We start from the raw sequence: 72,089 nt of genomic DNA, 5'->3' as shown, positions 1-72,089 counted from the left end.
CGAAAGAATTCAGATACCTGAATGCCTTTGTTAACCATAGATGATAAGCTAGTTGTGTAACTATTTATTCAAACCCTATTTTTAATGGTGTTTCTTAAATATTATAACCTCCCTTTTAGCCCACCACCTTCCATAGGCAGTGGAAAAGAAAGGATACAGAGAAATAGATCTATTTAGAGAAGTTCTTTGGAGCACCTCCTGTCTGTGTTGTCTGGAAATCCACAGTGCAGGTCACAGGTCAGCAGTGGCAGCTCAGTCCACTCACCAACACTTCACAGATAAACCAGCAGTCCATTTTGGTAGAGTCAGGATAGCAAACATGAATCAGCAGTGGTGGTGCTACCTAGGAAAGACAACCAAGTTTCAGTCTCAGCCCAAGTAGGAGGACGGACTAGGAATGATGCCAGGAACAGTTCTTAGCTGTTTCTCTGTCAGGGAAGCAGAGATCAGTGAAGACACAAATCAACAAGCATTGCAAGCTAGCTCTATAAGCAAGTCTACCTCAGTCTTCATCACTGTCTGTTGAGTCCTATTTATATCCCTCCAAACATCATGATGTGTCCTCCACGTGTCTTGCCTCAGCATGTGCATCTGTCTCAGCTGACATCATTTTGCCAATCAGCCTAAGTCCTCCAAAGCAGCCAGAAACTGTAAAACATCACCAGAAGTTTTTTTTTTCAAATGTCTTTCTACAGAGTCCTGACAAATGCAGCTCAACTATGAAATGTAAGGCAGACCAATACATTCATGTTGTTATCAAAGAATCCTTCATCATTTGTTCTTTCACATGCTTGCTTTAGTAGAACAACCTCTCTCCTGTCTGATCAGCAAAACGTTGCTTCAGTAGTCTGCTTTAGTTTTTCCCCTGTGTCTACTTCAGCTAAATGTTCCTTCATGTGCTTGCTCCAGCAAAACACCATCCAACTGACTTTCCAAAGAACCTTTAAGTTTCCACTTCATAGTTTGGTAGGACCCTGACCTGAAATTACCATTTCTACCTTTCGTGGCTCTAACCTTGCTGTGTCCTAGACTGACATAGGACTCAGGAATCTGCCTTCCTTTGTAGCTTTCTAACAAGATGACTCATTCAACTGCCTTTGTTCCTTCAGATTTGTGAAGGAACATAATTCATATTACATTCTCATATTAATTTCCAAGCATAGTTAAGAAAAAATATAAATACATATTGAACTCATATATTTAGACCTCTTTGCTTGTATTGTCTTTTTTAATTTTCTTATTTAAGGGAGAATCAAGAGAAGTGTCCCTATCTCTGTCATACAACACAGCATGCTGCTTCTCAGAGTTCCTGTACAATACCATAATCCCAAGAACAGTGGTGGCATGCCTGAAAGTTGCTTGAAAGCCTATATCACTTAAGTAGCACCACACTATATTTCAGTTCAATTTCTGAAAATAAATGTTAGCCCTGCAAAGAGCTGTCATTTCTATTCTTCATGAGCTCCCAAGAGAGCTATGAGCCACTGGTCAACAAAGGGAATGCATCAGCTGAGAACAGCTACAGAAGGACCCAATGTCCTCACAGTTATGTATACTTTGTACTTGACTGTGAAAGAACATGTGTCCACATTCACTCATCAACACGGCTATAAAAAGCCTCATAATTGTGTACTTAACAATCCCTTGATTTTAGGTAATTTTGATACTCAAGTTACTGAAGGAGAGAAATATGTGACATTTTTGATGGATTTCTTTTTTTCTTGCATATTAAATAATTACAAGAAAATTAAATGGGGAAAATTTACTTTATATTTGCTTTTCCAGGCATGCTATATAGTAATTGTACAAGAGAACTGTGGATACTTTACTATTCTGGTTATTACTGTGGTTCATGGTCAACACTACTGGGAAGGACTGTTCAGTCCTTTCTTCCCTTTAGAGTTATTATACTACCTTATGATACTATGACAGGCAGTCTTAGGTGAAGTAAGACTTCAGATAAATTCCAGCTATACACTTTTACGTCCCAAGTCCAAAGTATGTGACATCTACTCTAATAGACCTTCAAGTCTGGGAAACAACCAAGGGCAGCAGCAGTAGTCTTTATTGATTAGGTGTCTCTTGGTCTCCTTTGCACACAAAGATTTTTCCATGCCAAGAACACTGAGTTTTTTTAGATAGTCTTTGACTTTTATGGGGTAACATTATCAGGCTGTGTGAAATAACACCATTTAAATTATATACAAACATAGTACACACACACACACACACACATACACACACATACACACACATGCTTGTATTTTAAATAACCTTATAAAATACATTTTCATGTGCCTGTTTTCAAACATCTTTACTGTTATTTACTTCATATTCCTCCTTCTCCCCTTTGTATGGACTTCCTCATTTTCCTGATTTATCCCTTCATGCTGTCTGTACCTTACTATTCTCCTTCTCCAGAGCTTCTGAAATACAACCCAATCTTAATTTTGTACTTTCCTTCAGACCCAGTTTACATGGCAAAAGTTTCCATTCACATAAGAGAGAGCTTATATATGGCCTTGTTTTGCTGCCTAGGCTGGCCTTGAGGTCATGTTTTTCACCAATGCTAGCATTATGACACAAAAACAGCTATGATAAAAAGCATAAGTAACCTGACCAATAGTTGTTACCACATTTTTAGTTATCAGAGTCAATTAGAGAGTGGGAAAACAATTATTATTTTTCAAGTAATTTTGATCAATGTCCTTTACATCTTGCTGTCTTTGGGACTCAAGAATACAGAAGCCATAGTGTCTGCCTTTAAGGGTGAGACTATAATCTTCAGTTTTTATTATGGTAGTGAAAGACTTGAGAACAATCAATTTAAAGAAGGAAAACTTTACCATGATTCAGATTTCAGAGGTTCAAGTTCATGGCTGCATAACGCTGCTGTTCCTGAGCCTGTGATAGATTAATACTTAATGGTGATGAAATAACTCAGCCAAGCTGCTCACCTCATAGTATCAGGAGCTAGATAAAGACTGAGGAGGGGATAAGGACAAGATATTCATCCCTAAATAAAGGATGAAATTAAAGTAGTTACCGTCCAACTAACTCCCAGCATCAGTACCATCCAAGCAACAGACTTGAACACTCCTCTCTGTAGAAATACTCATGTTGAAAAGTAACAGCAACCAGCAGCTATATTATTGTTTACCTTACTCAATACTAATTTAACTTTGTGATCATTTTCAGATACCTTATTCCAATATTTTTCCAATATTCTTTATAATATATGAATATATTATATTAGTATGTATAATAAACCCATCAACAAAATCTATAATTATGATTTATGAGGTTGATTTTATTTTGATGCTACCCCTTTATCCATCACCAATGGACACACATACACATGGGTGTCACTTACCAGGTTTGGATATGAGAGTTCTGACTTCCACAGAAGGAGTGAGTTCAGAAATGTTTGGAATTGTTCTTCCTGTTTTACAGTTTTTTTTAAATATGTATAATTTAAAAGGTACTGGTTGTAGATATTCTTTAAAATTCTGGTAAAATTCTGTTTTGGATACATCTGGTCTGAGTTTTTTTGTAGTTCACAGGCTGTTACTACTATTTTAATCTTATTGCTCTCAGGTAGGGTCATTTAGGTTGTTGATCTCTTTTTAGTTTATCTCTGGTGCTTAAAATGAATCTAAAAATTTGCACTATTTCTAGATAATAATCTGCACTATTATTATGTGTTTGTATCTATTAAACTTGAGATTCTTTTAATATTGTTGTTCTTATTTTTACAGATTCTTGACCTATATCACTAAGTCATTTATTTGTGCTCTTTCTGAATTTTTACTATAGGAGCATAAAGCTATAAATGTCCCCATAGGATTGCTTTAATTGCATCCCAGCGATTTTGGTATGCTATGTTTTTATTATTAGTTTTCCCAGGAATATTTTTTATTTCCTTTTTTATTTCCCCTTTGGTTCATTCAATATTCAATAATGAGTTATTTAATTTCCATAAGGTTTAGTATTTACTAGAGAAATGTTTGTGGTCTATTTTAAATTTTATTGCATTATGGTCAGATATGAAGCATGGAAATATTTCAATATGTCTGAATTAGCTAACATTTGCTTACCTGGATGTGGTCTATATAGAGAAGCTTCTGTAGGCTACTCTGTAGAATTATATTCTCTGTTGTTTGGGAGGAATAGTTTGAATATATTTGCTTGCTCCATTTAATGTAAGACATCTTTTAATTTCGATGTTTGTGTTTAATTTTTGTTTAGATGATCTGCCTTTGGAGAAAGTAGGATACTGAAAGTCATCTGCTTTTATTGAATTGGTGTGGATCTTTTTCTTTTTCTTTTGTTTAAACATCTCTTTTTGTGTCAGTACTATGCTGTGTTTATTAACATAGTTTTTAAAATACAATCTGAGATTACTTCTGGCATTTCTTTCATCAAAAAGGAATGTTTAGCTATCCAGGAACTTTTGTGTTTCTATGTGAAGCTAAAATTAACGTTTTCAACTTATCGTAAAGGACTATGGTAGAATTTTGATGGGGATTGCATTTAATATGTAGTTTGCATTTTATAGGTTGGTCATTTCTATTGCATTTTTTAAAAATTTACATTTCAAATCTTACTCTGTTTACCGGTTTCCCGGCGGCCATAAGCCCCCTATCCCATTCCCCCTCTCCCTTTTTCTATGAGGGTGTTCCCCCTCCCCAACCACCCACCACTTTCTGTCTTCCCTCCTGACATTCCCCTACACTGTGGGTATCCAGCCTCAGCAGGACCAAGAGCTTCTCCTCCCATTGGTGCCTAACAAGGTCATCCTCTGCTACATATGCATCTGGTGCCATGGATCTGTCCATGTGTACTCTTTGGGTAGTGGTTTAGTGCTTGGGAGCTCTGGTTGATTGGTATTGTTCTTATGGGGCTTCAAGCCCCTTCAGCTCCTTCAATCCTTTCTCTAACTCCTACAATGGGGATCCCATTCTCAGTTCAAGGACTGGTGGCTAGCATTTGCCTTTGTGTTTGTCCTGCTCTGGCAGAGCCTCAGAGGAGACAGCTATATCAGTCTCCTGTCAGCATGTACTTCTTGGCTTCATCAATATTGTCTGGGTTTTGTGGTTGTATATATACAGCCTGGATCCCCAGGTAGGGCAGGCCCTGAATGGCCTTCCTTCAGTCTCTGCTCCAAACTTTGTCTCCATATCTCCTCCTATGAATATTTTTGTTCCTTCTTCTTGAGCGTCATGTGGTCTGTGGATTGTATTATGGGTAATTCGACCGTTTGGGCTAATATCCACTTATCAGTGAGTGCATACAATGTGTGTTTTTTTGTTATTGGGTTACCTCACTCAGGCTGATATTTTCTAGTTCCATTCATTTGCCTATAAATTTCATGAAGTCATTGTTTTTAATAGCTGACTAGTATTCCATTGTGTAGATGTACCACATTTTTGGTATCTATTCCACTGTTGAAGGCCATCTGGGTCCTTTCCAGCTTCTGGCTCTTATAAATAAGGTTGCTATGAACATAATGGAGCATTTGTTCTTGTTATGTGTTGGAGCATCATTTGGGTATATGCCCGGGAGCAGGGTAGCTGGCTCCTCAGGTCGTATTTTCCAATTTTCCAATTTTCTGAGGAACCTCCAGACTGATTTCCAGAATAGTTGTACCAACTTGCAATCACAACAACAATGGGGGAGTGTTCCTCTTTCTCTACATCCTCACCAGCATCTGTTGTCATCTGAATTTTTGATCTTAGTCATTGATTGGTGTGAGGTGGAATCTTAGGGTTGTTTTGATTTGCATTTCCCTGGTGACTAAGAATGCTGAACATTTCTGTAGGTACTTCTAAGCCATTTGATATTCCTCAGATGAAAATTCTTTGTTTAGCTCCGTATCCCATTTTAATAGGGTTATTTGACTCTCTGGAGTCTAACTTCTTGAATTCTTTGTATATACTGGATATTAGTCCTCTATTAGATGTAGGATTTGTAAAGATCTTTTCCCAATGTTTTATTTGCCATTTATCTTTACTTCCATTTTTATGAAATTGGTTACATCTGAGTATGGTGGGTAAGTTTAAGATTATAATATTTTCTTGATTAACTATTCATTTGATTAAAATTAAATGGCCTTCTTTATGTCTTTTGAATGCTTTTAGAATGAATTTTCTACTGTAAGACATTAAGACACTGATTTCAGCTTGCTTGCTGGTCAAATTTGCTCTGAAAACATTTTTCTATTCTTTCACATCACAATAGTGTCCTTTTTAAAATATGAGTTTATTGTAGATAACAGATAGATGGCCTTTGTTTTTTTAATTCATTCAATTAGCCTTTTTCTATTGATGGAAGTTTTTAAGTCATTAATATCTACAGCAGAACCCAGACAGAGTCACCCAGACAAGCAAACACAAGGAATAATCATATAGTGAGAGGCAAGTGCATACGTGGGCATGATCAGAATCCTGTTCTCCCACCACAGCAAGCATAAAGCAGTACAAGACCTAAAAGTGGAAGTACAAACAATAAAGAAAACACAAATGGAGGCAAACCTGGAAATGGAAAACCTAGGAAAGAGGTCAGGAATTACAGATGTTAAGTATCACCAACACAAATCAAGAGATAGAAGAGAGAACCTCATGTGTAGAAGATACTTTAGAAGAGATTGACATAACTGTCAAAGAAAATTTAAAACATAAAAATCTCCTATTCCAAACCATTCAGGAAATTTAAGACACAATAAAAAGATTAAATCTAAGAATAATTGGAATAGAGAACGAAGATTCTCAGCTCAAAGACCTGAAAATATTTTCAACAAAATCATAGAAGAAAACATCCCCAACCTTAAGAAAGAGATGTCTGTAAAGGTGCAAGTAGCATATAGAACACCAAATAAATGGAACCAAAAGAGAAAATCCTCTCATTACATAATAATCAAAATGTTAAATACACAGAATAAAGAAAGAATATTAAAAGCTGTAGGGCGCCCTCCTGTGGTAAACAACGGTACTGCGCATGGGCAGGCTTTGCACCTGGCATCAGTTGGATGGTAATATGCTAATGAGGGAGCAGTACCATGCTAATGAGTTGATTCATGCTCCGCCAATCCCTGAAGGACAATTAGCATAGCCTCAGCCTGCTGTCTATATAAGGCGAGTGCTCTTGCTGCTTGGGTCCCCCGTATCAGCAATGAAGGTGTCCTGCAATAAAGGCTGTTGACAAGGATCCGACGGTGTTGCGTCTTCCTTGCTGGACGAGGTGGGCGCAACAACACGCTGCAAAGGAAAAGGGCCAACTAATATATAAAGTAGGCCTATTAGAATTACACCTTATAATTGATCACAAAACAACCCTTAAATGATACAAGAAGATTGAAATAATCCCATGTACCTTATTGGACCAGAGCGGACTAAGGCTGGTCTTCAATAACAGTAAAAACAGGAGAAAGCCCTCAGACATGTGGAAACTGAACAACTCTCAACTCAATGATAATTTTGTCAGGGTAGAAATAAAGAGAGAAATTAAAGACTTCCTGGAATTTAATGAAAATGCTGACACATCATAGCCAAATTTATGGAACACAATGAAAGCCGTGCTAAGAGGAAATTTCATAGCATTAAGGCCCTTCTTAAAGAAACTGGGGAGATCTTACACTAGCAACTTAACATCACACCTGAGAGCTCTAGAACAAAAAGAAGCAAACTCACCCAAGAGGAAGAGACATAACGAAAACTGAGGAAAGTCAAGACATCATCAGATCCTACTACAAAAGCCTATACTCAACAAAACTTGAAAATCTAGATGAAATGGATGGTTTTCTAGACACATACCTCATACCACAGTTAAATTAAGAGCAGATACACGATCTAAACATGTCCAAATTCCATAAGGAAATAGAAGTCATTAAAAACTCAGGCCCACGTTGAAGGAAACAGAGAAAGGACTGAAAGAGCTTGAAGGGGCTCGAGACCCCATATGAACAACAGTACCAACCAACCAGAGCTTCCTGGGACTAAGCCACTCCCCAAAGACTATACATGGACTGACCCTGGGCTCCAACCTCATAGGTAGCAATGAATAGCCTAGTAAGAGCACCAGTGGAAGTGGAAACCCTTGGTCATGCCAAAGCTGGATTCCCAGTGAACGTGATTGTTAGGGGGAGGGTGATAATGGGGGGAAGATGGGGAGGGGAACACCCATAGAGAAGGGGAGGGAGAAGGGTTAGCGGGATGTTGGCTCGGAAACTGGGAAGGGGAATAACAATCGAAATGTAAATAAAAAAAAAGAAATACTCAAGTTAATAAAGATGGAATAAATAAATAAATAAATTAATTAATTAAAAAAAACTCTCAGGCTCAGATGGATTTAGTTCAGAATTCTACCAGACCTTCAAAGAAGACCTGAAACCAATATTCCTCAAACTATTCCATAAATAGAAACAGAAGGAACACTGCTTAAATCATTCCATGAAGGCACAATTACTCTAATACCTAAGCCACACAGGAACCCAACCAAAAAGGAGCACTTCAGATCAATCATGTTTGTGAATATTGATTTAAAAATACTCAGTAAAATTCTTGCAAACAGAATCCAAGAACACATCAAAACTATCATTCATTATGATCGAGTAAGCTTCATCCCAGGGATGTAAGGTTGGTTCAATGTATGAAAATCCATTAACATAATCCAGTATGTAAACAAACTCAAAGGAAAAAAATCACATGATTATCTCATTAGATACAGTAAAAGCATTTGACAAGAATACCATACCCCTTCAAGTTAAAAGTATTGGAGAGATCAGGAATTCAAGGCTCATACCTAAACATAATAAAAGCAATATAGAGCAAACCAAGGGCCAATATCAAATAAAATGGAGTGATACTTGAAGAAATCCCACTAAAATCAGAGACAAGGATGCCCATTCTCCCCATATCTATTCAATATAGTATTGGAAGTACTAGCTAGAACAGTAAGACAACAAAATGAGGACACAAATTGTCAAAGAAGAACTAAAGGTATCACTATTTTCAGATGATTTGATAATGTACATAGGGACCCCAAAAATTCTACCACAGAACTTCTTCAGGTGAAAAACAACTCCAGCAAGTGGCTAGATGTTAAATAAGCTCAAACAAGTCAGTAGCCTTCCTTTATACAAATGTTAAACAGGCTAAGAAAGAAATTAAGGAATCAACTCCCTTCAAAATAGCCACAAACAATATAAAATATCTTGGGGTAACTATAACCAAACCAGTAAAAGATCTGTATGACAATAACTTCAAGTCTCTCAAGAACTTCTTGAAATTCATAGGCAAATAGAATGAACTAGAAAATATCATCCTGAGTGAGGTAACACAATCACAGAAAGACACACTTGATATGTACTCATTGATAAGTGGATATTAGCCAAAAAGCTTGAATTACACAAGATGCAATCCACAGATTACAGGAAGCTCAAGAAGAAGGATGACCAATTGTGGATGCTCCCACTCCTTCTTAAAGGGGAAAAATATTCAAAGGAGGGGGATGTGGAGGCAAAGTTCACAGCAGCGATTCAAGGAATAGCCATTCAGAGCCTGCCCTACATGTGGCCCATACACACACACACACACACACACACACACACACACACACACACACACACGTACACATATGTACATATGTATATTTATATATACAGCCATCAAAACTAGGTAAGATTGATGAAGCTAGAAGATGCATGCTGAAAGGATATAGATCTCTCCTGAGAAACACATCCAGAGCATGTCCAATACTGAGGTCAATGCTAGCAGCAAACCACTGAACTGAGAACAGGACCCCATTTGAGGGGAATTAGAGGAACTGTTGAAAGAGTTGAAGGAGCTTTCAACCCCATAAAAACAACAATGCCAACCAACCAGAGCTTCCAGGGACTAAACCACTACCGAAAGACTATAACTGACCCAGGACTCAACTGCATATGTAGCAGAGACTAACCTTGTTGGGGCACCAGTAGAATGAGAAGCCCTTGGTCCTGCCAAGGTTAGAACCCAAGTGCAGGGGAAAATGGGGGTTTGGGGACAGTAAGGGGGATGTATAGGGGGAATAACCGTCTGGGGGAGTGGAAGGGGGAGGGAATGGGGGCTATGGACAGGAAACCAGGAAGGGGAATAACATTTGAAATACAAGTAAAGTAATATATCTAATAAAAAAAAAAGAAATCAAAGATCTCAGAAAATATAGATATCTCCCATGCCCATGGAAGGGCAGAATTAACATAGTAAAAATGGCCATCCTACCAAAGGCAATCTACAGATTCAACGCAATCTCTATCAAAATCGCAAGACAATTCTTCAAAGACATAGAAAAAGCAATTTTCAAATTCACCTCAAAAGGCAAAAAAACAAAACAAAACAAAAACCAAAAACAAACAAACAAACAAAAAACCCAACCAACCAACCATACAAACAAACAAAATAGTGGAAACAACCCTCTCTTTTTTTAAATTGGATATTTTTTAAATTTACATTTCAAATGTTATCCCCTTTTCTGTTTTCCCAACCTGGTCCCTGCCCCTTCCCCCTTCTTCTATGAGGGTATCCCCCCACCAATTCACCCAGCCCTTCCTGCCTCCCCGCCCTGACATTCACCTAAATTGGGGCATCAAGCCTTGGCTAGGACCAAGGGCTTCTCCTTCCATTGGTGCCCAACAAGGCCATCCTCTGCTACACATGCAGCTGGAGCCATGGGTTTGTCCATGTGTACTCTTTGAATGGTGATTTAGACCTTGGGAGTTCTGGTATGTATGTATTGTTTTTCTTCTGGAGTTGCAAAACCCTTTAGCTCTTTTAACCCTTTCTCTAATTCCTCAAATGGGGACCCCATTCTCAGTTCAATAGATGGTGTGAACATTTGTCTTGCTCTGGCTGAGCCTCTCAGGAGTCAGTTATATGAGGTTCCTGTCAGCATACAAGTCTGTATGTACAAGGGCTAGATTGTCAGGTGAGGCAGTCTGTGGATGGCCCTTCTTCAGTCTCTGCTCCAATCTTTGTCTCCATATTTCCTCATATGAATATTTTGTTGCCCCTTCTAAGACGGACTGAAGCATCTTCACTTTGGCTGTCTTCTTGAGCTTCAAGTAGTCTGTGGTTTGTATTTTGGGTAATCTGAAGTACTTATCAGTGAGTGCATATCATGTGCATATTTTTCTGATTGGGTTACCTCACTCAGGATTAATATTTTCTAGCTCCATCCATTTACCTATGAATTTCATGAAGTCATTGCTTTTAATAGCTGAGTAGTACTCCATTGTGTAATTGTACCTGATTTTCTGTATCGATTTTTATGTTTAGCAACATCTGGCTTCTTTCCAGCTCTAGCTATTATAAATAAGGCTGCTATGAACACAGTGGAGCATGTGTCCTTGTTGTATGTTGGGGAATATTTTGGGTATATGCCTAGAAGTAGTATAGCTGGGTCCTCAGGTAGTACTATATCCAATATTCTGAAGAGCCTGCAAACTGATTTGCAGAGTGGTTTTATCAGCTTGCAATCCTACCAATGAAGGAGGAGTGTTCGTTTCTCTTTCTGCACCTTTTCACCAGCATCTGCTCTCAGTTTTTGATCTTAGCCATTCTGACTAAGATCATTCTGTGTGAGGTGGACCATTCTTAACAATAAATGGACAGCAGGGGGAATCACCATCCCAGACTGCAAGCTCTACTACAGTGCAATCATGATTAAAAAAAATAAAACTGCACGGTATTAGTTCAGAGACAGACAGGTTGATCAATGGAATAGAATTGAAGACCCAGACATAAAACCACAAAGTTATGTATACCTGATCTTTGACAAAGAAGCCAAAAATATACAATGGAAAAGAGAATCATCTTCAATAAATGCTGCTGGTCTAACTTGCTGTCTGTATGTAGGAAAATGAAAATAGACCCATATTTGTCACCTTAGACAAAGCTCAGGTTCAAGTGAATCAAATACATCCACATATAACCAGATACACTCAATCTAAAAGAAGAGAAACTGGGAAATAGGTTTAAATTCATTGGCACAGGGATAAATTTCCTAAAGAGACCTCCAGTGGCTCAGGCTCTAATATCAAGACTTGTTAAATTGGACCTCATGAAACTGGAAAGTTTCTGTAAGGCAAAGGACATAATCAATAAGACAAATCATCAACCTACACATCTTGTTGAAAATGCTGTGTTTTGTCCCCTGGATGGTTTTGCCTCCTTTGTTGAAGACCAAGTGACCATAGGCATGTGGGTGTCTTTCTGAGTTTTCAAGCCTATTCCATTGATCTTGTTTTCTGTCTCTCTACCAATATCATGTTTATTTTATTACTATTGCTCTGTAGAATAGATTGAGGTCAGAGATGGTGAGTCCCCCTAGAAGTTCTTTTATTTTTGAGAATGTTTTTGATATCCTGGAGTTTTTGTTGTTACAGATAAATGTGAGAATTGGTCTTTCTATCTCTGTGAAGAATTGTGTTGGAATTTTGATGGGGATTGTATTCAATCTGTAGATTACTTTAGATAAGATGGGCATTTTTACTATGTCAATCCTGCCAATCCATGAGCATGGGAATTCTTTCCATTTTTCAAAGTCTTCTTCAATTTTTTTCAGAGACTTTAAGTTCTTGTTATAAACATCTTGCACTAGCTTGATTAATGTCAGAGCAAGATATTTCATATTTATTGTTACTATTGTAAAGGGTGCTGTTTCTCTAATTTCCTTCTAAGCCTGTTTATCCTTTGAGTAGAGGAAAGCTACTGATGTGTTTGAGTTAATGTTTATCAGCAGTACGAGTTCTCTTGTAGATTTCTTGGATCACTTATGTATACTCTCATATCATTTGCGAATAGTGATATCTTGACTTCCTCCTTTCCAATTTGTATTCCTTTGATCTCCTTTTGTTGCCTAATTGCTCTGGCTAGAACTTCATGTACTGTATAGAATAGATATGGCGAGATTGGGCAGCCTTGTCTTGTCCTAGATTTTATTTGGATTGATTCAATTTTTCTCCATTTATTGTGGTTCTGGCAATTAGCTTGTTGTATATTGCTTTTATAATATTTAGGTATGGACCTTGAATTTCTGATCTCTCCAATATTTTTAACATTGATGATTTTCCATATGTTGACTCACTGCTGCCTGCATCTTGGTCATGGTAAATGTTTGTTCTGATGTGTTCTTGGGTTCACTTTGCAAGAATTTTATTGAGTATTTTTGCATCAATATTCATGAAGGAAATTGCTCTGAAGTTTTCCTTCTTTGTTGGTTCTTTGTGTGGTTTATATATTAGTGTAACTGTGGCTTCATAGAATGTATTAGTTAGTGTTCCTTCTGTTTCTATTTTATGAAATATTTTGAGAAGTATTGGTATTAGGTCTTCTTTAAAGATGTGATAGAATTCTGAACTAAAAACCATCTCATCCTGGGAATTATGTAGTTGGGAAATTTGTAATGATTATTTCTATTTCCTTAGGGGTAATAGGACTGTTTAGATGGTTTATCTGATCAGATTTAACTTTGGTACTTGGTAATTGTCTAGAAAATCATCCATTTCATCTAGACATTTCCAGTTTTGTTGAGCATAGGCTTTTGTAGTAGGATCTAATATCTTTTTGAATTTCTTCAGAGAGGTGCCCCTTAACAAAGCTATTAGCAAAAATACCTGCTCCTCACAGAAGAATCTCTACATTCTTCATCTATTTTCTGCTGTGTGAATTTTTCTGCCAATCTCATCTGTGGAATGTTCTCTGTCTCTGTCTCTCTCTGTCTCTCTGTCTCTCTGTCTCTCTGTCTCTCTGTCTCTCTGTCTCTCTGTCTCTCTGTCTCTCTCTCTCTCTCTCTCTCTCTCTCTCTCTCTCTCTCTAACTTTCTTTAACAGGATTTGAGTATTTTATGAGAGTACATGGGAGCCAATCTTATTCATCTACCATTTCTGGAATTGCTACCTTCTATCTTGAAACTCTCTGACCTAACCACTTACTTGTTTTTAACTTAAATCTATCCCACAGAACAGATGTTATTTGAGCTTTGCTTTTGTACCAGTGAATGAATTTCCTTAGAGCTGTCCAGCTGTGTTTTTGACAGCTTGATAGACTAGCCCTGGAATTGGCTCCCTAATTGCCTCAAGATTGAATATCACAGGGGTTTGGAATGCCTGCTGTTATACAGGGTGTGTATGATACTTTAGCCATCATTCACATACTACATTAACTTTAGTAAAGCAAAAATATAGTTTTTGTTATTTTATTAGAGTCCTAATGTTCAAACACATGATATAAAGATCAAAATATGAATTGGCAATTATAGCCACTATGAGAATGCACATTAAAATAAGTATAGCTTCTCCACTAGACTGTTAGAAGTGTAACAAAAACACCTACTACTGGTAGAAAGGGTGATAATGTGAATTGTAGGCTTTTTAGAAAGCCATCAAGAAGTGTCTATTAAAAATTGAAAAGGCTCATATCTTTAAGCCTAGCATTTCCACTCCAAGGAAATTACCCCATTAAAAAGAGACTATCAGCAAGCAATGTATTTTGTTCAAAAAATGATTATTATAGATTTTATTATAGCAAACAACTGAAACAAAGAGAAAGGCAGTCAGTTAAAGGCTGAATAGATTGTGACATATTCCAGCCAGGGGCACTGTGCATCCATTATAAAGAATTCGTTGGATTTCTACCAGCTGAATTCGAGCAATTTCAACAAAACATGGAATTTGATGTCATTTCAAATCTGTGGTATTACTAAGCATACAAATATTCAGACATATTAAAGGAGACAGCAGCAAATGCTAAATACACAAATAAGCAACATGAAATAAGCAACATGAAAGGGGATAACCGTGTATGTGAATAAACAGATGCATTGAAGTAGGTGGCACCTAAATGGCAGCTGGGGCTTTGGTTTGTTTTTGTTCTACTGGGACTGAATCTCATTATGTATCACAATCCAGCCTCGAGCTCATTTCTCAGCCCAGGACATTCTGAAAGTTGTGATTCTCCTGTTTCTGACTTTTAAGTCCTATAAGTATTGGTGGCACCCATGTCACCATGCCCATACAAATACAAGTTTCTCAAAGTAGATGGTTTCAGGTAATATTTCATGCAGAATGTTTGCATTTTAAATGAGTATATATGACTTCTATGAGATTTACCAATAACATAAAATATTATTCTTGTGATAAATCTCAGCAAACATGAGAATGACTGTACATAGATGTTTATTATACATCTAACATTCCACAGCAATTTAAAACTGATGCATAAAAACACATTCCCCCATGTTTCTTACGATGATCTTGCTGCCAGCTGCACATACAAATAAATAATAGATGAAGGAAAGAAAACTGTGATCACAATTATATTTTATGAGAATAAACATTTCCATGAAAAAATTTAATAACAGACCAAATTAGGGCTACTAAAAAGCTGTGTGTCCAAGGATATCATCATTCAGACAAAGCAGTAGGGTGCCGAATGAGAGAAAAATTTTACCACCTACATATCCAACAGAGGGCTATTATCCAAAATGTATCAAAACTAAAAACCTGAACATCAAGAAAACAACCCAATTTAAAAATGGGATACAGATCCAAACAGAATTTTCAAGAGGAAACTCAAATGGCTTCAAGCATTTTACCATTCTGCATCCTTGGTCATCAGAAAAATTCAAATAAAATTATTTCGAGATTTCATTATACACCAGTCTGGCAAGAATCATGAAAACTGATAAAATAAGTCAGAGCTAATGTTGCTCATGTTGCAAAAGGGAAACTCTTATCTTTTGCTGGCTGGAATAAACTTTTATACCCACAATGGAAAGCAGTACAGTGGTTCCTCATGAAGCTGGGAATTGATCTTCTACAAGATCCAATTATATCACTCTTTGACATATATTCAACTGATGTTTCTTATGACTGTAGTCATATATTGTTCAACTATGTTCATTGCTGTTCTACTCATTTTTTATTAAGTCCCATTTACTAATTGTTTATCTTAGTGTCTGTGCTAACTCTGGATTTTTCAGAAAGTCCTTTTCTATGACAATAAGTTCAAGATTATTCCACAGTTTATCTTCTAGTAGATTCTGGGCATTTGATGTTACTTTGAAGTCTTTAATCCATTTGTAGTGCAGCTTTGTGAAGAATGAAAAGTATGGATTTATTTCTCATTCAACTTGTCTTGCACTATATTTTGAAGATAATGGCTTTTCCCCAAGTGTGTATTTCTGATGTCTTTTTCAAAAATCAGGTGTTTGTAGGTATGCAAACTAATTTCTACATCTTCATTCAGTACCATTAATCAACGTGTCTTTGGCAGGGATAATACCACACTGTTTTAATTTCAATGCTCTGTAGTACAACTTGTGATCAGGGATGGTGGTCAGCATTTCTTTTATTTTCCAGGATTTTTTTTTGTTATCCTGTTTTGTTTGATTGTTTCTTTGTTAATTTTTTGTTTCTTTCTTTTTTTGTTGATTTTCATATGAAGCTGAAAACTTTCTTTTAAAATTTTATTCTTCAATGACTCACAGTTTTTACCATACAAAATGTTTACTTGTTTGCTGAAATTTACTCTAGGTGCTTTATATTTTTTGAGGTTATTGGGAAAGATAGTTACCTAATTTCTTTCCATGTCCATTTCCTTTGTAAGAAAAATATTGATTTTCTGCATTAATTTTTTTATCTAGTTACTTTCCTTTTAATCAGTTGTAAAATTTTTCTGTTGGAATTTTAGGGCCACATATACATTTTTTCATATCATGTGGAAAACAAGATACTTTGACATCTTCCCTTCCTATTTGCACCCCCTTATCTCTGCCAGGTTTCTGATTGCACTAGATACAAGTACAATATTGAATTGGGGGGGGGAGGGAGAATGGACAACCTTGGCTTATGCCTGACTTTAGTGGAATTGCTTTGAGTTTCTCTCAATTTAAGTTGATGTTAGCTATGGAACTTCTGTAAATTACCTTTATTATGTTGAAGTATGCACCTTATATCTCTAAATCTCTCCAAAACTTTTATTTTGAAGGTGTGTTGTATTTTTGTCATAGGCTTCTTCTCCATTTAATGAAGTTGTCATGTGGTTTTTGTCTTTTGATTTGTAGATTTGGTGCATTACATTTATTGATTTACTTATGTTGACCTATATTTACATCTATAGAATGAAGCCAATTTGGTGGGTGATCTTTTGGACATATTCTTGCATTTGGTTGTCAAGTATTTTATTGGGAATTTTTGCATTTAAGTTCATAAAAAATTTTAAGTTTTGTTTTTTCTTGAGACTTTCTGAGGTTTAGGCATCAGTGTAACTGTGGCCATGTGAAGAGTATTGAGACACTGTCTGGCTTCATTTTGTGGTGTAAACCTCCCCACCCCCAATTGATCCTCTCAATCCAGTCACTTCCCCCTCATTCATCCATAACTATCTTTTTTATTTTTCTCCCCTAATGAGATGTATCTGTTTCTTCTAGTCCTTTATACCTATCCTCTGGAATTCTATGAATTAGTGCTTGCTTATCATTGGCATAACAGCCAATATACACATACAAGCCTGTACTTGCCATATATGTCTTTCTGTGTCTTCGTTATCTCACTCAGGATGAGTTTTTTCTAGTTCCATCCATTTACTTACAAATTTCATCATTTCATATTTTAATAGCTGAATGATATTCCATTACATAAATGTACCACCATATGACAGGACAAAGGTGAACACTAAACCCAACTACAAGCCCTTGGATCAACAATGGTGACCAGTCTGCAGGATATGCTTGAATAATACTGACCCAAATTTGTGGAAGTAACCAACTCTCTTAGGGCTTCCATTGCTGGGGACATTCTCCATGACCAAGGTAACTGTTATAAATGACAGCATTTAATTGGGGATGGTTCAGAATTTCAGTCCATTTTCATGAAGGTGGGAACCATGATAGTGTCCAGGCATGGATATTGCTGGAGGAGCTGAGAGTTCTAAATCTTGTTCCAAAGGTAAACATTTGGTCAGGAGGAGGGTCACAAAGCCTGCCCTCAAAGTGACACATTTCTTCCAACAAGGTTATACCTACCTTAACATACCTCCTAATAGTACTGCTCCCTGGACCAAGCATATCTGATGGAATTTAAGGACCAATCCATGAGATGGAAACAGTACCTAACACGGGTGATGAGGAAAAATACTGAGACCAGATAGGCCAAGAATCTAGGGGAAGTTTAAAAAAATCTCACTGAGGATGACTGTTTTTCTAGTGTTGTATATTGTCTGAAAACTTTATGATATTTTTCTTTTGCTGGATTTTTTATATACAGCTCAAATGTTATTTTCTTTCCTGGTGTCCTAGACACAAGCCCACTATCTCATCACCCTCCCTTTCTTCTATAAGGGTGTTATCCTCCCTGTTCACCCCTCCTTCCTGCCTCCTGGAAATTCCCCTATATTGGGGGCATCCAACTTTGGCAAGATCAAGGGCTTCTCCTTCCATTGATGGCCAACAAGGCCATCATTTGCTACCTATGCAGCTGGAGCCATGGGTCAGTCCATGTATAGTCTTTCAGTAGTGGTTTAGTACCTGGGAGCTATTTGATTGGCACTGTAGTTCTTATGGGGTTGCAAGCCCCTTCAGCTTTTTCAATCCTTTCTCTAATTCCTCCAACGTGGGTCCTGTTCTCAGTTCAATGGTTTGCTGCTAGCATTCACCTCTGTATTTGTCACGCTCTGGTTGTGCCTCTCAGGAGACAGCTATATCAGGTCCCTGTCAGCATGCATTTCTTAGCTTCATCAATCTTATCTAGTTTTGGTGGCTGTTTTGGTGGGCCACATGTGAGGCAGGCTCTGAATTGCTGTTCCTTCAATCTCTGCTCCAAACTTTGCCTCCATGCCCCCTCTTATGAATATTTTCATTCCATGTTTTAAGAAGGAGTGAAGCATCCACATTTTGGTCGTCCTTCTTTTTGAGCTTCATGTGTTCTGTGTATTGTATCTTGGGCGATTCGAACTTTTGAGCTAATATCCACTTATCAGTGAGTGCATACCATGTGTGTTTTTCTGTGATTGGGTTACCTCACGTAGGATGATATTTTCTATTTCCATCCATTTGCCTATGAATTTTATGAAGTCATTGTTTTTGATAGCTGAGTAGTACTCCATTGTGTAGATGTACTACATTTTCTTTATGCATTCCTCTGTTGAAGGGTTCTTTCCAGATTCTGGCTATTATAAATAAGGCTGCTATGAATATAGTGGAGCATGTTATTGTTGTATGATTTGGGTTTATACCTAGAGCTTTTAGGTGTGCTGTCAAACTGCTAATGTATCCTCTCCCTGTTTTTTCTTGGAGGCACTCAGAACTATGAGTTTTCCTCTTAGCACTGCTATCATTGTATCCCATAATTTTGCATATGTTGTGCCTTCATTTTCATTAAATTCTAAAAAGTTTTTAATTACTTTATTTCTTCCTTGACCAAGTTATCATTGAGTAGAGCATTATTCAGCTTCCATGTATATATGGGATTTCTGTAGTTTTTGTTGTTATTGAAGACCAGCGTTAGTCCGTGGTGATCTAATAGGATGCAAGGGATTATTTCTATCTTCTTATATATCTTGAGCCCCATTTTCTGAAAGATTATATGGTCAATTTTGGAGAAGGTACTATGAGGTGCTGAAAAAAAGGTATATGTTTTTTGTTTTCGGGTGAAATATTCTATAAATATCTGTTAAGTCCATTTGGTTCATAACTTCTGTTAGTTTCTCTATGTCTCTGTTTAATTTCTGTTTCCATGATCTGTCCATTGTTGAGAGTGGGGTGTTGAAATCTCCTACTATTATTGTGTGAGGTGCAATGTGTGATTTGTCTTTTAGTAAGTATTTTTTATGAATTTAGGTGCATTTGGAGCATAGATATTTAGGCTTGAGAGTTCATTTTAGTGCATTTTTCGTTTGAGAAATATGAAGTGTATTTCCTTATCTTTTTTGATTACTTTTGTTTGAAAGTCGATTTTATTCGATCTTTGAATGGCTATGCCAGTTTGTTTCTTTGGACCATTTGCTTGGAAAGTTGTTTTCAAGCCTTTAACTCTGAGGTAGTGTCTGTCTTTGTCTCTGAGGTGTGTTTATTGTATGCAGCAAAATGCTGGGTCCCCTCTATGTATCCAATATGTTAGTCTATGTCTTTTATTGGGGAAGTGAATCCATTGATATTAAGAGATGTAAAGGAATAGTGATTGTTGCTTCATATTATTTTGTTGTTAGAGGTGGAACTGCTCTCTTCTTTTGGTTTCGTTGCAAGGAAATTACTTTCTTGGTTTTTTAGGATATAATTTCCCTCCTTGTGTTGGAGTTTTCTGTCTATTATCCTTTGTAAAGCTGGATTTGTAGAAAGATATTGTATAAATTTGGTTTTGTCATGGAATATCTTGGTTTCTCCATCTACGTTCATTGAGAGTTTTGCTGGATATAGCAGCGTGGGCTGGCATTTGTCTTCTCTTAGTGTCTGAACATCGCTGCAGGTTCTTCTGGCTTTCATATTCTCTTGTGAGCAGTCTGGTGCAATTTTGATAGGTCTGCCTTTATATGTTACTTGACATTTTCCCCTTACTTCTTTTAATATTCTTTCTTTGTTTTGTTCATTTGGTGTTTTGACTATTATACGATTGGAGGAATTTCTTTTCTGTCCAATCTATTTGGAATTCTGTAGGTTTATTGCATGTTTATGGGCATACCTTTTATCAGATTAGGGAAGTTTTCATCTATAACTTCATTGAAGATATTTACTGGCTCTTTAAGTTGGGAGTCTTCACTTTCTTCTATACCTATTATTCTTAGGTTTGATCTTCTCATTGTGCCTTGGATGTCCTGTATGTTTTGGCCTAGGAACTTTTTGCATTTTACATTATCTTTGATGGCTGTGTCGATGTTTTCTATGGTATCTTCTGCCCCTGAGATTCTCTCTTCTATCTCTTGTTTTCTGTTGGTGATTCTTGCATCTATTACTTATGATCTCTTCCCTAGGTTTTCTAGCTCTAGGCTTGTCTCCCTTTGTGCCTTCTTTATTATTCCTATTTCCATTTTTAAATCTTGGATTGTTTTGTTCAATTCCTTCCCTGTTCGGTTGTGTTTTTGCCTAATTCTTTAAGGGATTTTTGTATTTTCTCTTTAAGGATTTCTCCTTTTTTAATTGTGTTATCCTGTATTTCTTTAAGGGAGTTACTTATGTTCTTTTTAAAGTCTTCCATCATCATCATCATCATCATCATCATCATCATCATCATCAAAAATGTGATTTTAAATCTAAATCTTGCTTATCTGGTATATTTGGATATTCAGTATTTGCTTTGGTGAGAGAACTGAGCTCTGATGATGCCAAGTATTCTTGGTTTATGTTGCTTAGGTTTCTGTACTTGCCTCTTGCCGTCTGGTTATCTCTGGTGTTAGCTTTTCTTGCTGTCTCTGACTGTTGCTTTACACTTCTGAAGGCCTGTGTGTCAATGCTCCTGTAGACCTGTTTTCTTTCAGCCAGATCTGGGAGCAGAGAACTGCTCCTGGGTTTGTGTGACCTGAAGCCTCTAGTCGGGTTGGTTGATGCAGATGAGTTTGTCTTACCTCTGCCCTTATGCATGTAAGCACTCCTGGATACTGACTTTCAACGCTCACTGCAGGAAGAAATCCAAAAGGTCCTGCCCCTGTTTCTAAGTCTCTTTGCCCAGAGGACACAGATGGCACTAGGCAATTTCCTCTTGGGCCAGAAATGTGGGCAGAAAGTAGTTGCCTTCTCTGAGTTCTCAGGAGTATCTGTACTTTTGAGGGTCCAGCTCTCTCCCACCCAGAATTTGGGAACAGGGAGCTGTGGGACCAGTTCAGATCAGTTCAGGGCACAGGCAAAAACCAGCCAATATTTTTCTTAACAACCAAGTAATAGTCCATTGTGTAAATATACCACATTTTCTTTATCCATTCTTTTGTTGAGGAAATGTACATTACTTCCAATTTCTGGATAATCAATCAATCAATCAACATGGTTGAGCAAGGTTCTAAGTTGTAGGTTGAAAAATTCTTTGAATATATGCCCAAGAGTTGTAAGGCTGGATATTGTGGAAATTTAATTCCTATCTTTATAAGAACCACCACACTGATTTTCATAACGGCTGTATGAGTTTGCACTCTTACCAGGAATGCATGAGTATTCCTCTTACTCCACATCATCATCAACATGAGCTCTCTCTCACTTGCTTTGTTGATCTTAGTCATTTTAATGGTGGAAAATAAATCTCAATGTAGTTTTGATTTATATTTCCTGATAGTTAAGAATGCTGTATCCACATTTAATGAGATGATAATTTTGGTTTTCTTTTGGTTTGGTTATATAGTGGATTATATTTGTTGATCTTTGTGTATTGAACTATCCTTGCATCAGCAGTATGGAGCCTACTTGATCAGTAGGAAGTCCTTTGTATGTGTTCTTCAATTTGGTTTACAAAGTTTTATTACATATTTTATATCTGTATTCATATGGAACTTGTTTTGTAATTTCTTTTTCTTCTTCTGTTGGGCCTTTGTGTGCTATCAAGTTAACTGAGACCTCTTAGAATAAATTGGTCAGTGCTCCCTCTTTCTATTTTCTCATGTAATTTGTGTAGTACTGACATGAATTCTTCTTTGAAAGTGCAGAAACAATCTGGCCATGTTGTTTTGTTTTGTGACTGCTTCTATTTCTATAGGTGATTTAGGTCTTTTAAAATTGCTTATCTAATCCTGAGTTAACGTTTGTAGGTGGTATGAACCCAGAAAACTATCCATTTCTTTTAGACTTTCCAATTTGGTTCAGTATATGTTTTTAAAGTATGTTCTTATGGTTCTCTGGATTTCCTCACTGCCTGTTGTTATATTCCTCTTTTAATTTTTGATGTTGCTAATTTGTATATTTTCTCTTTATACATTGAGTGAAACTGGATATGGCTTTGTTGCTCTTGCTGATTTTCTTAGAGAATTAACTCATTGCTTTTTTATTTTTTTATTTTTGCTTTGTGCTCTTTGTTCTTATTTTATTGATTTTATCCCTGAGTTTTTTTGTTTTTAAGTCTACTCCTTTGTGGGATGATTTCTTCTTTTGTTCTAAAGATTTCAGATGTCATTTTAAGTTCCCATTATGAGAATCTCCATAGAATTTTTGGAGTCACTTAGTCCTATGAACTTGCCTCTTAGAACCATTTCATTGTGTCCCAAATGATGGATATGATTCATTTTCATTCAATTCTAGAAAGTCTTTAGTTCTTTCGATATTTCTGCCTTGACCCATTTTTCATTCAGGAGATGCTTGTTCAGTTTAATGAGTTTGTAAGCTTCCTCTTGTTGTCCGTGGTGGTTTGATAGGATAAATCTAAATTTTCTTGTACCTGTTGAGATTTTGCTTTGTGTATGAAGAGTATGAAGTCAATTTTGGAGACAGTTCAATGAAGTGTAGAGAAAAAAAAAACTATGATTTTTTGGTATATGTTTGGCTGAAATATTCTGTAAATATCTGTTAGTTCCATTTGGTTTATGTCTGCTACATCTAGCATTATTGAAGAGTTCTACTATCAGTATATAAAAGTCAACATAGGATTTACTTTGTACTGTTCATTTTACAAACTTGGGTGCCCTTTTGTTTGGAACATAAATTTTAAGAATTGAACATTTTATTTTTATTATCAATATCAATATCGATATTATTATTAATTATTTCTAATCTAGACATTACCCTCTCTACCATTCCCTACTCCCACAATTCCTCATTACATTCCTCCTCCCCATTGTCTCCTAGAGGATGTTTCCCCACCCCTAGGCCTCCTGACTCCCTGGGACCTCAAGTCTCTCAAAGAGTAGGCATATCTTCTTCCACTGAGACCAGACCATGCAGTTCTTTGCTATATATGTGTCATGGGCCACAGATCAGCTTCTGTATGCTGCCTAGTTGGTGGCACATGGTCTAGGTACTCCCAGGGACCTGGGTTACTTGAGACAGCTGGTCTTCCTATGGGGCCACCCTTCTTTTCTGCTTCTTTCATCCTTCTTCTAATTCAATCATATGGGTCCCTGTAATCAGTCCAATGGTTGGGTGTTAAGTTTCTACATCTGTTACAGTCAGCTACATACTGGGCCTCTCAGAGGACAGTCATGCTAGGTTCCTGCCTTTAAGCAAACCATAGCATCAGTGATAGTGTCAGGTCTTGGTGTCTCCCCATGACATGGATCCCCAGTTGGGTTGGTCTGTAGTACTGACATGAATTCTTCTTTGAAAGTGCAGAAACAATCTGGCCATGTTGTTTTGTTTTGTGACTGCTTCTATTTCTATAGGTGATTTAGGTCTTTTAAAATTGCTTATCTAATCCTGAGTTAACGTTTGTAGGTGGTATGAACCCAGAAAACTATCCATTTCTTTTAGACTTTCCAATTTGGTTCAGTATATGTTTTTAAAGTATGTTCTTATGGTTCTCTGGATTTCCTCACTGCCTGTTGTTATATTCCTCTTTTAATTTTTGATGTTGCTAATTTGTATATTTTCTCTTTATACATTGAGTGAAACTGGATATGGCTTTGTTGCTCTTGCTGATTTTCTTAGAGAATTAACTCATCGGGTTGGTCTCTGGACCACCTTTCCCTCAGTCTCTTCTCAACTTTTGTCCCTGCAGTTCTTTTAAACAGGAAAAGTTCTGGGTCAGAAATTATGATTGTGGGTTGGTAAAGCCATCCCTCCTCTTGAGGCCGTGTCTATGTACTGGAGGTGAACTCTAAGTTCTCTCTCTCTATTGTTGTGTATCTCATCTATGATCATCATCCCCATTTAGTCCCAAGAGTCTCTTACCTCCCTGGTCTCTGGTACTTTCTAAAGGGTGTCCCCACCTCCTACCTTCTGAGGCTGTGTATTTTCCTTTACTCTGCTGGTCCTCTGAACTTCTCTCCTGCTGCTCCCCCACCTATTTACCTGATCCTGCTCCCCATTTTCTCCTTTGTGTCCTCTATTTCACCGCTCTCTGACTCTAGTGATTATTTTCTCCTCCTTCGAAGTGGTATTGAAGGATCCTCACTTGGCTGTCTGTTTATTAAACTTCTTAAGTTTTGTGGGTTGAATCCTGGATATTCTGAACTTTTTGGATAATACCCACTTATTAGCGAGCACATTCCATCTATGACCTTTTGGGTCTGGGTTTCCTCACTCAAGATGATATTTTCTAGTTCCATCCATTTGTCTGCAAACCTGATGTTTTCCACATTCTTAATAGCAGAAGGGTAAATGAACAACATTTTCTGTATCCATTCTTCCTTTGAGAGACATTTGGGTTGTTTCCAGCTTCTGGCTATTACAAATCAGGCCACTATGAACATCTTGGAGGGCATGTCTCTATGGTATTGCGGGACATCTATTAAGTATATGGACAAGAGTGGTATAGCTGGGTCTTCAGGGTGGTCTACTTCCAGTTTTCTGAGGAACCACTAAATTGATTTCCAGAGTGTGTACCAGTATGCAATCCTAACAGCAATGGAAGAGTATTTCTCTTTCTCTACATCCTCAACAGCAGGTTCTGTCACCTGAGTTTTTGATCTGAGTCATTCTGATTGGTGTAAAGTGGAGCCTCAGGGTCATTTTGATTTCCATTTTTCTGATGACTAAGAGCTTTGAACATTTTTTTTGAAGTGCTTTTCAGCCACTCAAGATTTCTGTGTTCTGAATTCTCTGTTTAGCTGTGCACACCATTTTAAAATTGGGTTATTTGAGGTTTTGGACGTTCTTAATGGATTTTTCCTTTGATGAGTATGTATTGTTCTTTGTTACCTCTTCTGATTAGTTTTGGTTTGAAGTCTCTTTTGTTAGATATTAAATTGGTTTCACCAGCTTTTCAAGTGTCCATTTACTTGGAGTAACTTCCTATCTTTCTATCTTTCTTTCCGTCTGTCTTTCTGTCTTTCTTTCCTTACTTTTTTTTTAAGAGGTCTTTTCTGATCCACTGTAAATGGGATCAGAAAGGAATGGAAAACCACAGACTACAGAGGGACTTATTTCTAGAGAAGCAGGAGAGTTGTGGTTCTGAATGCCCTGGAAAAAAGAATTTCTTAGGTAGGCAGGGGTTACCTGATGGCACTGGGGTAGAGGGCAAAGCATTGAATTGTGAAAGCAAGGTTACAAGAGGAAAATTCTGGGAGGCCCAAAACTAGTTGGAAACAGGAGGCAAGGAAGACTGCCACCAATCTTCTGCTGCAGAAATGGGGGTATGAATGGGAGATTGAATGGAACAAACAAAAATAAAATAAAATAAAATATTTAAACCACTAAGAAATAGAATAGAAAACTGAAATAGAGACATGTTAAAATTTGATGCTGGTTGGTGTTCAATACAACCAATATGCCTGTAGATGTTTCTGCATATTTTATATGTGAACTCTAACCTTATAGTGCAAAAGCTGAGAGAAGTTACTAGGGTATGATATGGCTAGCTTGACTACAGCTAGTCCACTGGGGAATCCAAGAGCCAGGAAGCCTTCTTCCACACCTCCCATCCGTTTTTCATTTTCAGCTGCTACTTTGGTCACTGAAGGCATAATTATAGGACTCATGCTGAGTTGCCCAATTTGTGAACAGATGATTGCTTGGACTCTGTAGAATTTAAGTTGTTGATTCTTTTAGCCCAACAGTGACAATAATAACTTTTCCCAGTGGACTCTCATAGTGTATGGTCATATTGTTTTTGGACCTAGTGAGTCCTGAGTTCCTATATTGGCCATCTTAATGGCACTCATTTATGGGATGATGTCACAGGTGAGGCAGGTATAAGATAGAAGGAGTCCTGTCATGGGACTAGAAGGAAGGGTGGGTGGGAGAAAAGTTTGAAGGAAGAGGAGGAGACTGGGATGGAAAGAAGGAAGAAACAGGAGGGACAGGGGGAGAAGCCGTGGCAGGACAATATGGGAGGTGATGTTAAGATTCCACTATGCATATTGACAGGTAGTTATTAATGTTTTTAAGGGATGTATGTGTATTGGACTTTGTATGTTTGGGTGGACAATTATATCTTATCAATTGGGCCAAAGCTTATTGTGTTCATGTAACGATTTAAGTTTAAGAAAGTGTGCGGCATCTGATCTGGGCCGCCACAGAGTTGGGATGTGTGTTTCTGGCATGGAAACCTGCCTTGGGACCTAGATAGGTAGAGAGATTGCTGCCAGGCTCAGAGAGAGGCCTTTGCCAGTGTGATATGGAATGAAGCAGAGAAGGTGAGACGCTTTGCTGATTGAGAATTAAGATATCCAGCAGATATCTTGGGGCACCACGGTGCCGGACCTAGTGGGGATAAAATAAAACCTTACTATTTTTTATTTTTACAACATCACCCATTTTTCTCTGGAATATTGGAACTCTGGGCATTCATATGGGTCACACTACCTCTCAGACATAGATTCCCATATTTGCCTAATATCATCAGCTAACTGCTTGTTCCCCCAGCCATTTTTGCTTGGCATTGGGTATTTCACTGTCTACTCTTGTAAAACCTCTCTGGGCTGATTGTCAACCTCTATGTCTATACAACATATGTTTCCTTCTGAATGAGGGTTTTAAAACCAGTCCTGAGCTCCTTCATGCTTTCTTAGGTTGATATGAGATAAAGCTAGGCAAATTTGAGAAGGCTTAGAGTGTATTATATATAGCTACTTTTTGTCCCTACAGTGTGGAACATCTCTATAATCTGAGGCCACCCATCTTTGTCCTCCATCTGAAAATGTAGAAAATATTCTGTTGCTGCAAACTTGAGGTTTGCTAGAGAGAGTATCCATGTAGAAAAGCCACATTCTTATTTATGGTTTCTAAGACAATGGGCCTCTGCTATGTTTGAAAACCTGGGAACGCCAAATATGCATTTTGCAAGTAATCTAAAGAATAAGTAGGTTCTTTGTGGGGGTAAATACATGATAAAGGTGGCAGGATCATGAGCAGAGTAAGTGATCTGAGAAAGTGACATCATGATAAGGTTTCATACATGAGCTAGGAAGTAGACTAAGCAGACAAGGAAACTCACAAAATCTTTAATTTGGACTTCTAGCCTTCTGAGCTATGAGAAAACAATTTCTCTTTCTGAGAAAAATCCTCTTTATGGAGGATTGGTTTCATTTTATTAAGAGCCTATTGGAGTGAGTTTACCTCTTTCTTCCATGTATAGTGTTCATTACTCACTTCTGTTCTACATAACCAATGTCCCAGTTTATTTTGTTACAACAGCCTATATGGGCTCAGATAGTCCCAGATAAGCACAGTGTGCACCTTCCAGGTGGCAACTTCTACTAGCGTAGACTTCCAGTCTGTCTGTTCCCCTGGAAACACCGCAGTCTGAAGGCAGAGAAAAATTTATAAGGGACACTCTTGGAGGCCTACAGCCACTGCAAGCTCAGTGGACTTGGGACCCATTACCCCCCAAATATACCACCCCCAGAATTTAATCACTCTTCTGGCCAGCACCTTCTGACAAGCCAGCTTGTCACATACCCTGAAGACGCCACAGCCTGAAGGTATCCCAGGAGTTCTGCTGCACACAGGAAAACTGGGCAACTGACCCCACAGTCTGAATGCCTCCCTGGAGAACACCTATAAACAGGGCAACAGCTTATCTGCTTTCCTGAAGACCCAAAACTATAAAGGCCTCCCAGGAGATCTGCTGTAGCCAGGGCAACAAGTTAGAAGCTTCTCTGCCCCTCTAAAGGCCCCACTGTCTGAAGCACCCACAGAAGGTCTTCTACAGTCTGGGCTACAGACCTACTAAACACCTGAAGCAACCCAGTGATACAAGAGGCAGGTTCCAGACAGACGCCCAGATCAGAAAATATCAGGGATAAGCAGATGGCAAGACGCAAACATAAGACCATCAGCAACAGAAGCCAATATACTTTGGCATCAACAGAACCCAGTTCTCCCACCACAGCAAGCCCTGGATGCACCAACAGACATGAAAATCAGGAAGCTGAACTAAAATTCTATCTCATGAAGATAATAGAATGATTTAAGGAGAATATAAATAACTCCCAGAAAGAAATACAGAAAAACACAAGAGGTAAAAACCCTTAAAGAGGAAACAAATTCCTTAAATATAGGAAAACAGAATCAAACAGATGAAGGAATTGAACAAAGTAGACCAAGATCTAAACATGGAAGTAGAACCAACAAAGAAAACAAACATGGAGGCAACCCTAGAAATGAAAAATTTACTATAGAGCTCAGGAAATACAGATGTACGAGTCTCCAACAGAATACAAGAGAGAGAAGAGAGAATCTCAGGTGTAGAAGATACTTTAGAAGATATTGACAAAACTGTGAGAGTAAATTCAAAACATAAAACACTCCTAACCCAAAACATCCAGGAAATCCAAGACAATGAAAAGGGCAAATCTAAGCATAATAATAATAGAGGAGAGCAAATATTTCCCACTCAGAGAACCTGAGAATATTTACAACAAAATCATAGAAGAAAACTTCCCCAACCTAAAGAAAGAGATGGTCATAAATGTTCAAGAAGCCTATACAACACCAAATAAATTGGATCAGAAAAGAAAACCCTCTTCTTACATAGTAATCAAACTATAGCGTGTAGTAAAAATTAAAGGTACCATCCCAAGCTGGTGCCAGCTATTCTCTGACCCGAGTGGTCTCACCACTCCATGGTTAGCACCATGTATTGCTGGGTATTCTGCTCACATTTCCATCCATTTGCACCCTGTGGTTAGCAGTCACAAATCTATCTAACCTGGTAAAATCAAAACCCTATAGGCTTGTAATTCATCAATCAAATTTATATCCATAAATTCTCACCCCACAAAATGTCCATGCAATGAACTCAGAACCAATTTATATTGATATAAATTGCCTATCTCTATAAGAAGAACTGTCCTGTAATAATCCATCCCTTATGAGATATTCGAAGCTATTTAAATCCATGTAGAATCTGGATCATCTTTTTCTTCCTCCATCTTCCTTCCTCCCCTCTCTCCTATATCTCCTGCCTCTCAAAAACTCCAAGCCTACCCTCCTTTTCTACTGTTCAAACACAGGCTCCAGGTTTGACTTTCACCTATCCTTACCTGCTTACAGACAGCAATCTACACTTCCCACCATTTTCTGTCCAGTTAAAAGGTCATTTTCTCTCATATATAGATTGAGCATAACTATTACCATTCTGTAATTTATAAAGTATAAGATACACCTAAAACTCAGTTGATTTTTGTCAATTAAATAGAACACTGTTATCTATCCTAACTTTAAAAAGGGCTAAAATCCATGTTATGTTCTGGTTCGCTTGTATACTATCTTAAAACTATCCTCTTAATATAGTCTCTCAATGCTAAATAGACAGAGTTGGCTATTACACTATAACTAGTCTTTCAATTCTGTCAGACATTTGAAAATGACCAATAGTGTCTGAAGAAATAGGAATCCTAACACAGCTTGCAGAATTGAGGCAAACTGTAGAGACAGCTGCTTATCTATACAGCCCTAGTATGTGAGGAAGATGAAGCAGCAGTCTTCAGCCTTCTGATCAAGGACATCTGACAGACCTTGAAAAACAGGAATTATTAAGGACTAGGTTTTTCTATCTTGACAGAACTAAGCTGTCCTAAATTATAATTTGTGTCCTTTCAAGAACACTACAGATTTGTAGGAGAAATAGGCAATTTCTGCCTAGTGGTCACCTAGCTACAATGTACAAAGTAGAGATGCTCAATTTTCTTCTTTGAATCCACAAAAGGGGACCCACTAGGAGCAGATATATCTCAACAACAAAAGAATAAATAAAATTAAATGACACATTTGTGGATTTCAGATGTTTTTGTAAACTATCTATTTATGTAAAATAATCTGGACAGCTGTCCATTAACTATTCTCAGCTATTTCTAATTGAAATATCTTGAAAACACCCTAACAGTAAACTCAGAGCCATGAATTTACTATCTGGCCCTTAACTCAAATGATTAAGCATCTCAGATCAGTTTGTAATGGCATTTATTATAAGGACTGGTCCAAGCCTTGTATTTTTAAATGCATTGTAATGACACAATGCCTATATGAGAGTAAGAATCTTAATCCAAATTTTATAGCAACAAGAAATTCATACCAATGAAAAACTTAAAAATTGTAGCTAAATTTCTAACTATAGGCTAGGTATCTTTAATTTCTAGAGGATACTTGCCTGCCAGTTTGTATGTTGCCCAGAACAACAAAAGAATGGTTAAAAAAGAAGCCTCAACAAATACAAGAGAATAGAAATAATCCCAATGCATCCTATCAGATCACCACTGAATAAGGCTAGATTTCCTTAATAACAAAAACAATAGAAATCTCACATACCCATGGAAACTGAACAACTGAATGATAACTTGGTTAGGGAAGAAATTAAAGACATTTTAGAATTTAATGAAAATGAAGGTATCATATACCCAAACTTATGGGACACAATGAAAGTAGTGCTAAGAGGAAAATTTATAGCACTAAGTGCTCTGGTAAAGAAATTGGAAAGATCATACACTTGCAGCTTAACAGCAAACCTGAGAGCTCTAAAACAAAAAGAAGCAAACACACCCAAGAGGAGTAGACAGTAGGAAATAGTCAAACTCAGGGCCTAAATCAGCTAAATAGAAACAAAGAGAACTATAGAAAGAAAAAAAAAAAACCAAAAGCTGCTTCTTTGAGAGAATCAAGTTAATTAAACCCCTTGCCTAATTAACTAAACGGTCCAGAGACAGTATCCAAATTAACAAAATCAGAAATAAAAAGAGACATATAATCGCAGAAATTGAGAAAGTCCAAAAAATCATCAGATTCTACTATGAAAGTCTACAGTCAACAAAACTGGAAAATCTAGATGAAATGGATGATTATCTAGACAGATACCACATACCAAAGTTAAATCAAGAGCAGGTAAACCATCTCAACAGGTCCATATCCCCTAAGGAAATAGAAGTCATTAAAAACCTCCAAAAATAATAATAAAATAAATGCCCAGGGCCAGATGGCTTTAGAGCAGAATTCTACCAGACCTTCAAAGAAGAGCTAACACCAAGATTCCTCAAACTATTCAATAAGTTAGAAAAGGAACACAACCTAATTCATACTATGAAGCCCCAATTACTCTGATACCTAAGCACACAAGCACTTAACGAAAAAAAAAAAAAAAAGGAACTTCAGACCAATTTTGCTTATGAATATTGATGTAAAAATACTCAATAAAATTCTGGAAACCAAATCCAAGAACACGTCAAAATCATCATTCACCATGATCAAATAGACTTCATTCCAGGGATGCAAGGTTGATTCAATATATGAAAATCCATTAACATAATCCACTATATAAACACACTCAAGGTAAAAAAAAACTACATGATCATTTCATTAGCTGCTGAGAAAGCATTTGACAAATTGAACACCCCTTCATGTTAAATGTATTGGAGATATCAGGAATTCAAGCCCCATACCTAAACATAATAGCAGCAATATACAGCAAACCAACAGCCAATATCAAATTAAATGGAGAGATACTGGAAGCAATCCCACTAAAATTGGGAACAAGATAAAGATGCCCACTCTCTTCATATCTATTCAACACAGTACTTGAAGTTATAGCTAGCGCAATATGACAACAAAAGAAGCAGATACAAATTGGCAAAGAAGGAATAAAGGTATCGCTATTTGTAGAGGGTGTGATAGTATACATAAGTGACCCTAAAAATTCTGTCAGAAAATTTCAGCAGCTGATAAATAGCTTTAGAAAAGTGGCTGGATATAAAATTAACACAAAGAAATCAATAGCCTTCCTGTTATACAAATGATGAACACACTGAGGAAGAAATTAAGGAAACAATGCCCATTACAATAGTCACAAAGAAAATAATATATATAATATATATAATATATCTAAGCAAACAAGTGGAAGATTTACATGACAAGAACTTCAAGAGTCTCAAGAAAGAAGATCTCAGAAAATGTGAAGATCTCCCAGGATCATGGAGTGGCAGAATTTGCATAGTAAAAATGGTCATCTTACCAAAAACAATCTTCAGATCCAACACAATCCCCACCAAAATCCCAAAACACTTTTTTAAAGACATGGAAAGAGCAATTCTAACATTCTTTTGGAAAAGTAAAAAAAAAAAAAAAAAAGACTAGAAAAAAACAATTCTTAACCATAAAGGAACTTCTTGGGTAATCACCATCCCTGACCTCAAGCTATTCTAGAGCAATAGTGATAAAAATGCATGGTATTGGTGCAGAGACAGACATATTGATCAATAGAATAGAATTGAAGACAGAAATAAAAACACACACTTATGGACATTTAATCTTTGACAAAGAACACAAAAATAGACACGACGGAAAAAAAGACAGCATCTTCAATAAATGTTGCTGGTTGAACTGGCTATCTAAATGTAAAAAAATGTAAATAGAACCATATTTGTTACCTTGCCCAAAGTTCAAGTCAAGTGGCACAAGAACATAAAACTAGGTACACTGAATCTAGTATAAAAAAAAAAAGTGAGAAAGTGCCTTGAACTCATTGGCACAGGAGGAAATTTCCTAAACAGAACTCTAATGTCTCAGTCTCTAAGATCAAGAATTGATAAATGGGACCTCATGAAACTGGAAAGTTTTTGTATGGTGAAAGATATAGCCAATAGGAAAAATTGACCACCTAGAGATTGTGAAAATGTCTTCACTAACTCCACATCTGATAGAGGGATAATATCCAAAATATGGAAAGAACTCAAGAAGGTAAACACCAAGAAACTAAACAACCCAATCAAAAAATGGGGGTATAGAACTAAATAGAGAATTTACAGCAGAAGAATCTCAAATAGCTGAGAAGCACTTAAAAATGTTCAAAGTCCTTAGTTATCAGGGAAATGCAAATCCAAATGGCTCTGAGACTCCACCTTACACCAATCAAAGTGGCTAAGATAAAAAACTCAGGTGACAGCACACATTGGCAAGGATATGGAGGTGGGATTGCAAACTCATAAAATCACTCAAGAAATCCATCTGGAAGTTCCTCAGAAAACTAGAAATAGATATACCTGAATACAAAGCTATACCACTCTTGGTCATATACCCAAAAATGCCCCAGCATGCCAAAGGGGCATGTGTTCCACAATGCTCCTAGTAGCCTTATTTGTGATAGCCAAAAGTTGAAAACAACCCAGAAGACTGACAACAGAAGAATGGATACAGAAAATATGGTTAATTTACACAACAGAATATTACTCATCTATTAAGAGCATGGATATCACGAGCTCTGCAGGCAAATAGATGGAACTAGAAAATATTAATCTGAGTGAGGTAACTCAGACCCAAAATGATATGCATAGTATGTTCTCACTAATAAGTAAATATTAGCCAGAAAATGTACAGAATTCCCTGAGGTTCAGTCCATTATCATCAAGGCAGTAGCATGACAGCATCCAGGCAGGCACTGTGCAGGAGGAGCTGAGTTCTATATCTTCACCTGAAGGAAGCCAGGAACAGACTGAACATCCTCAGGCAACTAGGATGAGGGTCTCCACGCCCATCCCACAATGACACACTTCCTCCAACAAGGCCACACTTTCTGGTAATACCACTCCCTGGGCGACTCCCTGGGGTAAGCATATACAAACCATCACATTCCACTCCATAGGCTTGTTCAAACACATGAGTTTATGGAGGCCATACCTAAACATAATATAATAAAAATATACATTTAGTCCAACTTCCAAAGTCCCCATAGTCTATAGTAGTATCATAAATGTTAGAAGTTCAAAGTACAAAATTTCTTCTGAGATCCAATCAATCACTTGACTGTAATCCCTGAACTAAGACAGACAACCAGCTGGGCAAATTCCAGACTCTGCCATCTCCATATCTGATGTCAAAGCTATCTTCAGATCTTCAACTCCCTTTTCATCTTTGTTGACTGGAACAAACTTTTTTCTCCTGGTTCCACTTCCTGTTAGCAGCTTTCCTCAGCAAATAACCTGTGGCTCTGGCATCTTTAACATTGTTGGGTCTCCAAGGCAGATTGTTTCAATGTCTTGGATCTACACATGATTCTCCAAAGAGCTGACTTCACTTCTCCATCTCTGCCCTCTGTAGCATTCAAGCTGATCCACTCCACTGCCTCAGCTCTTCTTGGTGATCATCCCATGATACTGGCATCCCCAATATGCTGGGGACTTCTGCTGCAACTATGCTTCAGGAGTAGCCTCTCACAGGCTCTCTTCATGGTGCCAAGCCTCAACTTCTTTGCATCACTCCTTCTGTCCTGGACCATCAATTGCAACTGAGGCTGCACCTTCACCAATGGCCTTCCATGGCCTCTTACAGTAGCCAGCCTCAGCTGTTCTTCATGACGCTTTTACGCCTTCAAAACCAGTACCATGTGGGGAACTCTTATACATTACCAAATACAGCTGCAGCATGCCGAAAACCTTGGTTATTTCTGGAACACAGCTTCTTTGTGCTCTCAAAGAAAACATTTCCCAGATGATTTCACCTCAGTGAAGCTGATCTCTTTCTTAGCTCCAGCTAACCAGCATCAATTGTCCCAGTAGTCTCCTTCTCCTCGTGAATATAAAGCCAGAGACACATGGTTGAAGCTGCTGGGTTCTGCTGCTTGCAGGAGCTGGAACACGCCCCCCTTATTCTATTACATTATCACTAGCTTCCTCTTTTCTAATTCCTTTGCTGCCTAAGCTTGGCCATCCTGGATCTTGCTCTGTAGAGGGACCTTAGCTTAGATTCATCTTTTTTTCCCCATCTTTATTAACTTGAGTATTTCTTACTTACATTTCGATTGTTATTTCCCTTCCTGGTTTTGAGGCCAACATCCCCCTAACCCCTCCCCCTCCCCTTCTGTATGGGTGGTGTTCCCCTCCCCATCCTCCCCCCATTGCCGCCCTCCCACCAACAATCACGTTCACTGGGGGGTTCAGTCTTGGCAGGACCAAGGGCTTCCCCTTCCACTGGTGCTCTTACTAGGCTATTCATTGCTACCTATGAGGTTGGGGCCCAGGATCAGTCCATGTATAGTCTTTGGATAGTGGATAGTCCGGGAAGCTGTGGTTGGCTGGCATTGTTGTTCATATGGGGTCTCAAGCCCCTTCAAGCTCTTTCAGTCCTTTCTAAGATTCCTGTTCTCAGTTCAGTGGTTTACTGCTGGCATTCGCCTATATATTTGCTGTATTCTGGCTGTGTCTCTCAGGAAAGATCTACATCCGGTTCCTGTAGGCCTCCACTTCTTTGCTTCATCTATGATGGGCTTTTCTGAGACTTCCTTTGTCAATGCAATTAATCTCATGGAGTCTTTTCACCTTAGCCTTCTTCAGACAAGGGCAAAAAGCAGCCACTTTCTTCACCAAAATACCACAAAAGCAGTCAAAATAAAGCACAAAATACAGCATATACCAAAATTCTTTTCCTTTGAAACCCCTTGAGCCGGGCCTGCACAATTCAAATCACTCTTAGTCACAAAGACTTCGGCATTCCTACTAAGATAGTTCATTAAACCCCATTTAAAGCATTCCATTGCTTTCCAAATCCAAAGTCCCAAAATCTACATTCTTCCAAACAAAACCATGGTTAGGCCTATCACAGCAATACCCCAGTCCCTGGCACCAACTTCTGTCTTAGTTAGGGTCTTATTGTTGTGAGCAGACAACATGACCAATGAAAGTTTTATAAAGGACAACATTTAATAGGGGCTGGTTTACAGGTTCAGAGGTTCATTCCATTATCATCAAGGTGGGAGCATGGCAGCATCCAGGCAGGCATGGTGTAGGAGGACTTGAGTTCTACATCTTCACCTGAAGGAAGCCAGGAACAGACCGAGCATCCTCAGGCAGCTAGGAGGAGAGACTCCAACTCTATCAAACTTTCAAAATTAAAATTTCATTGCTTAATGCTGTTCGCACTTACAAAACCTTTATCTTTTAAAGGAAAAGGTACAGTCACTGCAATTCATCTTTATGTGCATTGAATTATGTCATTTGGCTGGAAAACCAAATGATGGGCAGAACTGAGTTCATTCATTTATGCTTTTCAACCATTTTATTTTTTCTTGTGGAAATACAAAATACTTCATTATGTTCCTTAGTGAGACTTTTGACAAAGTCATCTTTTCAAAAAGTCATCTTTGGGAAGAAGGTAATGTTCATTACCATTTAATTTTCTATTTTGTAGACTCAATACCTTAATTATAAAGTTCTTGGATACCTATATGAACCATAAAAATAGAAAGTCATATGACTTTGGCACTCAATTTTAAAAAGATTCATTATTGCTTTCCTGAATGCAATGAATCTTATAAGGGCAAAATATATTCCAGCATTGATGTGTGGCTTTTGATACCTGTATTTGTTCGGGTGAAATACCTTGGCACAGTGAGAGCATATAGCCAACTCTATCATATAGTAATAAGCCTGCTGTCTTAGGGTTTCCATTGCTGTGAAGAAACACCATGACCAAAGCAACTCTCATAGAAGACAACATTTAATTGGGGCTATCCTACAGGTTCAGAAGCTCAGTCCTTTATCATCAAGGCAGGAGAATGGTACCTCCCAGGGAGGCATGACATAGGATGAGCTAAATATTCTGTATCTTTTCCCAAAGACAAACAGGAGAATACTGGCTTCCAGGCAACAAGAAATGTTTCTCAAAGCTCACCCCCTACAATGACACACTTCCTCCAACAATGTAACACCTCCTAATTGTGCTACTCCCTGGACCATACATATTTAAATCACTACACAAGCCATAGGCCTTAGCCGATATGATTTACAGAATTCCAAATAGAGGCTAACCTTTCTTGTACAGTTATTGAAAAATATAGGTTAAAAAAGAAGACAATTTTGATAGAATGATTTCAAGAGCTGTTTTCTATATAAGGTAGAACCATAAAAGCTATTAATTTGTATTGACTTTTACATTAAATTTTTGTGAATATTGTTTGACCCCTCTCTTCTTCAGTGGTCAGCTTCAGTAACACTGTGGCCTTTAGGTAGAAAGGCAGAAGACTTGTTCCTGACTTATTTATCTATATTCCATTGGTTCTGGATTCTTGTCATTGAAGAATATTTTATCAGCCTGGACATTGAGGTGTCAAGAATGCAATCCTTACGTGTTAATGTGCTTCCCTCTGTAAATGTGGCTCTTATTGAAGATATTAGGAATGCAGTAAGGCATGGTGGTCCCTGAATCTCATTACTCCAGAGACAATAGTAGTTCAATACAGGATGGCCTCTGTAGCAATACCTTGTCTCAAAAACAAAGCACAGATATTAAAAATGAACAAAATAAGGCCTCAACAGTTGGAAATGTTTCATAATGAAAACCAAATGTTTAAAAGTCCATGGCTAATGAGTGGTGGTGCACACACTTAATCCCAACATTTGGGAGGCAGAGGCAAGTGAAATTCTCAATTTGAGGCTAGGCTGGTCTACTGAGTAAGCTCCAGGACAGCCAGGTCTACAAACAGAAACCCTGCCTCAGAAAAAAAAGTCTTTTGTTATTTGTTCACTTAATGTTCCATTTATTGCATAACATGAAATAATCCAGCACTTGTTGATATAGCCAGGAAATCTCATCTCATAGACTTTTTATAGTGAATCACACACACCTCAAAACTTTTATTTCTGACATGGACTAAATAACCATATGATTTGCATAAACAGGAAAAATATATTTTAAGCATATTGGTGGTGTGGGAAAATTGTTGAATACATATCTAAATGTATTTTTTAAGTCATCGAAATAAGAAACTTAAAGACATATTTATAGAATAATTAATGACTTTCTGGAATTTGGCAGACTCTACCACTTGTGTAAATCCAAAACAAAAGGCAGACAAGGGTTCTGTTTATCCAGTGACAAGCCTTCTGTGCTGCTTTTCTTCCAGAAGGTGGCAGCATAGTAGGACAGATTTTAATATGAGATGTGGGACTTGGGGAAATGTGTTGATGATATGGTGGTTGTACAACAGGATAGAGTATTATACCCTGGGAGTTGGGCTGATTTTAAAGGATCATGTAAACTGTCTGTCTATTCACAAGTCCATAATTTATGCCCAAGTTGTTGTAACATTTGTGATCATGACTTCCTGTGAGAACAGAGACGTAGGGTTGGAGGCAGGAGTGTAAAATTAAAGTAGAAATACATGAAATTTGTGTCAAGGCATAAATATTGTAATACTGATTAATGAATCTAGCCTAAGAGTTCCACTAAATAGCTCCTAAAGTTTTATTTTACAATTTTAAAAATGAAAGTAAATGTATACATTCTTTTGCACCACTCTTACTCTTGCCAATTTTCTTTTCCCACTGCCTCTTAAATTCATGGTACCTTTAAAAATTATTTATACATATTTATAGTTAAGTGTGTAAATGTGTGCCTATAATGTGCTGAGTCTGTTCAGTGATGCTTACATACATATGCTTTCAGATCTACATACTAGGTGTTAGTTAGGGGGACTCATCTTTTCAGAGGACTAATTCTCCTTTTCTCAGCATTTCTTTGTTGACTGTAGCTCTTTGTCTCAGAAGAAGTCCCTACAAGGTTCCTTCAGCTACCATGCCTAATGATATTTTATGATTTTTATGTATTCTTAAGGTAACTGTATTATTGTGGTTTTACGGATACAGTTTCTTTGTCATTTCTAAGAGTCATACACACTAGGACAAATATGCAGAATTTAATCAGGAATTACAACAGTCTAGTAAAATGTTAGTAAATTTAACCATGATGTCAAGGACCTCAGTTTCCTAGAATTTCAGTATCAAGGAATATTTGACTTGTTGGGCTGGCCTTAAGTTCAATTTAAAAAGTGCCTGTTATGACTAACACTTGCATTCTTTGGCCTTTTTTCATTAATATGTAACACAAATGATTTCTTCACTCCTTTGGCACCTCCTATATTACCTTCTATATTATAAAAGCTAATTATCATAGAGGTTTTAATGTTACATTAAACCCAAACTCTGAGTCCCATGTTCCAAGTACTTGGTGTTTTCAGTAACAAGGCCTGGCTTTTTAGGAAGTGACTAGGGGTAGCAACATTAATCTATATTGTTTTGTCCTTTGGACGCCCATGACCAGTGACTCAAAAGGTTTCTCGTGCCAGCCTCCTTGTATTTGAGAGTTTGCCTTGAGGGAACTTTTGGCTTCAAGATGCATCCTTGTTTTCTTTGAGGTTTTGGCTCGTGCCAGGACTATGCAGAAACAGGGCATGATCCTTGAATCCTGAGATTTAGAATGTGTCCTTGGCTGTTACAGGTTCATGTTCTGAGCTAATTTCTTAGTACTTGTCCTGATGTTCTCTCCATGTTCCTTTGATTTCAGGGTTTACCCAGAGCTACTTTTATATTAGATTGTAGCTCATGGTCAGAAATCCACATATTTCATATTAGAATCTCTATTTATACATACTAAAACTCACTAGTGGAGTCTCTTACCATTTTAAATCCCCAAATCAACATCTCATTAGTCAAATGAACAATGAATGCAATAAAAGCTTTGATCTAGTTGTCATAAGAACCATGACCCTATCCTGGAAAGTTTATTCTGATCTAACTCACAGATGTTTGTGAACTACAAACACCCTGCCTTCTGAGGCAGACCAAAGAGCATTGCATTCAGAGTCTGCAAGCCCCTGTCCAGGAGTGGGAGCATCAAGGCATTTACAGCTCAGGTCTCCTAAGGATGTGACATGAAAGTTGATGGGAGAACCAGTGAAACATAATCACTGGTCTTTATTTTCATAGGGACTGATGAACTCTCATACCTCTGTGAAGATATATGTTTCTGTGTACAGAAAACAAAGTGAATCAAGCATAGATGGAAAGGAAGAGTCCTGTGACAATGGATGTCCAACTGTAAGAAAGGACCATTAATTCACATGACTATGGAAAGACACAGAGTCTTTTCCACAGAAGCCCTGAAAATGCCTTGGGCCACTGAGAGGATTGCATAGTACCAAAGACCAGGAAAATGTGAGGTAAATATGTGTGTAGCTATATAGTGAACATTCCCACATAGTTGTCATATAAACCTCCTAAGATGATCAGAGGCAAGATGAGTTGCAACACATCAGTCCAGAGTTTCTCTATTTGAAGAAATAACACATTGTACCTGTTCTGGTAACATGAATCTATACCTGTGTTTTGGCACCATACATGGATTTATCCTTATGTGGATTCTCACTAGAAAATACTCCCCAGATACTTGGTGTCCTGTGAACCACATTAAACCTTCCTCTTCCTCACAGGATTTCAGTTGCAATGCTATAAACATTGATGGCAATCTGATTCGGGCACTTCAAAGTGTCAACAGGAGCCCCTCCAAGAAATTGTATCCTTGTGATTGCATCACTAGGTGAAGCCCTCTGCCTACTTGGCTCCTTTCAGCAGTTCTCCTTGGGAGACTTCAACTAAAGGCCAAAATACAAAAAGGATAGAGGTGCACTGATCATCAGGATAAGGTCTGAGCATAGATATGTACCAAATACATGGAGGCATCAGGTAAGAAAGAGATGTTCCAGCTACCCATATGTGCTATTTATGAACTTTACAGCCTTTTTTTATGAAGTTCAAAGACCCCAAAAAAATACAGGGAAAAAGTCAAAGTAGGCATTTCAGGATAAACAATGATAGTGGATGAATATACTTATTAAAAAATTATGCTCAATGCTAGGACTATTCAAGTATGAAAATAATGTAAGACTAAAATCTTCTGAATTGTTTTATGTAAATTGAAGGCAGAGCTCCATAGATGTCAGAGTATAATTCTGACTTCTTTCAGGTGTGCTGTGGTGAGGGTTTAAGGAAGCATAAGCAACTATGTCTAGACAGTGAGCATGCCAGCAACCATGCCACCAGAGAAGGTATAACAGGGTTTTTTTAATTATAGTTTTGTATTTAAATTGTGTCTGTACTCCTGGGTTATCACATTCTTTATCCAATGGGTTCTTGATGTTTATAATCAGGTCAGATTGAGAGCCAAGGTCAAGAGAAAACGGTTAGGGAAACTGAGATGTCAGGATAAGAGGGATTCCACCATAGTCTTGAGATTTATGAAGGTGATGTCACATATCAGACAATAAGTGTTGGTTGTTGTAATGGTCCTAATTTTCTCTGAAAACTTGCTGTTTGATAACTCATACTGGAAAACATATTGTCCTGTATCTTCTGAAAATAGCATCTTGGTACATAATGGCTTCTAAGTGTGGCCCACATGTGCATCAAGCCAAAGTCTGCCAGGATCTATCTCTGCTGTGGCCCAGATGTCACAAATGCCTCTGAGTTGATCATATCTCCAGTGTTCGATGAATGGTGTTACCCACGATGCTTGAAGTTAAATTTGACACAGGCTTCTTGGTATGCAGCTCCCAGCTTACACGATACTAATTGGATGTCAGGCATCAATTTACGAAGACTTGTTTATGCATCTAAAAGTTTTGTCTTTGATCAACAGAGTATTGCCTTGGGGGAAAATCAGGTGGTCTCAATTATTCCATGTGTTATTTAATCATTAGAGCATGGCCATGTGATTTGGTCATTAAGGAGAGTCCCTGTCCCATTGAGGGCTATGTTGTATGGACCTGGCTCTCTTGATCTGAATGTAGTACTGGGTCATATGAAGAGTGTGTGGCCCACACACCCTTGAATTTGGGCTGCACCCATAGTACTCAATAGTTAGGGGACTGACAGAATCCAACTGCCATCACTTTATGATCTTTGCCCTTATTTAAGTCTTCAGAAAATTCCATAGTTTTAAAGGGAATTCACGCTTCCGAAAGTAGTGTGTGACCCAGATCACACTTGAGATCAGTTGTCTTTGATTTATGGTATTCAACATAAGATCAGGACACAGGGGATTCCTGGGTGTGGCCCACACAACCTTGATACCAGAATATGCCCATGTTATTTGATATTCAAATCTGGTCCAGATTATATGATGATTATGAAGTGGTCTTCACTTCCTGATTTGAGAATGTTTCCTGGGTTGTGTTAAAGGAGGGTGTAGTCCATAATTCTTGAGGTTATATAATAGATCTCTATGATTAAAACACCAAACCTTATCAGTACAATGGTTCTGTTTTGTTGAACGGATTGGTCTGGACTTACCCACACTTCACACCCTTCAACATTTCCTGAATTATGTGAAGTCTAAATAGCAGGTAGTCAGACTTGAATAGAGAGCAGAGCACCCACACACATGATTACAAAGTCTGCCCATATTGTTTGATGGTCATTTGCTGGTCAGACTCCATGAAGGATTTGTTTTGCCTGGCTCTTCTGAACTGAGAATGTAGCCTGTGCTGGGAAAAGTGAAGTTGTAGCCCAAGCATACTTGAAGCTTGACCCAGGTGCTAGGTGTTCAGGGAGCCTCCAGCTTGCATTGCTATCACATGGTAGTCAGTCATGGATGACTTCTATATGATTCCATGTTTGGCCTAGGGACAATATATACTGAACCTAAATAGGGACAGATACAGTCGAATCAATTTTTATATGTATGGCCATTTCATTTGGTCATTAATGTGAGCACTTAACTCAATTAGGGGTATCCTGTGGCCGTTTTCTTTGTGGCAACAGTATAGGAAGTGTTGTAAGTAAGTCCAAGAGTATCAAGAAACAAGCTAGGATATGTCCTCATTGATGGTTTGGTTGGTTTTAAAATAACAATTGAAATTATGTCCTTGGATCAGAGTACATGCTCTGTCCACAATGTTGCTTCACTTTAGGTTTGACTGAGGCACACACTTTTGTTTGGGTTCAGGTCTCTTTGGGTGACAGCTAATCTTGGCTAATTTCACATTAGAGTTTGAGTCTCAATATCCTCACTGTCAGAATGAGCCCTAGGCACATATTTTATTGGTTTGGCCAACTCCTTTCATTTGAAGGAGTAGCACAGGACCAAATTTTTTATTCTTGGACCCAAGCACTTAATGGGTAAGGGATTGGCCCAGGTCCACACATTTCCTTTTTTTGGGTACAATGCCTCTTTAGGGTAGGTTTTTGGCCCAGGCCCAAAACACTTTTTGCTTTGGACCTGGGCTTTTTTGGGTCAAGGATTAGCTCAGGTCCACATTTCTTCTGTAGGCCCAGGCCTCTTCATGTTAGGGATAAACCCAGGCCAAGGCCCAGATCACTTATTGTTCTTGGTCTAGGTCTCTTCAGGGTTAGGTAGAGAACTAGATCCACATTACTTCTTTCTTGGAAACCAGTATTTCTCAGGGTGAAGGATTGGCCCAGGCCACTGGCTCAGTGTGCTTTGGGCCCAAGCCTCTTCAGGGTCAAGGCTCATATCTCCAATTGTTTGGGTCCAAGCGTTTTAAGGATCCTGGATTGGCCCAGACCTACATTTCTTATTCTGTGTGCCTGAGCCTCTTCGGAGTGAGGGATAGACCCAGGTACATACCACTATTTGCTTTGGGCTTAAGCTTTTTCAGGGACAGGCATTAGCCCAGGTCCACTCTTCTTTAGGCCCAGGCTGCTTCAGGTTTAGCGATAGGCCCAGGCCCATATCACATCTTTCTTTGCACCTAGGCCTCTTCAGGGTCAGGGATTGGCTGAGATCCACACACCTTTTGGTTTGGGCCCTGTATGCTTCAAGGTTAGGGACTATCCCAGGCCCACCTCTCTTCTTTCTTTGGACCTGGGCTTCTTCAGGATAATGGAATTGCCCAGGTTCATATCTCCTCTTGTTAAGGCTCTGGCATCTTCAGGGACAGGGTACCTGTTTTTCCTCATGGTTGTGGTAGATCTTTTTCTGTTCCATGTTTGTAGAAAGCTACTTTTAATGTTAATTTTGCTTTATTTTCAGCATTTCTGAAAAAAAAGTAGAAGGTGGATATTGATACGGAAAAATTCTTGGTTTCCTCTGGCATCACAAATGTACTCAGAACATCCCTGACCTGTTTTTAGGGAAGCATACACACACACACACACACACACACACACACACACACACACACACACACACAGAGAGAGAGAGAGAGAGAGAGAGAGAGAGAGAGAGAGAGTCCACAATCCAGGTGAAACATACTATACATTTTACAAATAGAAAGATGAAGTAATTAGGATAGTGAAAAGATATGAGCAAGGTAACCTGTCCCCATCTCTGTGCACCAAACATTGCACTCCTTTTTTGTGATATCTCTAAGTGCTAGTACTTCCATAAGTGCCAGCACTTCCCCAGTGCAGATAGCTCTTGCTTTGAAGGTGGCAGGAGTTAGCACCCTTGAAGTGATAAGGCCCACTCTTGAGCTATGGGAAAGAGACAATTAGATGTCCCTAGACAGCTGTGATCAGTTTGTTAAAACAAACTGGCCCTCGATAACAGAATGAGTTATACTTCCCAGGTCAAAAAGTTCCTTTTCCAGCTGCACAATTCCACCTCACTATCTGAACAAATGTTTTTGCGTTTGAAGGAGGGAACTCCTTTATCACTTACTCAGTCATGCAATGCCAAGGCTTGAGATGCCCAGCTTATGCATTAATGGGATGAAGGTCCTTTGTCCTGTGAAGGCTCAATGCCCCAGTCTAGGGAAATGCCAGGGCAGTGAAGGGATGGTATCCTCTCTCTGCATGCTGTGCATGGTTACATTCTGTGTGGGTGTCTCTTTGGTCCTTACTACTACAAGTCTTCTCAACCCCCAGCCTCAGACATTGAACTAAGGCTTTATCACCTCTTTTAAGAAAGATACCTGTCACATTTCTACACTAATGTGAGACCAGGTCTTCACACAATAAATTTTCTGCATAGACTTAATAAAAGGGATCCTTGCCACCTGTTCTGTTTTTAAATGCTCACTATAACGGATTATCCACCTCCATAACTGCCATGGTTATAGAGCACACCTATAACCATGATCATTACTCACTATATGAGGTCACAGAGGCCAGGCCTCATTCTGTTGAGAAAGCTTAAAGACTATCCAGGCACACAAGCTCACATCCAGTTCTCCCTATCCTTCAGGAACGTTTACCCCTGGGAAGAGCTAGGAGAGTAGAGATGGGTCATACTGAGTTTCAGCATGCAAAGTTCAAATCTTGGTCTATAATTTCTGCTGCTCAGTTTATCAGCAAGTTTCTCTTGGCATGAGATTTGAAATGTGCCATCTGCAGGATTTGGTGTACAAGGCTGATTGAAAATTTATTCCTTCACTCCCTAAAACAAGGCTTGAAGTGGCAATGTCCAGAAAGCAGGATGCCATGAAGTTTCTCTGTTTCTGCCATTGTATTCTATGACTTCTGAGATGTCACCGGAGAAGACCGTAACTGCAGTTTGGAATCTCGAGTTCTGGGCAGCGGTAACTCTGCCACAGCTGTTGTCACCTTTTCTCACAAATATAGGTGGAGATTAGTAGAGGAAAACTTGTTCCACACATACTCACACTCTCACATACACATGTACACAGAAATTCATACACAAATATATTAACATGTTTCATGACTAAATGTATCTATTAAAAGTAGTTGATGTGAGAGTCTGAAATCATTCTCTGCCTATTCAGGGAAGGCCCTATGAGCTGAATATAAGGATGCTTTCCATAAAGGTTTATGTCTGGAGAAGCTCAAGAAAACATCCCTATCTACCCTGTGCTGCATGTGTTCCCTGAGCAGATGTCACAGAGGGGTGAGGTGTGCTCATCTTTAGTCTTCTATAGGCTTAAGCCTTGAGCCATAGACAAGGCCCTGATTTTTTTATTTCCAGAGGCCTTTCTTCTGGACATGTATATATTATCTACTCTGAGTTTTTATATAGCATGCCATTCTGCATACATGCTTGTTGCTTGTGTTTACTGCTCTTTTGGTCTCTTACCTGGAATCCTGATCAAGAACTGCACTGAACCCCAGCACTGCCATTCAAGTCCTTGCCTCTTACTTTTACTTGTTTTCCTGTTTACATGAATGCACATGTACACACACACACACACACACACACACACACACACACACACAAGCATTCATGTACACATGCAATGCAAATGATATAACTTGAATTTTAATGTGAATAGTGTACAGGGTTGAGTGTGGGAATGTTATTTTCTGTTTTACCCCTGCGTTTGATAATGTTGGGACAAACATGGATACAAAAGACAAGATTGCTTGCTGTGAATAAGCAATGTCTCTTTAGATCCTCAGACTGTAGGACTCTGAAGCATTTCCTACCTGCCCTGGACATTATGGGCTGCCATAGCTGATAGTTTTGCCTTGCTTGGGTCACAAGAGCAGAGCTTCATCCTGCACCAGCATGGAGTCTGGAGGTTTTTCATGTGGTACAGTCTGGTATAGTCCTCGTTAGACCTTATTCTCTGATGAGTTGTGCACGTCATCTCCCCAAGTCCTTGTTTGTCAAGTTCCTTGGCACAAATCCCACTGATACTGCCATTGTTTTTCTACTGCTGTAGCTCAGGTCCTGTTAAAGGTCACTTCAAGGACCACATTGTGCCTCAAACCTTTTATCACCCCTATCTCCTACTACAATACATTTAAGTTGAATGTATTGTAGGCCTTCATCCTAGGAATCCTGTTTGTATTTCTCCAACTATATAACCTAAAAATACCTTCAAGTCTATCTGAATCCCACACACCCTGGTAGACACTGCACTTCCAACCATTAAAGCTATAGCCAATGTCAGTGATTTATTATATGAGGTAACAGAAGCTTGACCACACTTCTGTCCAGCTTCTCCCTATGTGCCTCAATGTAGCATGAAGAACAATCATGCTTTCTCACACTGTGCTAGGCATATTTTCCCAGCAATTGGGAGGTTGTACATGTAGTGAGGTCAATGCCAAAACATGATTTTACCCTGACTCATGTCACAGTGTGTCTATCTGTAGAGGAGTATATGTGTCATTATTCGATAACATCTACATAAATGTTCACACATGGATGTGGACCTGCAGACAGGAGCACACATGAGCATACAAAGTGAGAGCATTGATGTTAGTACTGAACTTGAGAACCAAGTCATGCCATGGTGATGCCTGTGATAATGACATTGATGCCTGTTCCCAGATTGTGGTAGCTATATTGTCATTACTGGAACTGAAGTCCTCAGAAAAGATCAGACATCAGTAAGTTAGATGTTTTCTCTCCTTCCCTGGACACACTGCATGTGGTCAACGTGGGCATGCAAATTGCAGAGTTTCTTCCATCCTTTCCTAATCTGGAGCTAGGGTCCAGACACATCTATGTGGCTTCATTCCAAGGGGAGTGGAGGGGTTCTTCTACCTGTGTTTTTGAGTGGTCCCTACACTACTATGGGACTTCTTATTTCTGCTGTTTCTAAGAACAGGTTGTCCTCCATAATACACACTTCAAGTCCCTCACTATGTTTCAGCTCCCCTCTCCCACCATTTTAGGACTCAATGAAGCAGTGAGTTAGTTACTCACAGGTTGAATTTTGAGTAGTATTCATTCCAGAAAACAGCCCAAACCTGGGCAGACAGAGTGTGCTTGATGTGAATCCAAGCTCTCCTTGCTGGACTCTGGGTTATCTTCAGTCTAAGAACACTGTTGTTACTAGGGCAGGGATCTATCCTGTGATGTCATAGACACCTCACTTCATTCTGAGAACCATTAGAGACATCCAGCCTGTACTTATCTCCTGGCTTGGTCCATTCTTGTTTTCTGCCAGACTATGTACAGGCATCCCAGCAGTACTTAGATTTGGGGAAGTAGCTGAAAGAGTTTTTTAAAGGCACTTCCCTGGGAATGACCTACTTGTATTTCCTGACAGCCCTCCACTTTTCCACATTACCTTCATCCATGAGAGGAAGAACACAGTGGACAAAGCAGCTTTCTCAGCTCAAATGTCTGAACCTCACACTCTGTCTTTCCTCTTAGATCATCTAATGCTTTTATGGTTTATTTCTGTTTTACAGCCTACAGGGTAACATATTGTGCCCCTTTTATCTGACTCCAAAAATAACCACATATTGTTTTCTATGTCACCTCTGTACACCATTAATCTTTTAGATTGCCTGCAATGCCCATGCCTCTGGGTTTTTGAGTTAACAGTACAAAAATACATAGAGGGTTAGAGAATAAATAAATAGAGCATGGATATGTTATAATGGATGGTTTTTCAGGTAGAGCTCAACCTAAGAACAATACCAACCAACCAGTGCTCCCAGGGATTAAACCACCATCCAAAGAGTACACATGAACAGACCCATGGCTCCAGTTGCATATGTAGCAGAGGATGGTCTTGTTAGGTACCAATGAGAGGAGAAACCCTTGGTCCTGCCAAGGCTCCATACCCCAGTGTAGGGGAATGTCAGGGCAGGGAGGCGGAAGGGGTGAGTGGATGAGTGGGGGAACATTCTCATAGTAGAAGGGGGACGAGAATGGAATAGGGGTTTTTGGACAGGAATCCAGAAAAGGGGATAATATTTGAAATGTAAATAAAAACTATCAAAAAAGAGATACAGACCTCTGTGCACTTAGATTTACTCAGTCAAACTTCTATCTGAGTAACCATGTAAGTGTATGTTCATGCTGACCAGAAATGTGCCGAGTCACCTGTCCCCATGCACTGGAAGGTTAAGTTGTGGTAAGCTGGTTTTATAAGTTCTTCTCTGACCTGGATATTTTACAGCTTGACCTGTACAGGAGCTGTAGTCTTCAACTTCCAGAGTTCTGCTGTGTTTCTCAGGAAGGGATGCTGCGTAAAAACAATGATTGAGACTCAAAATGGGATTGCTGGCCACTCATAGTCATGGGGGCATGGAGTGTTCTTTGTAGTGAGTTAGGATGTTGTAAGGCTCAACCATTAATCATGAATTGCTATACACCTTGACTCAATTTCCTGGTTCTGACTTGGAGAGACAAAGTTCAACCTCTGGCAAGGTAACATATTAATGTAGTTACCGTGTGTGTGTGTGTGTTTGCATTCAGATTGCCTCCCACATATCATGACTGATGACCTCGTGGGTGTCATTTGTAGATTGTAGGAAGTCAATATGCTTGATGAAGGAACTGGCATTTACAGGACGTGAATGGGGTATCCACTGTGGTCTCCTGAAGCTAGCCATGTTCTGTCTTCCCCAAATGCTCATTATAGTGGTTTCTGACTATCCAATATGGAATACAAGTTATATGTGGTAATATTTGGGTGCAGACAGCCTTGTAGCATTTGTGACTATGAGAAATTGACCTCTCTATTCAAAGCATGACTTTCTCTTGGGGCTAAGAAGGCAATGTCTGATCAAACCTAAGTAAAAGCCTAGAATTAACATTTAAAGTAAAGTTAATTTTTTTTTTCGGAGCTGAGGACTGAACCCAGGGCCTTGTGGTTGCTAGGCAAGTGCTCTACTCTTGAGCTAAATCCCCAAGCCCATAAAGTTAATTTTTAAGTCACCTCTACTAGCATCAAAAGGTTCACTGATGTATTAATTCTATGGTGAAACTCAGAGTTACATGTGGTTTGGGTTAAAGGACCCATGATTTTCCTTCACAATGAGCTGAGCATTTGTGCCACTTTTCGGTGAGCCTGATCTCTCCTAGGATCTGTAGTCCCATGTCTCTGATAGTATAAACAGCAGGAACCTAGCTGCACGCTGGTTCCTGGTAAGGATTCAGACCTCACATTACCCTTTTCCATCTCACGAGAACACAAGTTATGTTAGGAAGTTTATTTTTAGAAGAGGCCTTGGTGCCCTGCATACCTACATTGAAACTGACTCATGAAGGAACATGTTCATCAAAACAGTAAGCAGCAATAAGAGGGACAGCATCGAGGAGACACAAGGCACTGCTATCTATGTGTAGACCATGCTCAGTAGTTGCTTAAAGCCAACACTGAATGAAGGGTGAAATGGCTGAGGAGTTCCCTGCTGGGTAACTGTTCTACATCCTTCTCCTCCTCGCACATAGGCACTTGGTAGTGCCTGTTTCTTTGCCATTGTGATTGGCACTGCTGTGAGGATGTGGGCCATCCTTTGACACACTGGCTTTGTGTCCTTAAGATCTGTACCTAGGTGTGCAATGGCTGTATCTCATGTGTAATACATATTTATTTCAGGAGGGGGTGCCTTATTGTTTTCCACAATACCAAGAAATTCATGTGTATAATTTTTGTTACTATTTATCAGCAAAAATTTATTTAACTAAAAGTCTTGTAAATCTGGCCATGAGCCCATAGTTAGAGAACTCACAGGCCCCATGGGTAAAATTACTATAATTATTATGTGAAATTGAGTATCAAATTGCCTCCAAATTCCTTTGTAATACTATAGATTAATGGAGTTCTCAGACCTCAGCAGATGAGTTTCTTGTACAGTGTAGAGTGGGTAACCATGAAACTTAAAATTGGTCAAAATGCAGAGAATTTGTACCAGAAGAGTGCTCAGTCACAAACGGGACACCTGCTTTTGGTGTGATTAGGAAACACTGAAATAGGAGCAGAAAGATTATAAGAGCCAGAGACTAGAGAGCACGAGACTAGAAAACTGTCTTCTGGGCATATCCAAACTGCTGTACTAATGAACTCACAGCCTCTGTGGCTGCCTGTGTGAGACAGTCATAAGGTCAAGCCAGTCAACACTCCAGCATCATGGGTCGAGGGGCTCAGATGCCCTTATCACTAGTTGAGGAGCTATGGACGGTTGATGGCTTCTGCCAAAGAAAATCAATTTTCTTTAAGAGTGTGTCTCCTGGTAGGTCTGCTGTGCTCCAGTGGGTGGCTTATAATCAGCAGTATTTGTGCAGCTCTAATAATAGTCAATGGGTTCTTATTTTCGTTTTGTTTAATTGAAGACAGAAAGCTGGGGGTAGGTAGCTCATGAAGGACATTGAAGGAATTGGGGGGAGGAGTGTGGGTAACTATAATAATACATTCTATGAAAGTCTCAAAGAATTAGTAAAACTTGTTGAAATTTAATTTAATGGAACAGAAAACTGAAATATAGACATGCTCAGATTTCATGCATGAACAGTGTAAATGTGCCTGTGGACATTTCTATATTCACAGAGTCCACCCATGAACTGAAGCCTAAGAATACAGAGGATGCCAGGAGCCACTTGGACAGGTTGCAATAGAAGCTGCCTGGAATGCAGCTAGTCCAACAGAGGCCCCAGCAACCAGGAAGCCTGCTTCCAAATCTCATTTCCCTTTTTGTTACAGCTGCTGCTTCTCCCTGCAGGCCAGGTACCAGGACCTGCTCTGAAAATTGGTCAATTTGTGAGCATATCATTGATTTCTCAGACTATGTAAAATGTTAGTAGTTGTTTCTTTTAAAATAACTGCCATGATACTATCCTTCCACAACAGAGTGTGAAGGCCTCCTGTATTATATGGTCATCTTGCCATTGGTCCTAGTATGTACTTATACTGGCAACCTGTAATGTATCCATCTTGGAAAAAAAGAAAATGGTTGAAGAACATAAGGGAATGAACAGAGCCCTATCCATCACCTGGCATTGTAATTCAAGGCACATGGAGATGAACTGCAGGGAGGGTGACTTTTCATTTAAAAGGTAAGTTTTAATAAGAATTTTAACAACTTTGTCACTATTGCTCTGCTATACTGCTTGAGGTCAGGGATGGTGATTCCTCCAGATGTAGTTGGAGCCATAGATAGGTCCATGTATAGTCTTTGGGTAGTGGCTTAGTCCCTGGATGCTCTGGTTGGTTGGCATTGTTGTTCATATGGGGTTTCAAGTCCCTTCAGCTCTTTCAGTCCGTTTTAAGATTCCTTCAACAGGGGTCCCGTTCTCAGTTCAGTGGTTTGCTGCTAGCATTCGCCTCTGTATTGGACATATTCTGGCTGTGTCTCTAAGGAGAGACCTATATCCAGTTCCTGTCAGCATGGACAAGAAACTGGGAAAGGGAATAAAATTTGAAATGAAAATAAAGAAATGTCTGATTAAAAAAACCACAGACTTAAGAAAAAGAATTTTAACAGCATTAAACAGCAAACTTTTACATAATACATTTTAATTCTTTGAGACTTGTATACATATTCCTCATATCTTCTGAATCTTATCTGATCTCACAGTCAACTGATGCAAATTGGTATTTTCTTGTGTTAGTGTGACTTATTAGGTCATTTAAAACATTTCATGCCCACATTCTTATTGGTGTGGGGCCATCCACAAAGTTTTTCTCAGTCTAATGGGCATCAGAACTCTGAAAAATAAAACTCACTCTTTCTTCCCTAGAAGTCATCAACTGTCAGCTGCTTTTTAGTCAGGCGTGGGAGTCAGTGATCCACTTTTCCTTCCATGCTAGAATATTGACTGGCCTTTTCTCTTCTGCATGGTTACACTCTTCAGCAAACCTCAAGTTGTCAATGCTAGAATATTTTGCTCCTTTGCAGATAGAGGACAAAGATGAATGGCCTCAATCCACAGAGATCTGAAGGAAGCTGCAGTAGTCACCATCTCCCACACTGTAGGACACAAACAGAAGGAGGAGTGTACAACGCACTCCAATCCTTCTCAATTTTGCCTGGCTTTGTCTCACATCAACCCGGGAAAGTACAAAGAAAATCAGGGCTGGTTTTAGAATCCTCCTACAGAATTGCTCCCTGGGAAACAGAGGTTGATCTTCAGCCCACAGAGGTTTCATAAGACTAGGCAAAAAAAATCTCCAAACACCAAGCAAAAACTGCTGAGGGAATAATCAGCTGGTTAATAATATTAGTCAAATGTGGGGAATTTGTGCCTGAGAGAACAGTGTGAGCAATGTGAATGACCAGAGTTCTTATTACCTCAGCATGGCTGAATTGTGTAAATACTCCATTGTGTAAATGTAGCATGTTTTCTTTATTCATTCTTCTGTTGAGGGGCATCTAGCTTGTTTCAAATTTCTGGTCAATATAAAGAGATAAGCATTCAATATGGTTGAGCAAGTGTCTTTCTGAGAAGGTGAATCATCCTTGGTCCAAGAGTGTTATAGATGAATCTTGAAGTTGACTGATTACCATCTCCCTGAGTAACCACCAAACTGGTTTCCCTGGTGGCTGTATGAGTTCGTGCTCCCATCAGCAATGCATGAGTATTATTCCACATACTCATCAGTATAAACTGCCAGATCTTAGCCATTCAATTTTTATTTCCCTGACACCTCAGGATGTTGAACATTTCGTTAAGTGTTTCTCAGTCATTTGAGTTTCCTCTATTGGGAATTCTACTTAGATCTGCACCCCACTTTTAATTGGGTTGTTTTTTGTTTCTGATTTCTGGAGTTCTTTATATATTTTGGATATTAACCCTTTATTGGATGTATAGCTGATGAAAAAAAATTTTTTACATTCTGTAGGCTGCTACTTTGTACAAATGACAGTGTCCTTTGCCTTGCAGAAGTTTCCCCCCATCTTTATTAACTTGAGTATTTCTTATTTACATTTCGATTGTTATTCCTCTTCCCAGTTTCTGGGCCAACATCTCCCTAGCCCCTCCCCTCCCCTTTTGTATGAATGTTCCCCTCCCCATCTTCCCCATTACCACCCTCCCCCAACAATCACGTTCACTGGGGGTTCAGTCTTGGCAGGACCAAGGGCTTCCCCTTCCACTGGTGCTCTTACTAGGCTATTCATTGCCACCTATGAGGTTGGAGCCCAGGGTTAGTCCATGTATAGTCTTTAGGCTTAGTCCTGGAAGTTCTGGTTGGTTGTTATTGTTGTGCATATGAGGTCTCTAGCCCCTTCAAGCTCTTTCAGTCCTTTCTAGGATTCCTTCAACAGGGGTCCTGTTCTCAGTTCAGTGGTTTGCTGCTGGCATTCGTCTATGTATTTGCTGTATTCTGGCTGTGTCTCTCAGGAGAGATCTACATCCAGTTCCTGTTGGCCTGCACTTCTTTGCTTCATCCATCTTATCTAATTGGGTGGCTGTATATGTATGGGGCATATGTGGGGCAGGCTCTGAATGGGTGTTCCTTCTGCTTCTGTTCTAAACTTTACCTCCCTATTCCCTCACAAGGGTATTCTTCTTCCCCTTTTAAAGGAGTGCAGTGTTCGCATTTTGGTCATCCTTCTTGAGTTTTATGTGTTCTGTGCATCTAGAGTAATTCAAGCATTTGGGCTAATAGCCACTTATCAGTGAGTGCATACCATGTGTGTTTTTCTGTGATTGGGTTACCTCCCTCAGGATGATATTTTCCAGTTCCATCCATTTGCCTATGAATTTCATAAAGTCATTGTTTTTGATAGCTGAGTAATATTCCATTGTGTAGATGTACCACATTTTCTGTATCCATTCCTCTGTTGAAGGGCATCTGGGTTCTTTCCATTTTCTGGCTATTATAAATAAGGCTGCGATGAACATAGTGGAGCACGTGTCTTTTTTATATGTTGGGGCATCTTGTGGGTATATGCCCAAGAGAGGTATAGCTGGATCCTCAGGCAGTTCAATGTCCAATTTTCTGAGGAACCTCCAGACTGATTTCCAGAATGGTTGTACCAGTCTGCAATCCCACCAACAATGGAGGAGTGTTCCTCTTTCTCAGCATCCTCGCCAGCATTTGCTGTCACCTGAGTTTTTGATCTTAGCCATTCTCACTGGTGTGAGGTGAAATCTCAAGGTTGTTTTGATTTGCATTTCCCTTATGACTAAAGATGTCCAACATTTCTTTAGGTGTTTCTCAGCCGTTCGGTATTCTTCAGGTGTGAATTCTTTGTTTAGCTCTGAACACCATGTTTTAATAGGGTTATTTGTGTCTCTGCGGTCTAACTTCTTGAGTTCTTTGTATATTTTGGATAAAAGCCCTCTATCAGTTGTTAACATTCATGAAGTTCCATTTATTAGTTGTGGAGCTTAGTGTCTACACTCATAGTGTTCTGTCCAGAAAGATGTCTTCTGTGCCAATGAGATCAAGGTTATTCCCCACTTTTTCTTTTATTAAGTTCTATGTATTTTGTCTATGTTGAAGTTTTTGATCCATTTAGAGTTGAATTTTGTGCAGGTTGGTAAATATGGTATGGTTTTGTTTTGTTTTGCATTCATGTGGAAATCCAGTTTGACCAGAACCATTTTTTTAAAGATACTGTCTTTTTTTCCAATTTGTATTTTCTTAATCAAAAGTCAGGTGTCCATGTGTATAAGGATTTATGTGTGGGCCTTCAATTCAATTCAATCGATCAAATTGTCTTTTTTTAATTTCAATACCATGCTGTTTAAAAATTACTCTATGTCTGTCATAAAATTGGAGATTGGGCCTGGTAATATCCAGGCAGTTCTTATGTTATTCAGGATTATTATTTTTTACTTGGTTGGATGGCTTATTTTTTGTTTGGTTGTATATGTATTTCAGTATAAATCCCAGCATTGTCATTTTAATACCTATACAGAATTGTGTTGGAATATTGATGGAGATTGCTTTTGGTTAGATTCTCATTTTTAATATGTCAATCTTACTCATCCATGAGCTAGAGAGATCTTTCCATCTTCTAATATCTTCTTCAGTTTCTTTCTGTAAATTATTAATATTTTTATCAGACAAGTATTTCACTTGCTTGGTTAAAGTCATCCCAAGATACTTATTCTTTGAGACTATTGTGAAAGATGTTGTTTCTTTGATATTTTGCTCTGTTGATTTATTATTTGTCTGTAGGAAGGCAGCTGATTGGTGAATTAATTTTGTATCCAGCTACATTTTCCAAAAGTGTTTATAAGCTGTAGAAGGTTCCTAGTGGATTTTAGGGTCACTTATGGATACTATCATATCATCAGCCAATAAAGCTTGGCTTTTTCCTTTTCAATTTTACCCCCTGGAGTTTAGTTGAATAGTTTTGAGTTCCTTTCCATTTGATTTGATATTGGCTATGGGTTTGCTGTAAACTGCCTTTATTATGTTGTACTGAGAAAAGGTACATTTCACTTTGATGCTCCTATTTGATGGAGTACAGGTGTCTAAAGTAGAACTTTATGGCTCTCGGGATCTCCTCAGTGTTATGTCATTATATTTGTCTTTAACTTTGTTGATTTGCATCTTATCTCCTCTTTTAGATGATTTGAAATATAGATTAAAATATTTTGGTGAATAGATGGTATGAATTACAGTGTCTTTTTGTGGATTTTTCTTTTAATGACAATGTGGTGTATTTCCTTATATCTTCTATTTGATTTGGTTGAAGCCTATTTTGACAGGCATTAAATTAGCCATACAAGCTTGCTTCTTATGTTCATTTGTTTGGAATATCTTTTCCATCATTTTACACTTAGTTGATGTCTTTTCTTAATATTAAGATGGATTTCTTTAATGAAGAAGAGGGTGTATCCTCTTCTTCTTATAAATTTAATAAATTCTCTTATTCTATGTCTTATTGGGGCTCAAGACCACTGGTATTGAGAGTTATTAATGAGCAGTATTGGTTTCCTATATTTTATTGTGAGGTCTTTAACCTCCCTTTGTTTATTTGCTGATCTGATATTATTTGAAAAATATATAACCTGATATATGTTTCCTTTGGTAGGCCTCTTCAGGTTGAAAGATTTTTTTCTAGTGTTTTCTGTGGTTCTGAGTTTGTAGACTGATATTGCTTCAATTTTGTTTAATTTAGCAATATTTTTTTCTCCATCTACTGAAGCTGAATGTTTTTGTGGGTACAATAGTCTGGCTTCTATCTGTGGTCTCTTAGAGTTTATAGAACATCTCTAAAAATTCTTGTGGCTTTTAGAGTCTACATTAAAAAGTCAGGTGTCATTCTAATAGGTCTGCCATTATATGTTATTTGTTCATGTTTTCCTTGTAGCTCTTAATGCACTTGAATCATTCTGTACAGTTAGTGCTTTGATTACTATTTATAAAGGGTATTTTTCTGGTCCATCTATTTGATATTCTGTATGTTTATAGGTACCTCCTTCTTGGTTTAGGAAATTTTTCTTTTATGATTTTGTTGAAAATATTGCTCTTGCCTTTGATCTGGGTTTCTTTTCATTCCTCCATTTGTAGATTTGGTCTTTTCATAGTGTTCAAAACTTCCTGAATGTTTTTCCCTACATTTTTAAGATTTAACATATTCATTGACTGAGATAACTATTTTTTTCTCTCTTGTCTTCCATGACTGAGATTCTTTTTTCCATTTCTTCCATTCTGTTGGTGAGTCTTGTCTCTGAAGTTCAGGTTCAAGTTCCTACATTTTTCACTTCCTGTTTTCCCCTCAGTTTTGATATACCTCAATGATTATATTTCCAAGTTACAAATCTTGAACTGTTTTCTTCATTTCATTTTCTTCACTGTATTTTCATAGATTTCTTTAATGCATTCATTAATATTCTCTTTAAGGACCTCTAACATATCCATAAAGATTATTTTGAAGTCCTCATGCTTCACCTATGTTGCAATTCTCAGGTAATATTATGGTAGTGTTGCTGGGATTTAGTAAAGACATATTGTCCTGGATGTTATCAACTCTGTTTTAAGACTGGCATCAATGCATCTTTGTTTAGGAAGCTTCTAATTCTCTGTGCTGATATCTGGTCTTGTCTCTGTTGAGTGCATGTTGTGTTCCTTGGTTTCTGTGGCCATGTCTATTTCTTATGGGAGTGTAGTCACTGCGGGTTGCCTGGTAAGAAATGTTCTGATTCTATATCACCAATGCTGTGAATCACAGCTACAGTTACCCCAACTGATTCTTGGGCACCTTTCTTATACCAGGCCTCTGTCATGTCCGAGAGATATCTGTCAGTCCCCAACCCCGTCACTTGCAGATTTCCATTCATTCTCATGGTCATTTGACCTTCTTTCCTGTTCATTCCCACATTTGATCCCGAACAACCCTTCCCTCTCTCCCACCCAGTGTGTTCCCTCTTTTTGCCTCCTATGACTATTTTATGCCCCCATGTGTGTAAGATTCAAGGGTCTTTTCATGGACCTTTTGTTCCTTTTTAGTTTCTTTGTGTCTGTGAAGTGTAGCATGAGTAGCTTGTATCTTATAGCTAATATGCACTTATAAGTGAGTGCATACCATGCATATACTTTTGTATCTGGGTTACCTCATTTAGGATGATATTCTTACATTCCATCCACTTGGCTGCAAAATCCATCATGTCTTTATTTTTAATAGCTAAATAGTATTCGATTGTGTAGATGTACCATATTTTCTTTATCCATTCTTCAGCTGATAGGCATCTAGGTTGTTTCCAGTTTCTGGCTATTATGAATAAAGCTGCTATAAACATAGTTCAGCAAGTGTCTTTGTTGAATATTGGAGCAACATTTGTGTAATTGCATAGCTGGGTCTTGAGGTTGAATTATTCTCATTTTTCTGACAAACTGCCAAATTGATTTAGAAAGAGTTGGAACATGTTTGCACTTTCATCAGCAATGGCGGAGTGTTTGTCTTCTTTCTCATCCTCACCAGCTTGTTCTATCACATGAATTTTTTATCTTAGCCATTCTGACCATGTAAGATGGAAACGTCATTTTGATTTGTTTTTCTCTAATGACTAAGGACTTTGGGCATTTAAGTACATCTTGCTTATTCGAGACTCCTCTGCTAAGAATTCTCTGTTTAGCTTTGAACCCCATTTTTCAATTGGCTCATTTGGGTTGTTGGTGCCAAACTTCATGAATTCTTTCTAAATATTTGATAGCCCTCTGTCAGATGTAAGGTTGGTGAAGATCCTTTTCAAATCTGTATGCTGCCAATTTGTCCTATTGGCAATGTCCTTTGTCTGAAGAGGTCACCTCCTCTTGCCAGGCAGGGACCCTAGTAGAATAAGGACAACAACCCACCCATAAAATTTTGACCAAAAATTTATTCTGTATATAAGAAATGTAGGGAGAGGGGATGGAACAGTGGTTGAGGGAATGGCCAACCAATAAGTGGCCCAAATTGAGACCCATCTAATGGGCAAGCATCATCTCTGACATGATTAATGATATTCTCTTAAGCTTGCAGACAGGAGTCTAGCATGACTGTCCTCTGAGAAGCCCCACCAAGTAGCTGACTAGGATTAATACAGAGATCCACAGACAAACAGTAGAAAGAGCTTGGAGATTCCTGTAGAATAGTTGAAGAAGGATTTTAGGACACAACGAAAATAGGAACTCCATGGGGGTTGGGGAGAACCAGAGTCAAATAACCTAGACTCTTGTAGCTCTCAGAGACTGAATCCCCAACCAATTAGCATATACTGGTTGGACATTGACCATTGCCCTCCCACCTCCACATATGCAGCAGATGTGCAGCTTAGTTTTTATGTTTGTCCAGAACAACTGGAGTTAGGGCTATACCAAAAAGTGTTGCCTGTCAGTGGGACATGTTCTTCTAGCTCATGTGGCTTGTGTGGCCTCAGCAGGAGAGGACACACCTAGCCCTACAGAGACTTGATGTACCAGAGTAGGGAGGATACTGGGGGGGAGTCAACCTTTTCAGAGGAGAAAGTGAGAGGGGGATGATGAAAAGAATTGTGGTAAGGGGTAACCTGGAGGAGGGGCAGTGAGCAGGATATAAAGTGAATAAATAGAAAGTTTTAAAAAGACCAGAAAGAAAGAAAGAAAGAAAGAAAGAAAGAAAGAAAGGAAGGAATGAATGAATGAATGAAGGAAGGAAGGAAGGAAGGAAGAAATGGAAAGACAGACAGACAAACAGAAAAAAATAAATGCTTCTGAGATCCTGCTAGGTGTGACCACTGAGGGCTTCAGATAGAATGAATTTCTAGTTATTGAAAGCTGACATTTAGCAGTGAGGATGAGCTAGAGATGGGAAGAGGGTGTTGATGGGGTCTGTAGAAGACAGGAAACTAGGTTGTGCTATGGATTCTGCTTAGCCCCGTAGAAAAGGGGGCAGAGAGGAAGGGAAGGCTACAACAAGTTGTCTGCTCCAGATCTGGGGTATGACTGGGGTATTGACTTTGGAGGAGATGAGAGAATAAGGATCTGAAGATTATCTACATGCTTCCCTGGCCCACCCACTTCCATAGCTTGCTTGGCCAGCAGGTATCAATGCCTGCAGATGTTGGTGGCTGAAAAAAAAGGGACAGTGTTGTGAGAGATGCTGTAGGAGATCAGTGTAGCTTTTGGAAAATGGAGACAGAGAAGAATGGGAGACTAGAGTAGTTCTGCTGCAGACCTGGGAATGTCACTTGGGATCTGATATAGAGGATAGGAGGTAAAGTTCTGAAGGTCGCTTACTGCATCACTTCTATTAACTTTTTTTCTTGTTCCTTTTGCCTGTGCTTTTATTGCATATTTCTTTTATTTACATTTCAATGTTATCCCATTTCCCAGTTTACCCCTTGGAAACGCCCCATTCCATACCCCTAACCCCTGCCTCTATGAGGGTGTTCTAACAACCACCCACCCACCCACCCACTTCATCCCAACTCTTTTCCCAGGAATTCCCCTAAAATGGGGCATGGAGCCTTCATAGGACCAAGGGCCTCTCCTCCTATTGATGACCTACAAGGCCATCCTCTGTGACATATACAATTGGTGCCATGGGGCGCTTCATGTGTACTTTTTGGTTGGTGGTTTAGTCCCCAGGAGTTCTGGAATATCTGATTGGTTGATGTTGTTGTTATTCCTATGGGGTTTGCAAACCCCCTCAGTTACCAAAGTCCTTTCTCTAACTCCTACATTGCAGATCCTGTGCTCAGTTCAATGGTTGGCTGTGAGCAGGTTCCTTTGTATTTTTCAGGTTCTGGCAGAGCCTCTCAGGAGACAGCTATATCATGGTACTGTCAGAAAGCACTTACTGGCATCCGCATTAGTGTCTGTGTTTGATGTTTGTATATGGGGTGGATTCCTAGGTGTGGTAATCTCTGGATGGCCTTTCCTTCAGTCTATGCTTCATTCTTTGTCTCTTATTTCCTATTGTATTTTGTTCTCCCTTCTAAGAAGTACTGAAGCTTCCACAATTTTATCTTTCTTCTTCTTTAGCTTCATGTGGTCCTTGAATTATATCTTGAGTATTCTGAGTTTTGGGACTAATATCCCCTTATCAGTGAGTACATATCATGTGTGTTCTTTGTGATTAGCTTATCTCACTCAGGATTAAATTCCTAATTCCATCCATTTGCCTATGAATTTCATGAAATCATTGTTTTTAATAGCTGAGTAGTACTCCATTTGATAAATGTACCACATTTTCTGTATCCATTCCTCTTATGAAAGGCATCTGGGTTCTTTCCAGCTTCTGGCTATAATAAATAAGACTGCTATAAACATAGAAGAACATATTTCCATGTTAAATTTTGGAGCATCTTTTGGGTATATGCCCAGGAGTGGTATAGCTGGGTCCTCAGGTAGTGCTATGTCCAATTTTCTAAAGAACCTCTAGACTGATTTCCAGAGTAGTTGTACCAGCTTGCAATCCCAGAAACAATAGAGGAGTGTTCCTCTTTCTCTACATCCTTGCCAGCATTTGCTGTCTCCTGAGATTTTGATCTTAGCCATTCTGACTGGTGTGAGTTGGAATCTCAGGACTGTTTTGATTTGAATTTCCCTGATGACTAAGGATGTTGAAAAAATTTTAGGTGCTTCTCAGCCATTCTATGTATCACAGTAGAGAAATCTTTAGCTTCATACCCCATTTTAATAGGATTATTTGATTCTCTGGAGTCTAACTTCTTGAGTACTTTGTACATATTGGATATTAGCCCTCTATCCGATGTTTGATTGGTAAAGATCTTTTCCCAATCTGTTGGTTGCTTTTTTGTCCTAATAACAGTGTCCCTTGTCTTACAGAAGCGTTGAAATTTTATGAGGTCTTGATCTTAGGGCATAAGCTGCTGGTGTTCTGTTCAGGAAAATTTCCTCTGTGCCCATGTGTTCAAGGCTCTCCCCCACTTCCTCTTCTATTAGTTTCAATGTATCTGGTTTTATGTGGAGTTCCTTCATCCACTTGGACTTGAGGATTGTACAGGGCAATAAGAATGGATCAATTTTCATTCTTCTACATGCTGACCTCCAGTTGAACAATCATCATTCGATGAAAATGCTACCTTTTTTTCTACTGGATAGGTTTTAGCCCCTTTGTCAAAATCAAGTGACCATAGGGATATGGGTTCATTTCTGGGTCTTTAAATCTATTCCATTGATCTACCTTCCTATTTCTGTACCAAGACCATACAGTTTTTACCACTATTGCTCTGTAATACAGCCTGAAATCAGGGATGGTAAATTCTCTAGAATTTCTTTTATTATTGAGAGGTGTTTTTTGCTATCCTGAGTTTTTGTTATTCCAAAAGAATTTGCAAACTGCCATTACTACCTCTATGAAGAATTGGGTTGGAATTTTGTTGGGTATTACAGTGAATGTATAAAGGGCTTTATGGCAAAATGAAAATTTTTACTATATTAATCCTGCCAATTTATGAGCATGGAAGATAGTTTCATCTTCTGAAATCTTCAATTTTTTTCTTCAGAAACTTGAAGTTTTAGTCATATAGATCTTTCACTTGCTTGGTTAGAGTCACAGTAAGGTATTTTATATTATTTACGACTATTGTGAAGGCTGTTTCCCCAATTTCTTTATCAACATATTTATCTTTTGAGCAGAGAAAGGCTACTGATTTGCTTGAGTTAATTTTATACCCAGCCTCTTTACTGAAGTCATTAATCAGGTTCAAGAGTTATTATCAAGTTATTATCAAGAGTTCTTTGGTGGAATTTTTGGGGTCACTTATGGATACTATCATCTTATCTTCAAATAGTGATATTTTGATTTCTTCCTGTCTTATTTGTACCCATTTGCCATCCTTTGTTGTCTAAGTGCTCTGGCTAGAATTTTGAGTACTATATTGAATAGGTAGGGAGAGAGTGGGCAGTCTTGTCTCATCTATTTTAGTGGGATGTTTCAAGTTTCTCTCCATTTAGTTTGATGATGCTTACTGTTTTACTGTATATTGCTTTTACTGTTTAGGTATGGGTTTTGAATTCCTGATTTTTCCAATTCTTTTAACATAAGCGGGTGTTGAATTTTGCCAAATGCTTCCTCAGTATCTTATGAGATATCATATTTTTCCTTTGAGTTTGTTTATATAGTGCATTATATTGATGAATTTCCATATTTTGAACCATCACTACATCCCTTGGATGAAGAACTACTTGATCATGATGGATGATCATTTTGATGAGTAGTTGGATTTGGTTTTCGAGAATGTGAGTATTTTTGCACCCATATTCATTAGGAAAATTGGTCTGAAGCTCTCTTTATTTGTAGGGTCTTGGGTTTTTTAGGTATAAAAATTGTGCTTAATTGTGGTTTCATAGACCAAATTTGGTAGCATTCCCTCTGTTTATTTTGTGGAATAGTTTGAAGAGTATTGGTATTACCTTCTTTGAAGGTCTGATAGAATCCGCACTAAACCTTTCTGGTCTTGGGCTTTTATTTTTTGGTTGGGAGACTTTTAATTACTGCTTCTATTTCTTTAGGGGTTATGAGACTGTTTATATGGTTTACCTGATCCTGAATTAACTTTGATACCTGGTATCTGTCTACAAAATTGTCCATTTCCTTCAGATTTTTCAGGGTTTTTTTTTTTTTTTAGTATAGGCTTCTTTTTAAGTAGGATCTGATAATTTTTTTAAATTTCCTCAGTTTCTGTTGGTATGTCTTCCTTTTCATGTCTGAATTTGTTAATAGGGATACTCTGTCTGTATCTTATGGTTAGTCTGGCTAAGGATTGATCTATCTAGTTGATTTTCTCAGAGAACCAGCTCCTGGCTTTGTTATTTTTTTGTATAGTTCCTTTTGGTTTCTACTGGGTTGATTTCAGCTCCATGTTTGATTATTTCCTGCCATCTATAGGTGTTCTAACAACCTGTTAGTGTATGCTATTTCCAGTTTCCTTTTGGAGGCAATCAGAGCTATGTGTTTTCTTCTTTGCACTGCTTTCATTGTGTCCCATATATTTTGGTATATTGTGCCTCTATTTTCATTAGATTCTAAAACGTATTTAATTTCTTTTTAATTTTTTCTGGAGCTGGGGACCGAACCCAGGGCCTTGAGCTTGCTAGGCAAGCACTTTACCACTGAGCTAAATCCCCAACCCACGTATTTAATTTCTTTATCTCTTCTTTGACCAAGTTGTCATTGAGTAGAGCATTGTTAAGCTTCCATATGTGTGTGGACTTTCTTTTGTTTTTGTTATTATTGAAGACCAACCTTTGTCTATAGTGGGTAAATAGGATGCAGCAGATTATTTCCAACTTCTTGTATCTGTTGAGACTTGTTTTGGAACTAATTATATGATCAATTTTGGAGAGGTTACCTTAAGGGGCTGAGAAAATGTACTATATATATGGATAAATTGTTCTATTTGGTTCATAATGATTGTTAGTTTCACTGTGTCTCTGTTTAGTTTTGGTTTCCATCATCTGTTCATTAATGAGTGGGGTGTTGAAGTCTTCTACTTCTATTGTGAGGTGCTGTGGGAGCTTTGAGCTTTAGTAAAGCTCCTTTTATGAATGTTGGTGCATAGATATTCAGAATTAATTTGGAGCATAGATATTCAGAATAGAAAGTTTATCTTGTTATTTTTCCTTTGAGGAATATAAAGTGTTCTTCCTTGTCTTCTTTGATAACTTTTGGTTGAAAGTCTATTTTATTCGATATTGGAATGACTATTCCAATTTGTTTCTTGGAACCATATACTTGGAAAAATTTTTCCAGTCCTTTACTCTGAGGTAGTACCTATTTTTGTCACTGAGGTGCATTTCCTATATACAGTAAAATGCTGGGTCCTGTTTACATATCTAGTCAGTTAGTCTATGTCTTTTTATTGGAGAATTGAGTCTATTAATATTAAGAGATATTAAGGAAAAGTGATTCGTGCTTTCTGTTATTTTTGTTGTTAGAGATGAATTATGTTTGTGTGGCTCTCTTCTTTTGGGCTTGTTGAAAGAAGATTACCTTCTGGCTTTTTCTGTTCTCAGAGCCCAGCTCTCTCTGTGTTCCTCTGAATCTGTGACCCTGTGATCCTGGTTGTGTCCAGTTTCCTGCGAGTCGAGCTTTTCCTGTAATCTTGTGTGATCTTGGGTGTTTTAGAGCACCTCTAATCATGGGAGTTTTAGAACACCTGTGAGTCCAGCTTCCACTGGGTTTTGTGGTACTTGGTGTGCATCTAGTAGCCAAGGTCTTCTCAGGGTACTGGTTCAAATTGGAAGGGACTGGTGTCCCTGACTGGGTGGGATTCCTGCATCCCTGGACCCTGGAGGACCCAGTTATTCCTGGTGTTTGGGCAGATGTCGTAGCCTCTCTTGTGATCAGGGGTGTTTCAGAGCACCTGGTAGCTGTCCTCCCTCTGGGTATTGTAGGAGTATGTGCAGTCAGCGCCCAAGTTCTGCGCAGGACACTTGTTGAGATCAGAAGGGAACCACTGGCTGGGTGGGGTTTCCTGCATGCCTGGATCCCAGGGTACTCCTGTTGTTAGGGAAGTTGTGGCCTCCTAACCTCTGATCCTGAGCATGTTAGAACTCCAGGAAGTCCAGTTTCCACTGGGTGTCGTGGAATGGGGTGCAGAGCCAGTGCCCAGTGTCTGCTCTTCTTCCATTTAGTTTTAATAAAATACTATAATAAGACATGGTTATCTTTTTAAATATGTATACATGTTTTCTTTCTTTTTTTATCTTTATTAACTTGAGTATTTCTTATTTACATTTCAATTATTATTCCCCTTCCCGGTTTCCAGGCCAACATCCCCCTAACCCCTTCCCCTCCCCTTTTATATGGGTGTTCCCCTCCCCATTCTCCCCCCAATACCACCCATCCCCGAACAGTCACGTTCACTGGGGTTCCGTCTTGACAGGAACAAGGGCTTCTCCTTCCACTGGTGCTCTTACTAGGCTATTCATTGCTACCTCCTATGAGGTTAGAGCCCAGGGTCAGTCCATGTATAGTCTTTGGGTAGTGGCTTAGTCCCTGAAAGCTCTGATTGGTTGGCATTGTTGTGCATATGAGGTCTCTAGCCCCTTCAAGCTCTTCCAGACCTTTCTCTTATTCCTCCAACAGGGGTCCCGATCTCAGTTCAGTAGATTGCTGTTGTGCATTTGCCTTTGTATTTGCTGTATTCTGGCTGTGTCTTTCAGGAGAGATCTACATCCGGTTCCTGTCGGCCTGCACTTCTTTGCTTCATCCATCTTATCTAATTGGGTGGCTGTATATGTATGGGCCACATGTGGGGCAGGCTCTGAATGGGTGTTCCTTCTGCCTCTCTTCTAAACTTTGCCTCCCTATTCCCTGCCAATGGTTTTCTTGTTCCCCTTTTAAAGAAGGAGTGAAGTGTTCGCATTTTGGTCATCCTTCTTGAGTTTCGTGTGTTCTGTGCATCTAGGGTAATTCAAGCATTTGGGCTAATAACCACTTATCAATGAGTGCATACCATGTGTGTTTTTCTGTGATTGGGTTACCTCACTCAGGATGATACTTTCCAGTTCCATCCATTTGTCTATGAATTTCATAAAGTCATTGTTTTTAATAGCTGAATAAAATTTCATTGTGTAGATGCACCACATTTTCTGTATCCATTCCTCTGTTGAAGGGCATCTGGGTTCTTTCCACCTTCTGGCTATTATAAATAAGGCTGCTATGAACATAGTGGAGCATGTGTCTTTGTTATATTTTGGGGCATCTTTTGGGTATGTGACTAAGACAGGTATAGCTGGAGTGTACTGGCTGCTTTTGTGTGTGAACTTGACACAAGCTGTAGTTATCACAGAGAAAGGAGCCCCTCTTGAGGAAATTTTTCATGAGAATTCACTGTAAGACATTTTTTGATTACTGATCAAGGGTATAAGGGCCCATTTTTGATTGGTGCCATCTCTGGGCTGATAGTCCTCAGTTCTATAAGAAAGCAAGCTGAGCAAGCCAGGGGAAGTAAGCAAGTAAATAATGTCCCTCCATGTCCTTTGCATCAGCTCCTGCTTCCTGACTTGCTTGAGTTTCAGTCTTGACTTCCTTTGTCATCACCACAGCAATGTGGAAGTATAAGTTGAATAGATCTTTACTCATCAACTTCCTTCTTGTTCTTGATGTTTGTGCATGAATAGAAACACTGACTAAGACAAAAAGTTATTATTTTATTTCCTATTTATGTGTATTTTGTCTGCATGTATTTCCATACACTACATTAATGTCTGTACCTATAAAGGCCAGAAGGAAGAATTGTGTTCCCTGGAACTGGAGTGTCAGATGGTTGTGAGCAACCATATTGATGCTAGGAATCAAATTCAGATCTTCTAAAAGAGCAGATCCCGCCAAATTTATAATTTCTTCACACAGACTTGAGTGTTATGCTTTCAAATGAATGACTTTAATTATCTTCAGCTTTTCACAAATAGGTACTGTATAAGTATATGCATACATAATATATTTGGTGTGATTATGTCACTATACTTTATCTTATTGAAATCATATAATTCTCTGATTTTTATGTTATTTGAATGTGACAATGGCTCACCGAATTCATTAACATCTAGGCTTTATAAACATATATCTCAATGCTATAATTTGCTACAACACAATTTTGGCACAAAAAAGATAGAAAAGTTCCCCATCAATGGGGTGATCATATCTAAGGAACTGAGAAATCTTAAAAAGTAAAAAATAAAAAATATAAGATAATTGAAGTTTTAGAAATTAAGTAAGTATAAAATCAGTATATTATAGCTTAGGACTAAACTACCAACAAAATAAGATAATAAAATTTTTGATGCTAAAGATAGGCTATGTTAAAATGATGTGTTAATTAAATTTATACAGACTTTCTTTTAAAATGAAGGCCCTTGGGCCAGTGCAATTGCTCTATGCAAAAAATCATTTGCTATGAATGTCAATTTGATGAGTGTAATGGCAAGAACAAATGTAAACATGCATGGATTCCTTACTCCAAAAAGTTGTCTTCTGACATCCACCTATGTGCCACAGCATAAACTCAGCCGAATACACACATATAATAAGTAATCAAAAATTAATAGTATGAGAATTCCTATCCAAAATTCACAGATAAAACTGTTGCTTCAACTAAGAAGAATCTGTAAAGTTGAGGTGGCTGTTGGGGATCATTTCCCCATGAGCTAGCACTTTAAACTACAATTTGTCATCCTTTTCTCTTTTAAAATGTTTAGATATAATTTTGTTTGGCTTGAGAGTACTATTGTATTATTTCCATTTCTGGATAGCACATATTACAAGAGGCAAGTTTCAAAGCTAGGAACATAAAATAGACACAGTTAGTTCCAGCAGCCTTTCCTCCCTTTGTATTTGCAAAGGGAGAAGCATATAAACACAGGAGAATATATTCAATATATATATTGAATATTTTGATGTTTTATGGTAACTTAATCCATCATTTCTTGCACTAATTATGTGTGATATTAAAGTTCATCTATATCTTGGTAGTGTGGACATTAAGACTAACAACAAACGGAATCCCCCTAAGACTAAAAATGCTTTTGTACAGTCAATGATAACATCATGTGAGTAAAGAGTCAACCTTCAAAATGTTAAAACAAAGCAAAACTAAGCAAAAAGAACCCAAAAACTTTACCAATTATATGTATGACAGAGGACTAATATATAGATTATACAAAGAACTAAAAAAAAACTTAACATCAAGACCATAAACAAAAATAATCAAGGTACATAACTCACCAGAGCATTCTCAAAAGATGAACTACATAGGACTAAGAAATATCTGTAGACATCAGAAAACTAAAAATTAAAACTTTTTAAAATTTCTATCTTATACAGCTAGAACATACAAGATTAATAAACACAAAGGATATCACATGTTGGCAGAGATACACAGAAAGAAAACTGATACAGTCATTGTGGAAATCAGTGTGATGTCAATAGAGTTACCACAGGATCCAGCTGTACCACGCACGGACACTATGTCTTACTACAGCGACACTTGCTCGTCCATGTTCACTGCTGTGCTCTTCATAGTGAGTGGAAACTGGAAACAGTCTAGATGTCCATCTACTAATGAATGGATGAAGAAAATGTGAAAACTTCACACGATGAAATTATTATTTAGCTATCACAAAAAACAACATTATAAATTATCAGAGAAATGAATAGAGCAAGGAAAACCCATCATCCTGAGTGAGGGAACCCAGAGCAAAAGTAACAACTATTTCATATTTTCTCTTATGCATAGTTTTTTGATTTTATGTTTAAATATGTGTGTTTCATTTAGAATACCCACGAAACTTAGGGAGCTAGTAAGGGAAGAGGGTTCGATAGGGGAGAGAATGTTTTTTTCCCGAGAAATAAAATAGAATTAGGATTATGGACTATTAGGAATGGACTATTTAGAACAGAGGGATTTGGGAGGATGAGGAAATGGAGGGCAAGGTACAAAAAAGAATATGGAAAAGGAAATCTAACTCCAAAGACCTTTAGAAAAAGCCATATGGTAACCTGCCAGTGTGGAAGTATCTTGAAATATACACATAAACACAATTAATTTAAACTGAATCACTGTATAATAGAGGAGGAAATGCCCTAACTAAACATCATATGCTACTAAATAAAACTAACACTTCTAGTTAGGTTTTTGACCAAAGGGATTTCACTTGTCCGCAAAAACTATAGGCTGTTTTCAATGCTCTCTACAACTTGATGGCCAGACTGTGCTGCTGAAGACAGCACATACTTATGGCATAGGACATAAAAAAATCTAGCTAGTACTCAGCTGGAAGCTCTACTTCGACTGCCTAGAATTCAGAATGATCTAAGATGCTATATATGCTACCAGAGGACTAAAGTAAATCATAGGTCTCATTCAACTATGAATCTTGTGAGCTATAAGAGCAACATGTCAATATGATTTGTCCCCTAATGAAATAATGGCATAGATGTTAGAAGAGTGACCAACCAGTTTTGTTGTTGTTGTTATTGTTTAATTGGAGTTAAGGTCCAATCTATATTGTCATAGTGTTAGAAAGGTCAATGAGCTGAGTCTAGAAAGTTGAGGTTTCCAAAGAAAAACCTATCACTATTATCCTTATAAATGAACATAGCAATAAACTGCCTTCTAATGATACACTATTATATCCATTCATTAGAGCACCATTCAACCCTCATCAGACGGGCTTCTTCCTGCATAGGTGGCAATTATTACAGAGATCCACAAATGAACAACACAGACTGTTGTGTACTCTGTCCTGAATGGGTTGTCTTTATTATACTGCTCAAAGCTCAATATATATGTGGCAGAAGGGACAGAAATATTACAAGATCTAGAGATGGTGAAGAACTTTAAGGAAATAGCATTTTTCAGACACAAAATAGTAGATGCATATATGCACTCTCAGAGACTTGACAATATGTACAAACAGCTCAGGTCAGAAAAAAATTCAAGTGCAAAGGAGGGCAAGTGTGTGCAAAATCCCATTCCCCTAACCAAGAAGATACTCTCAAATGATTGTGGCAGGAAGGCTGAAAAATATGGGTTTTTTGTTTGTTTGTTTGGTTGGTTTCAATGGAGCACTGGTTATATCAACCACATTCTAAGGTAGGTCCCATTCTCAGTAGTAGATGGTCAACAAAAATCAGACTTTGTGTTTTTAGTGGCCTTTTCCTTTCTTTCCTTCCTTCTTCCTTCCTTCTTTCCTTTATTCCTTCCTTTGTTTCTTGTTTCTTTGTTTCTTGTTTGTTAAAGTAAGTAGCATGTGATGTGTGGTAGATCTTGGAGGAATTGGCGGTTAGGAGAGAGTAGGATAAAGCACACTGCCTGACATTCTTTTAAAAAAAATTAAGGAAAAAAAAAGAAGAAAGAAAAGTCTTTCCAAATAAACAAGAAGTTGAGACGCTCATGGAAGTAACTGGCAGATGCCACCTGGTGGTGGTGATGAGAGGTGCTCAGTTTTCCCAGACTGCATTTCGCTGCACAGAGGAGCTCCCCGAAAAGATCATCAGTGTCTGCACCACTTTCAATAGGGAAAAAGTAGCTACAGAGAAGCGCATTCAGCACACAGTGTTTGAGTTCCAGATGAGAATTAGCTTTGAGTTTAATGTCTGGCTAGGCAATTGTAGAATTTGCTATTACAAAACAAATGATTCTAGAAAAGATGAGTAAAGTTTGCCCGTTTTAAATTTTTAAAATCACCTTCAGATACTTTATTAAGTGACAAATACATTCAATAATTTCATAAAACA

At 38.4% G+C, this 72,089-nt stretch overlaps 1 long non-coding RNA gene across 1 annotated transcript; it reads right to left on the bottom strand.

Moving 5' to 3' along the window:
- Window positions 1-41,895: 41,895 nt before the first annotated feature.
- Window positions 41,896-48,674, bottom strand: LOC134486775 (uncharacterized). The gene is made up of 2 exons (XR_010066169.1): window positions 48,427-48,674; window positions 41,896-44,849 (listed from the first exon to the last, which is right to left on the bottom strand). It is a non-coding gene; the product is annotated as an uncharacterized LOC134486775 (long non-coding RNA).
- Between the last annotated feature and the right edge of the window lie 23,415 nt (window positions 48,675-72,089).

The sequence above is a fragment of the Rattus norvegicus genome, chromosome 4 (assembly GCF_036323735.1).
Source record: "Rattus norvegicus strain BN/NHsdMcwi chromosome 4, GRCr8, whole genome shotgun sequence".
In the NCBI taxonomy this organism is placed as follows: domain Eukaryota; kingdom Metazoa; phylum Chordata; class Mammalia; order Rodentia; family Muridae; genus Rattus; species Rattus norvegicus.
This window is presented reverse-complemented; position numbering and strand designations above follow the sequence as displayed.